The following is a 72,089-nucleotide window of genomic DNA, read 5'->3' as shown; positions in this document are numbered from 1 at the left end:
TAACCCTTTCTCTGACATAATAAGTTCTAGACTCTGCAAATTCGACCCTTCCTAGCCCAATGACCTAATCATTAATAAGGAGATCAACATAGTCCCCTTTTGCCAAAATTATATTTTCCATTGTAGCTTGTATCAATTCTGTAACAAAATTTAAATCGTAACATGTAATTAAAAGGTTGAACCATGTAAAGTGTGACTTTATATTTTCGCAAAAACATAACTTACAAAAAAGTAATATAGATGCAATAATTTAAATAGTATGGTAGTCATATTGTAAGTAATGAAACATTGTTTCCCACCATCTAGTGCCTACTACCAAAAATTACTTTACATGCAAATTACACAATATTATATATATCATATATATATATATATATATATATATATATATATATATATATATATATATAGATAATATATATATATATATATATATAATATATACATGAACCGGCAATTAGAGATGTAGATAGTATCATAGAATAAAAATATAACCTCATATCAAACCACCAAGTTCCTATTTAACTTTAGAAATGACACTTGTAGTCTTGATGCATGTTTATGAATAATGACCATAAGAAATTTGTAGAAGTTGAAGAACCAAAACATGGTCCTTTGGAAAATATAAGAAATTCCAAGATCGATGCTACATAAGATGTCTAAAATCCCCATGAGAAGGAGAAATTATATTTATATTTCACTTAGTGAAGATGTTTGATGTTTGAACTTGATAATCGAAAGCCAAACTAGAGGTTTTCTTCCAAATAAAAGTTTTGGTAATGTAAATACTAGATAATTCTCATTTTTATTCTAAAAGCAAAGAAATTGCATTGAAAGAAAATTATAGTATACCTCAATAAGACATTTATTCATAAACTTCAAAATTATACAAAGCTCACATTATTCTCCATGGATCAAATAATTATGAATGGATTATTGTGTTTGTGCCAAAAGGAAAGCTATATCGTTATCTTTCCTTCCAACTCAAGCACAAATGTAGTGCCAACAATAACATATATTTATATACGATTATTTTGCACTATCATTGATCTTCATAAATTGTTCCAAATTCAATAAAAAGGCACATCAAAAGCTATAACTCTAACCATTGTGATTATTTAAACAATGTCACTCCTAGAGCATTGGTTGCATAAGTGTAATGGTGTCTAGAAGAAAGTTAGTAATCGCTAGGTATCCTTCTTGCATAATCACAAATGCACTGCCAAGAACAATATCAGAGCACTAACCTTGGTGAGGATGAAATCTTGATATTTTTCCTTTTGGCACAAGAACAAAGATCTAGTGCATTCTATAATTCCTTCTAACACAAATACAAGCACATTTCCAACAATAATTTTGCATTGCGAAAAAAAATTAACGCATGCAAGATTTACTTCTATCACAAACACGAACACATTTTCAACTGCAAGATGAAGGAAATTTAACACATTCTAACCTTCCTTCTAGCATAACGACAAACATATTTCTAATAACAACATTGCATTATGAAGGAAATATAATGTGCTAGCTTTCCTTCTATCACAAGTAGAAGCCCATTTCGAACAACAACATTGCACCTCAAATGAAAGCTAACAATCAATATCATTCCTTCTACTACAAACATAAGCATATTGCTAGAAGCAACATTACATGGTCAAATAAATCTAGCACATGCTAGATTTCCTTCTAGCACAAACACAAGCACATTGCCAATAACAATATTATAAGGTGAACGAAATCCACCACATGCTAAATTTCCTTATAACATAAATAGAAGCATATTACTCACAAAAACATTGTAAAGTAAAAGAAATCTTAAACATTCTAGAGTTTCTTCTAGCACAAACACAATCACATTGTCAAAAACAACATTGCAAGGTGGAAGATATCTAGCATACGCTTGATTTACCTCTAGCATAAACACAAGGACATTGCCAACAATAACATTGTAGGGCAAACGAAATCCAACGTGTAATAGAATTCCTTCTAGCACAAACACAAGTACATTTCCAACAATATTGCATTGAAAAAGAAATCCAATGCAAGTTATATTTCATTCTAGCACAAATACAAGCACGTTGCCAACAACAATATTGCATTGCGAAAGAAATCTATTGCATACTAGATTTTATTCTAGTACAAACACAAGTACGTTTCTAACACCAATAGTGCATTGCAAAATAAATTTAGTGCATGTTAGAATTCCTTCCACCATACACAAACATATTGCCAACATCAATATTGTAGGGTAAAAGAAATTTATCTCATGCTATATTTTCTTCTATCACAAACATAAGCATATTTCAAAAAACAATATAGAAGGTGATTAGATCTAACATGTATTTTTTTACTTATATCTCAACACACACATGTCACAACAACATTGCAAGGTGAATGAAATCTAACACATGCTAGATTTTCCTTCTCTCGCAAACACAAGCACATAACAATATTGTAGGGTGAAAGAAACATACCGCATATTAGATTTACTTCTAGCTCAAACAAGCATATTGCCAAAAACACCATTGCAAGACAAAATAAATCTGGTGTGTGATAGATTTCCTTTAGCACAAACACAAACACATAACATTGTAGGGCTAAAGAATCTAGCGTATGCTAGATTTTGTTATAGCAAGAACACAAACATATTACCAACAACATTCTAGGGCAAAAGAAATCTAGCACATACTAGATTTCCTTTTAGCACAATCACAAGCACATTGCCAATAACATCATTGTAAGGTGAGGGAAATGTGACGCATACTAGATTTCCTTCTAGCACAAACAATTGAATTGCAAACAACAACATTGCAATGCGAAAGAAATCTAGTGCACACTAGATTTCCTTCTAATGCATATACAACCACATTGTCAATAAACTCATAGAAGGGTGAAAGGAATCTAATGTATGTTGGATTTCCTTCTAGCACCATCACAAACACATTATAACATTTCTAGATAAAAGAAATCTAGCACATGGTAATATTTACTTCTAGCACAAACAAAAGCATATTGCCAACAACCACATTGTAGTGAAAAAAAAATCTAGTGCATGCTAGATTTCTTCGAGCCAAAATAGAAGCATGTTGTCAATAACAACATTGCAAGGTGAAGAAAATCTAACACGTGTTAGATTTACGCATAGCACAAACACAAGCAAACAACAACATTTTTGCCAAACAAGTAGTTCAACAAGATGTGAGTAAAAAGGCCTTATAACTCCCTTTATCAGACATTGCCACTCAACATCTGGAATTTTCGAAGTACTCATAAAACCTTCAATAGATGGAAGTTGATTAAGAGATAGTCTTTTAGGCTTCCTGTGGCCAAAATGAATAAAATTTATCAGTAGAGATCTGCAAGATCCCACTCACAACTTGAGCAACAGATAAGTCCACATGTGAAGTTAAAGGATCCTTTCTAAGTCTTTGAAATTCCACCATTAATTCCACATAGGAATGGTGAACAAAAGCCATCAATTCCTTATTCCAAGAGGCAATAATTTGATTGTGTGTGTCATGTTTATTTTTAAAAGCAGTTACGAAGGCTTCATTTTCAAATAGATATCGCCCCGCAATGTGGCATATAAGAAAACATACAATGATCGTCACTAGCATGTTGACTGAGAAATTCAATGGAAGGGGGATAAGATGCAATTATCTAAACAAACCCTCGTAGTTTTTCCATTTTGGGACACATTTGTAGCAACACCAGCAATTTGAGCTAAGTTGTAAGACATATACCTCCTGTCCAATGCCACACTTGTCTGTCCGGAGCCAAGGGTAATGGCAACAAGCCATTTGTCAGTAATTTCGCTCCCATCTTCAACTATGCATACATCTATAGTATGCAATTTTGTCGCAACACTTGAGCTACTAAATAGATTTGATATTTGAAATTTTCTCCACTTTTTTTTCAGGAAATAAACTCCTTAGAATGGAAAATGTGGGACCCACAAAGACAACATATTTCTAGCATGGAAATGATAATCTGTTTCCCGAGTTGACAATAACACCTGTTCAACTGACATAAAAACCAACAATACAACAAAACCATGATCTTTAAATTTGTTAAATAATCATTTGATTATCTGATCACCACTTTCAACAGTGTATTTTGTAGAGTTAGACTTCGAAGGCATACAAATAATTGTAGAATCAGGTGATCCCCAAGAAAGAGTTTTGCTAACAGAAAGTGGAAGAAATTGATCTTGGAACCTCCCAGGCAAATTTTTACCTCGTAAATAATACATTTTTGCACTTGGTGATCTTGAAGGTATAAAATGACCAGGGTTCGAAGACATATTAAGGACCAAACCCAAAGGATCAAATAAATAAAGAAATCCATCATAAACTATCAATGGAAGGTCACATAGCAGGTAACAACTCAGTAAGCCTGAACCATAGCTAAGGGTTTGACCTCGAAGTTTCCATGGAGGATTAAGATGGAGAATGCATATTTCCTCCATACTTAGCACAGTCTCTTCAAAAGTAATTATGAGAGCAGGCCCCTTGAATTCATCTAGATTAGGTTGAAGTAAAGATTGTCATGGGTGATCCCACTTATCATATATAATGTGTAATTTCTTTCTTTGGCATTGGTCTGCTATCTCTGACAGGTCAAACAATATAAGGTCGTCATTCCCATATCTCTGAAACAATTCAGTTATTCTAGTATGATCCATACAAGGCAAATCTTTTGACATTTCTTGATCTACAAATGACATATATCGTAGTGACTTTGCACCAAGTCACTCAGCCAAATCATTACTTATAAATCAACAAAGTGTAATGGTGATTCTTTGTTGTGAAGACCCATATGAAAAGTGTTGTAATGATGATAAGACCAATGCAACTACTACTAGGATACCCACTCACCTTTCCCTTTATCCTACAAAACACTCCCAGGTGTGAAATCCTTTTTTCGCCAAGTGTTTGCTTGTAAAAGGGGAAAGTAATGAATAATTTAAACTGGCAAAATAACTTTCTTTGGGGAAAGCAGGATGGAAAACATGAAGCCTCATCTCCTTACCAAGCAAGTAAGGCTAACTAGGCTTGATTGATATCCATGACTGAGGAACTATATTAGCAGTAAAATTTGTTGTTTTCACTATGATTGGTGATGAACCTTGAAAGACACACGTGCTATCATCTTCAGAATGTTAACAGTTACACATCCATGGCATCTCTGGTTCTTCCAACTTCTATGACATAATCAGTGTAGTTGAAGCCTTGGATATTTCTGGATCTAGTGTTCTTAGAAGAATGTGGTAGGGTTAGAAGTTGGTGTCCAAGCAGTTACTCACCTTTATCACAAGCTGACCAACTAGTTTTCCTATTCTATATTACTCTCAAGATCTACTTACATGCCACAAACAAAAGAAGGTATTGTAAAAACAATCTCTCTCTGTTTCTAAAGGAAAACAATCTCTGTGAAATGACCAAAGATAATTTTTTGTTATTTTTGTAACAGTTGCCTCGAGAACATTGTCGGAGAACTCATAATCCATTGCAGCATTTGAAAATGACACAGGGCACTGATTCTCAAGCATTTCTCGTTTGTTAGAATGAACTAGGTCCTATAAAAGGTAAGTCTGTCAACCCAAAATTTCTTTGCACAACTGGAGGGTTAATCTAGCTAGACTCCATCATGTTGGTTTGTTAAAATTGGCAAATAGAGCCAAATTCCACTTTGGACAGCTCCTATGGGAAAGATTATTGCAACATTAAATTCCTCTCTTCGATAAGACCAAAATCGATCTAAAGATCGCCAAACTTGGATAAGGAAAATGGGTTTTCGAATGTATGTTCTCTCAAGTAAATTTATAAGGTCGGCCTCATCCTTATGTCGACTCATCAAGCCTAATGGTCACGTCCCATGAGCCCCCATCGAATTGTGTATATAGAGGTGTCCTCTCACCACATTTCGACACATCCAAGTGCATCATCCACGCCTCTGAAAAAGGTGGACATCTAAGGCAAGGACGTAGGTGCCAAGAGTCAAGTTTATGAAGATGTTTATCTCTATTTAGGGTGCAGTTTCCTTGGGAGAGAGTCGCAGGTCTGAGGCACCATGGGTGGAGGCTAGAGGATTGTCTGGGAGGTTTAACTCTTGATTATGAGAGTGAGTTTCTAATTGGATAGGGCCGCAGTCAGAGGTATGCTCATTGGGTATTTTTCTGTGCCATTTGGTGTGTTGCATCTCTATTACAAGCCACGAAAGAGGCTGCTACAACAACTTATTGGTAAGAAATTTGGAGGGTGTAAAATCCTTCTCTCTAGGCCACATATGCCCAGGCTAGAGCGCAGCTAGGTCAAGCACTCTTCCATGTGTTTGGGACTGCTTTGTAATCTCTCATAGGTCCAAACTGCAGCAAGGAGGAAGATGCATCCGAGAGCGAGTTCTGCATGATCTTTGGGCTTGTCATAGTTGGATTTTTCTCTCTACAGCAGGCCACAGCCCTAGCTGTGTGTTACAAGTAGATCGCAGGCCTTGACAGCCTTGGACAGGAGGTTGAAATGCTGGCAGGAGGCTGCAGGCCTTGGATCTCTTGGATGGGAGACTGTGACTCTTATCTTTTGTTTGAATAATAGTCCAAACCATCAGCAAATTGGAACAGAGGTGTTTGGAGGAAGGCCACAGTCAGGTAGGGGTCCAGGAGCAAAGAAAGAAGGTTGTAACAGTTTGCCATCAAACCCTCTCAATAATTGGCATTATCTCAGTTCATCATTACAGAAGTGTTTCAGCCCTTTAAGATCCTTGACCTGCATTGTTTCTATGACTCACATTTTATGATTTGCATTCTATAAACTCTGGCTTGCCTGGTGTTCATAAGAATCACTACAGATCTCTCCAGTCGCATGACAATGACTCATTATGTCTACACAACACCTTGATATGTAAAATAGTCTGTTCAAACTCCATATTGGCCATGATACGATGGATAAGATATGACACATGGAAATTGATACTCTACAAATCCCATGATAGTGACTACAATTCTTATCTATAACATATGTGTACTGTTGTAACCTCGTAGTATAACATAATTTAGATTTCATCAACTTCGTACTAATCAAGCTTGCACCTGTGATTATTATTTGAAGCTGTCTAAACTATAATCTAGCCAGAGATAGCTTGCTCCTGTAATACGACCTTATCTCAGTGCCCTGAAATCAGTATCTATGACATATCTCCTTAGATCTGGGTTATAAATTGACATGAACCTTGCATAGAAGTAACATTGACAAGGTTAAGTCTTTAGCACAGTAAACCCTGTAGCTGCTGGTATATCATATAAATATAAATGGCACAATCCTGAGGATGAAGATAAATGACAAAAGCATCATATGGGGTTCAAGTTGATCACAACCTTGTATTGTGTCAATCTTTGAATATCTAATTTTATTAGTTGAAATACCTCTGTGGCTCAAATCTGAAGAATATAATTTGAGGTAGTATGTCCTAAGCTTTTCATCTTGTGAAGATCACCCTTGGAACACTATGATGATTACCTTGTTCACTTGATCATCCATAGTTGATTGGTGGCTTACTACTATTGAATATTGCTATATCCCTTCTGGAGATTGAAATATCAAGTCATTGTCTCTAAAGCAATAGCTCAAAAGGTCACTTCAATTGCTTCTCCAGATATTCTATTGACAATACTTTCAGATAGTTACATTTGTTGAGAGTAGGTGTTGTATGCATTTTGCAAAGGCTGAGAATTGTGAAAGTCTTGACATTGAGATCACTATACATGAGTCAGTACTACTGCATACACAATTGTGAAATAACGATTGCAGGGTAGTATAATGCACATCAAGATTGAGAGTCATGTTTTTGGTGGTGCCTAGGGTTTGTCTTTGAGTGAGATTTGTCAAAATTCTGTATAGCTGATTTACAGTATTGATAACTCATATGACAAGATGCATGTGGGAGAAGATGAAAGATGGAAGACTTGCTGATCAGAAGTTTGAAGGCTTGCTTAATAGCTTAAGCAAAGCTACCAAGGTTTTCAAAGTATTTTCCATATGTCTACAACTGAATAGAATATTAAAGCAGTTTCTTTGATATCCTGGGAAGTCAGCATATGTTACTATTAGTATGATTATGTATGACAGTCAGGGTACATCTTGATGATGTATGGGCTTCAGTTTTCCAGAAGTACAATACCTTCATCTGGCATATTCAACCTTGAATAAAATCTATTGTTGAGATTCATAATCTGTTGAGCAGTCAATATATCTTAGGGTCTATATTTGATGACAGGTGTATCTAGGTCTTTATAGTGATTAGGGATTGCTACAGAGTCAGTTTCAATAGATTCCCAGAAACTGTTATTTTTTACAGTTTGTTTTTTCCTAGAAACAAGAGTTCCAGGGCTCACATGGCAGAGATGCTTAAGTAGATTGCTCCTCAAAGTGATTTTGTTAAGATAGGACCACAAATGTCACTATGAATTAACTCGTGATTTGTGTTGCTCTCAATTTAGATATTTCAAAGCTATCCATCTTCAGCTTTCCAAAAACACATGCTTCAGCTCTGATGCCAGGTCAAATTTGAAGCAAATTAGCATCATGTTATCACTGAAACTGGATCACATAGATCATTCAATAAGACAAAAATACTATGAAATGAGACACTGACAATTTTATTACAAAGATAGAGCAAAAGAAAATGGATTTGGAAGCACATGAACACATAATAGAGCTTTTAACACTAAACATTCCAATTCCTATGACTCTTTATTTGCCCAATAACCTTTCACTTCCTATAATCTCTCTCTCACCACATATGTAGCCAAGTTTGTCCTCTTATTGACTTGCCATTTTACAGACCCTCAAATTGCACCACACATGATTGTTTCATGTACACTAATTTCAAAATTTGACCATTACTTTACTGACCTAACATTTTAACAACAGAACCAAGGCAAGCCTTTCAGGACCTTTCCTATAATAGCTCACATCAAATCACAAGATCCCAAAATGGCTTTTCCTGGTTGCAGTCAACCTCTGACAGATATGTCACCTATAATAAAGTGACACAAGAAACAGGATTGTCATAATGTATGACACACATTCGCGTCATTAAAGATGGTGTGACCCACCATAAAGTGGAAAGATGAAAAAGGTGTAGGATGATTTTGGTGAGATCTAACCAATTTTGGGAACAAAAGGGTAATCACAACAAATATGCACAACTGTGGTATCATTAAAATAACCTATTTAATCATTAATGTTTGTGCACAAAGCTATCAATGAAACAGTGATCCTCATTAATCCTTAGTGACAAACAAAGAGCATCAAGACAAAGTGTGCTAAAATAGTCTGCAGTTGTAGCTAACACATGTAAAAATTACCTTAATGGCTTTCTTGGAAGTTGTCTAAATCAAATCCTGTTGGAACTATCCTGCTACAGGAATACAAATACACATAAGAACCATTAGACCATATTTTCAAAAGGCTGTTCACCAAAACCCTAGTTGGTTATTAGAGCATGATAAAATTTACTTCCTGTCATATCTTCACTTTTATATATAAACTCCTGTGTATGCAAGTTTAGCCTTTTAGGATCTGAAGCACCCATGAAAGTGCCTTTGCATATCATTGATCACATAAAATAGTTTTAAAACAGTTGAATTAATACATGAATACACATTGAAAAACAAAATCTGCATGGCATGTTGGCAGAATATCGAATATAACAACAATTGTTATGCATAACATCAATAACTTAAATTATTGGGACAAGAGACAATTATCATTTTATATCATAAGCCTTTCTAATTCCTTCAAATCCACTCCAAGGTGCACCAAAGACATCATTTCAACTGGATTGCCTTCTTGCAAAAATTTACAGTGGTCATCAAATACATTAAAGGTACACACAACCACAGTTCTACAGATGTCCTGGGAATACCAAAGCCACTCCATTCCCTCCATCTATATTAAAGGTTCCTGAATCTATGAAAAGTTGAAACCCATCCCCCCGTCAAAATTGGCACAAAGAATCAACCAAGGGCACCCACAATAAAGAATAACATGCATAGAAGCCAACACTTAGCACAGATCTGAAATCATGCTGCTAAGGTCTTGGGCTTATAAATCCATTTACCAAAATTATTTTCCCACATTTGAATAAGCATATCCCATTTTCCTCACATGTTTCTTGAAAATAAAAGGAATTCCTAGGAATTTAAAAATCTGGCTTGACTTGACCCAAACCCACCCTTGTGTTTTAAGTAAATCTGGCATCTTCTGTGAGCTCTACCTTTAAGTCAATCGGGCATGTTTTGTGAGCTCTACCTGTAGAAATAGGTTTTCACTCATTGAATGTTTAGAGCTAAGGGCCTTGCAGAAAATGCCTAAGTAATCTATAACACATTATCAATTGACTCCAATCTAGAACAATGAGTTTTAGCCCATTCAAAAGATTATTTGGATATGGTTTGTGCAGATGAATCCACTTTAATGACACCTTGCTTGACCCTATGAGATATCAGACATACACTGGCCTCTGTTTGACAACTTGATCGGAAAAGGATTAACTCTGGTTTACACTCTTTAAGAGAGAGGCAAGGTTAGGTCTTGGTGAATAATATCTTAAAAGCCTTTAGAGAAATTGGCTCAAATGCAAAAGGTAGAATAAAGGGATACCACGCTATCACGTAAGTTTTTTCAAAGCTGGTTTTGATGACAAGGATGTTATGGCCATAATGACTGGGCCATTCCATGCCTTCACAGACTGCAATAATATTGGCGATGATGAATCGCCCTTTGATGAAACAAGTCTGCCCAAGTTTGATAATAATCATGAGAATATGCTTGATTATGAGCATTGAGCTTTGGTAAGACTATTACATGCGACATTCAACAGAGTGATAGGCTTCCAGCTCATAGTCACTTTGGAATCATTGGGTTTGGGTATAAACTTGATAATACCTTTGTTTAAGTTGGTTCTCAATGATTGCTCTTGTGATGGATTCTTTGTAAACCTATACAAAATGTTTAGATTGACAAAGTACTAGGTAGCATTATAGAATTCGCACTGGAATCTGTGTAATCCCAAGACTTACCATCATCATTGATCATGTTTGAGAGGGTAGCAGCTAGCTTACCCAAGGTCAAAGACTAGTCACACAATATTCTTTGTGCTTAGTCTTTGCAATTGAAAATTCTTTTGTAGGGAGAATTAGGAAGTAAAATGTTTTTCAATTTCATATTTTAAGCCTACCCTTGGTTGATTTGATAGTGGATATTATCTCAAGCCTTCTTTTGAATATAGATCCCCTAACAATCCTTGCACTATGATATTCTGCAGATGATTAGATCATAAACAATCATACAAACAGAAACTGTTTTCCATTGAGAAGAATCTATATACCCCTCTCAAGGTCCTGCAAGGCAAGGACATGGATTGAAAAGAATATATATACTCTTCTCAAAAGAATATATATACGTTATGCATGAGGTTAATTCTATACTATCTTGAGGAAAAACAAAAGGCTTGGGTTAGATCCGGTAGTCCAAAGGGAATATCTTCTATTGCTAGTCTAATTGAGGGCTTTTTCAAGCGTTGGGGCCCTGGGTTCCGATGATATGAAAATACCTTTCAAGACCTTGTAGTAGACATACAAGAAGAAGAAGTTCCCACTTCTCTTGAAGATGATAACAGTATCACTGAAAAAGACCCTCCAAATTCACAAGATTAGTTCTTGATGGACAGGCTACTTGTGACCAACGTGGCCCCACATTAAACCCCATCCTCATCAAAGAACAACTATGTGTTGATGTATCTGTCCTAGATTCTATGAATGATTAGCATGAAAACAAGGAGCATGATAATAATTTTCACCATTGTGAGGATGCCAGTCATGATTTCCTACATGACAAAGTGATAAACAGAGGAAATGAAGATTTTTTTAATATTTCCACCAATGATACAACCCAAATGCAGTTCTAGACAGGTAGAAACCATGTTTCTACCCCAAAAGATCAACCATATGAAAAGGATGATGAAGATCATGCTTCCCTTGCTGATAATTTAAATCCTGAAAACACTTTTGAGGTCACAGAAATATAGTTCAATCACACTAATCCTATTTTCATAGACACTAAAATTAAGGGAGCTGTAGACTTTCATGGTAATATACTTGGCACATCAACATTTCATTGTGAGTTTGAGGAGTAATGTAACCCCCACGTTGCACTTTGATGTTAATCATGATCATGTAAGAAATAAATGGAAGAAATCATGATTTCCTACAGTTTGAGGTCAATAAACTCAAAAGGTTTTTCAAAGCCAGCAAAGTAATAATGTGACCATTATTATTATCTGAATGAAGAAACAATTAATATTATAGTTCAATCCTCAAAGATCCTATATCATGGAATCCGACAGTCCTGCTATTTTTTATGCCTACAATCTGAATTTATTCCTCAAGCCTGATGGGATAGGGAAGTCTCTTCCTTTTACTGTCAATACTCATCTAGAATAAAATGTTATTGACATATGTGATGGATATTCCTTGGTAGACGAAAAAAGGGTATGTTATAAACACACAATTATTGAAGATTTCAGTCATACAGATCCATTTCCACCTCTAGATGGCTCTATTGTTGACAATAATAAAGTTGGACAGCCCAGAATATTGATGAAACCTGTAATGAAACCCTCGATGACATATACAACTACAGTGCCAAGAATGAAAACGATGTCAAGAAAATAATTGATGAAGAATACAGGCTTGACCAAATAAAAAATTTCTCTGGACCACATCAAATGCAAAGATGTTCTCTTCTTCATGAACATGTGGACAATCATTCATGCACTAGATTTTTAAAAGGAAATGTAGACAACGAACCTCTAACAAATCCACATGAAGTCAACGCTGAGGGACAATTTTGGGGCCTGGAAAAGGTGCACTCTGGAATGATCGATGATATAGGTCAAAATGATCTCGAAACCAGCAAGAGGATGTTTCCTCAACCTAGTCATAAACAAGATCTGGCTGCTCTGACCACTCAGCTTATGGGGTTTAGGGTTTGATGGTGATACAAGCACCGTTATGAAGTGTTGTGTCTGTGTATCAATTTCTGGGCATTATATTTCATAAACAGACTCTAAGAGACTAAGACGTTACTTATAGTGAGTGGACCACTATAAAACAATCAGGTTCCATCTTTCTAATTCCCCTCACTGTGTGTTCAATTTTTTAATGAGAAACGACCATTTGTGGGTATTATTGGTCTTCTGGATCAAATGTGCATGACCTTGAAGGCTCTAATTTTTCAATGGCAATAGGATGAAGTTAAATCGACAAAAATGGACCTTAAACAAAAGTTTTGTACCATTACTTGGGTCAAACTCAGTCCATTCATCACTGCAATTACACAATATTAGAAACATCCAAACACCTCAAGTCTCTAAACAAAGAATCTGGTGTAAACTCATTGACTGCAGAGGACAACAATACTAGAGGCAGGCATCAGAAATACCATGTAACATCCAATGGGAAAATACGTTTTATACACGAAATCAAATGCAGTCAGAGTATTTTCTAATGTTAGAACCCTAGAAAATTGTGGAAGATGTACTCATTCATTTTGATTAAAGGTCAAAATATTGATTATAATATAGTGCAAGGCAATTCCAAAAATCTCTTAATTGGAGACAGAATACACTTTCCATTAATATGTTTCCAAAGGTAAACAACTACCTTCATACATGAAAGAAGGAATTCTCTGAGCTATTCAATACTTCCTAACAACTATAACCCATTCCAAAAATTAAAAAATGCCATTTCATCTAAGGATACTAAAAAGAAAATGGAAGAAATAAGTGAGTGAACTGACAAAAAAAAATTAAAACAGGTCCCCAATAAGATATTCTCAAAAGGAATCTATGTAAGTTCATTCATATTCTCAAAGTAGACAATGACATGAAAACTTTCTAGTTTGTAACTGAGCAATACCAGAGAACAATGAAGATGCCATATAAATATATTTTTAACTTGTAAGTTATCCAGTTTAAAGTGCATGATGCTAATCAATACCAAATACAGAAGTGCAGGCTGTGGTAATCGTGTCAAGATTCCTGTAGCAAGAGCAGCAATCAAACCAGTCGTATATCCTGAAAGTGCATGCCAAAAATACTTGCAGCCCCTCGTAACAGGAAATTTTGTATCATTGCCAAGATCCCTGTTCTTTTGGTAATCAGAACAAAGCACTAAAGCGAGGAGCATCCCTGGAATTTCCTGCATTGTGATTCAATATAAAGTTTAAAGAATGAGTAGGTGGATGTGAATAAGGTGCTCACTATTTATGAGTCCTCACTTTTAACAAACCGTGACATCCATAGAAATATTGTTCATAAGAACACTTGTGTAAAAAATAATCTAAATAAAGCGTTCAAACAAAATGGTATCTTCCCACTAAAAATGCACCCACTACAACAACAATCTGGTGATGGCTTAAACAAATTAAAGAACATGTTAAATAGTTAATACTGACAGAGTTAATGACAGGTTAAGAGAAAAGACTTCATTCTGGAGTAAGAATGAAGTAAAGTAACTCTCTTTATTGTTGATCTTATACACAAAGTTTGGTGTACCTGAACGGGTATTGAATATCTTATAAATAAAGTTTGGTGTACCCAAACAGGCCCAAAATGTATCTCATGTATGCAGTTAATCTCTTACAAGCACCATATGTCCATTGATCAATTCACTGTAATACTAAAATAGTAAACAGTTATATCATGGCCAAATATGACATGTTAGGTTCCTGAACAAATAATGTCTTATAAACAAAGATGGAATACAGTATTATACTGGAATTTACTTGATGAAACATCTAAAATCTGAAACCACCTCACTGTTACATCTTTATAAATTATTCCAAAAAAAATTATAGACAAGAACACAAACAAATAATTGTTTTGAAAATGGCGGAAAACGAAGAGGAAAAGAAACCCTAGCAGAGCTCTGATGGTCAGTGATAATGGAGTTACTGTGGCACTGCTGCCAAGCGCCTGACTGTAAGCGTTAACCTCCACAGCTCGCCAAACTTCGTCCAACCTTACCTCCTTCCCGCAGGCTCTCTAGCATTTTCCGTTCCTATGGTCCTCCTGCCTTCCTCGCAGTCTGTAACCACCATCGACCGTTTTCCTGTCGGTTGCAATGGACCTGGACGAGGTGGACTATACCGAGGACCCCAATCCCCATGAGGTCATTTGGTCTCGCCATCACGCCGTGTCGGGCTCTGGTCATTTTGCCGCATCTCTGCGACCTTTGTCAGTGACTAGCTCTGCACTGGACCGACCTGGGCCATCTATGCCCCATCCTCTGCCCTCTGTCAACATCGAAGACGCCTCCGGCTTGGACTGCCCACCGCTTTCTCCGACTACCTTGAATCTCCTCGGTACCTAACTGCAACCATCGCCCACTTTCAACACGCCACTGCCCTGTCTACCCCACATCTCCGCCCCACCCTACAACCCTTCCTCCTCTAGCATCCCCCCTCCTGGGACTGCTACCTACCCTGTCCCTGCACTATCCGGTAGCACCCTTAATCTTGGTGGCCCATCTCCCAGCACCCCTATCCATTTTGGATGCTTCAGCTCCCCAGTCTCAAACCATAAATCGACCCCATCCACCCCACAGACAGTTAACCAGGGCATACGGGGACATATTTGGGACTATCCAACGGCTCGCAGATCTGACAAGCTAAAGAAAGGAAGGTGCCTAAAAGCTGTCGACAGGGACATCAACCTATCCTTGGGCGAAGGCCTCTCGATGGGGGAAGTTGTTGATACAGCCAAGAAGGTCTTGGTGGGCCGAGTTCGGGGGCAGAACTATATTGTGGAGAGACTTCATCTCTGGACCTCGGAGATTTGGGGTTCTTTACTCAAAGAATTACCCACCATTCGGGTGCTTGTGCGAGGATGGTTTGCCCTTCGTTTCCACAGGGAAGAGTACACGGACTGGATACTCTCTAGATTCTGGCATATCGAATTAGCCCCTGTTCTGCTAAAAAGATGGGATCCCTTATTTGATCCTGAGAGGGAACAGATGGGAGTTGGGCCGATTTGGGTTCGATTACCAAGCCTTCCGATGCAATACTGGACTCCAGTCATTTTTAAGCACATAGGCAACGCACTAGGTACCTATTTGGAACATGATCAGTCCTATGAAACGTCAAGGAATATGACTATGGCTCGCATCCTGGTTCATTTGGACACCAGAGAAGGCCTGGAGGAAAAGATTACCCTACATTGGAGGCATTTCTCTCGCTGACAAAATCTTGATTATGAAGGCATTCCATTCAGGTGTAGACGATGCCATAAGGTTGGACATCTTTTTAAAGAATGCCCACTGCTCATGCCTACTACTCCAGCTGCTACAAAGGGAACCAAACATCACCAGACAGAAGACCCGATTGTGGATGAGTAGCCCACAGGTCCGAATAGTCCAAAGAATGTGGCTGGGGTCACTGCTCATCCATCCAGTGCTTCCCAGATGCCGCCAATCTCCCCTCCTATGACTAGATCCCAGTCTGCTACGGAGGCTGCTCCTACAGCGGGTACAGTTTCTTCTCCCTTATCCTCTGCACTGAATTTTAATCAATATTTTTTTCTCATTGGCATCATCTGCATCTTCACCTTGTTTGATTACCTCTCCCATTACCTGTGCACGTGATCACCCATTGCCTATCTTTTCCACCACCCCCCGGCTGTCTTTAGACAGGGGCTCCAACAAAATCCTATTTCCCCATTTGCTTCGGGTTCACATTCCTACAACCTCTGTTCCCACCACCGAGAAATCCCTGACTCGCTTGGATTGGGTATCACACCCTCTAATGTTGAGCATAAACCCACCCGGGGGAGGCCTTCCAAGATGTCCAAAGCCATTAAGATTGCTGGGGATGATGTAGCTTAGGGCAGACAGAACACCATTGAAAGGGTACTTAGAGCACCAGACACCCTTGGCAATGTTCTGGCATGAAGTGGCTCTTCTTCAACTGTAGGGGATTAGCTAGTCCCTCTAAAAAATTGGCCCTTAAGAGACTCTTGAGCTGTGAGCCTTGTGACATTATTTTTCTTCAAGAAACCCTAAGTAGCTTTGAGCTGATTGTTATGACCCTTCTAACTATCATGCCAGGGTGGCACTTTCAAGCCTTGGATGTTGTTGGGAGATCCGGGGGTCTAGCTCTCGGGATAAACCCTCGAACCATCAAGGTTACATCGGCTTGGGGAGGTCAAGGTTTCTTGGGTATCGATATATTTTCAGTTGAATTGGGTAGAAATCTTTGTATTATGAACATTTATGCACCCAATCACAGTATATTAGATTTCTTGTAGCAGCTCCTTGAGAATCCCCTGATAGACCAATCCACTATTCTAGGGGGAGATCTTAATTTCTCCATCGGACATGAAGAATTCTGGGGACACCACTCACAGCTGGATCCACTCTCGGATCAGCTCAGCATCCTCTTGGAGCAACATGGTCTTATGGTCCTTTGGAACCTTAATCAATGGATCAGTCTCCCATTCCTTTCAGACGGAGCGAGGAATCAGGCAGGAGTGTCCTCTCTCCCCATTGCTTTTTCTTATTGTGATGGAAGGCTTAAGCGGCCTAATTACATCAGAAAAAAGAGCCGGGAGGCTCAAGGGTCTCAAGATCATGGAGCAATGCACTCTAACACATCTGTTTTTTGTGGATGACATGCTCATCTTCTTAGATGGAGGCATTCAAGACAACAACACTCTCTCTGAAGTGCTGAATCTTTTTTGTGGCGCAACAGGGATGGAAATAAATGGGGCCAAATCCACTATATCTCTCTCATCTTGTACTCAACAGGAGACCTATCATGCACTCCAAAACTTCCCCTTCCAAAACTTGACAATGGAGGATGGATTGAAGTACTTGGGTTTCAGGATAAAAGCAGATGGATACAAAATTGCAGATTAGACCTGGTTGATTGCGAAGGTGGAAAGAAGATTAAATATTTGGAGCCATCATCTATTACCCAGAGCAAGTAGACTGGTGCTCATTAAATCAGTTTTGGAACCAACACCAGTCTTCTGGATGTCTCTGGCCTGGATCCCCCAAGGTATATACAAAGGATTCAACGAGTTTGCTGCCACTTCTTATGGAAGGGTCACAAGGAGGGAAAACCCTATGCATGGGTCAAATGGAGTAGAAATGCAACTCCCAAAAAATGGGGAGGTTGGGGCCTCAAGAACCTCTTTGCCTTTCCTCAAGCACTTGCAGCGAAATTAGGATGGCTTCTCCTGAAGCACAAGAGCCTTTGGTCAGAGGTGGTTACCTATAAATACATATGGTCGCGCACAGTCATGGACTGGTTAAGGTTACCTGCTTAGAACAGGAAAGGAATATCAGTGATTTGGAGGGTTGTTATAAATACCCTTCCCATCATAAGAAGGGATCTTACTTGGCAGATCGGCAACGGTATGTCTGTCCGCATTGGGACTGATCCATGGATTGGTTGCGGCAACTCACACCATCTCCCTCTTGGCTTGATTTCCTTCCTAAATCATAATGGAGTGGCAAACATCACACAGATCTGTGGGACCTATACAACACCACTACATATACCAGTGGAGGCCCTGGATATACCAGATCAATGGCATATGGAGTGGAGGAGATATTTGGCGGCTTTAATTGAATCGCATGTGAGACTAAGGGATGAGGATGACGAACTAATTTGGGGTTTTGCACAGAAGGGGATCTATACTCCAAAGGATGGATATCCTATTATCCATGCTAGCCATAAACCTAATTCTTTGGATAGTTGGTGGAGCAGCATATGGAAGCTAAAAGGCCCGTCGAGTACTCGTCTTTTGATGTGGAACATCATTATGGACAAAACCCCGACCGGAAATAATCTCAGAAAACAATCTTTTGAGGGACCTACATGGTGTGTATTATGTCGTGACGAGGAGGAATCAAATCACCATCTCTTTCTCTCCTGCCCTACAACACAACAGGTCTAGGCGCAGGTGTTACATACTCCTAATTTATCACTTACTTGGGGTGGCAATGGTATACTAAATGCCTAGAACCGATGGTGGGCTGAAGCTCCAAACCCAAGATCCTGAAATCTTCCATTAATGGTGTGCTGGCACATATGGATGAGCAAGAACAACAACATATTTCGTGGGAAGCATATAGTTTGGCCTTTGATTATTCCTAAGATTTGTAACAGTTATATGGAAATTTCGGATGATGAACAGGTTGCCAAGATTCAAACCATCACCCCGGAGGTCATAGACAAAGCACACCCTTGGGCCTATTATAATGGATCAGCACAGGAACAGGGTTGTGGCGGTGGCAGTATCCTCCATATATCTGAGACACATTATTTCCATATTTGTATGGGGTTAGGAGATGGCACAAATAACTTTGCGGAGCTCCTTACACTTCGTCATCTTTTATATTTTGCTATAAACAAAAACTGTAGATATTTACAAGTTTATGGGGACTCCAAGATTGTTATTAACTGGTTCAACTGCATTTCTACATGCAATGCATATACACTCATAACCATATTGGATGATTTTTTGTTTTTAAAAACACATTTTGATCATGTTTCATGTGCTCATATCTACAGGGAGTGCAATGAACCTGCAGACCAGCTTTCAAAAGCGGCAGCGCATCCTAGAGGGGAATGGTTGATCAGGGAGCACACACCAAAACAGATCTACCAGTATTTCCATAGACCATACATGGATCAGGAACTGCAAAGGGTTGACAAGCCCTAACTTATCTATTTCTGTTATTTAGGTTTTGTCTACAGAACAGTAATCACCATGGGTGAAATTTTGAAAAAATTTGAATATGTAAATAATAATGTATATGATCAGATACTATCAGCACACCCTTCTCTGGGTTTTTTGTATAGATTTCTACAGTACAAAATAGTTCTCAGATGACCACGGTCACTTTTCTGCATATGCCTATGGCATTTACAACATGTAATTTTCCTTGATAATGAAAATTACGATACTTTTCCCTAGGAAAAAAATGTTTTGAAATACCTGAAATCTGAAACAAAATTCTGAATTTTGGAATAAAACGTTGAATATTTGACAATAAAGAAGAACAACATTTAAATATTTGTGGACAACCCTCAAAACAAAGCTTTTATTAATATGAAAAAGAAAATGCTTCAACAATATATAGGATAAAATGGCTTTTCCTGCCAATGGGCGATTGACTCACTAGTGAGGTGAACAAGTGTTTTGTTGTCCACCAGGGTTCCATTCTCACTTTGATCTTAATTAAATTAGATTGGGTGTATGTCCTGAGCAATTTTGGCAAAATAAATACCCGTCAAATTCACACCTTATGCCAATGAAACTCTGCTCCATGGTGCATGTCCTGAGCAATTTTGGCAGAATAAATACACCTCAGAGTTCACAGAATAAATACCCCTCAGATTTCACACCTTACGCCAATAAATAACCCTCAAAATTCACACCTTACGCCAATGAAAGTTTGCTCCATGGTGCAGCCACTCGAGGCATATTTTTTGAAGCATTACCCCAAAATGCTTTCCTAGATAGGTTTAGATGTGAATCCATGCTTGTCCAAGAGGAATATGGACACTGCACTTGACCTAGGAATCTGTTTCTCACAGATTACCCACATGAAAACATTCCCAAATATACTTTTGTATCAGGCTTAAGAGCCCATCTAAAGCCTTCAGGCAGGCTCACTTATCTCTTGCATGTGGGATAACCAATTTTACACAATAAACTTTATTTTGTTAAAATTTCAAATTAATACCACTAATTTTTGTTACCCTAAAGCTGTCATTCAGCCTTAAATTTCTCTTTAAACCTAGTTGGCTCTTCTAACTCCAAACTGATTTTTCTTAAATCCATGAAGCCTATAAACATGTGGCATGAATAGTTCAACAACGTGTGAGAATTTGTCAATAGCACCCTAGAAATAACAAAGATGGAGATTTTCCCTCCGGCCTGAGGCAAACTTCTAAAGACAATGTTAATGGATTCTCACCTTTTATTTGGAATGGGAAAGGCATACATTAGTCCTGGACTTCTCACAGTCTCTGTTTTATTCCTCTAATAAGTCCTGGACTTCTCACAGTCTCTGTTTTATTCCTCTTATTATAGTCCATTCTAAAAGAAATTACTCTTGTTGTTATATGTCTTAAAGAAGCCAGTGTGACCAGCAGCATGTGAGAAATGGCATTCTGCTAAGACCTTTGCTTTGATTTGGAACTAGGTGCAAGGTATACAGGTTATGTCGATAAGTGTAACTCACGTAGGAACTTCTTACACATGTAAGGTGTCAATGTGTGAGAAGTGGTTCTAGACAACTTTTGGTGACCACCTAGTAAAACTGTGAAATAATACCATATTGTAATTTCACTTAGTAAATAAAAGTGAAAGATCAATTTCACTAGATCTCCTAACTCTTCAAAATCTAAATGAAATATTCTAGATATTTTTGGAATATTAGTGATTTGTACTTGATCTAACTTAGCTGTACACATAATTGTTGAGAAAAGGTGGTTGCTTGGATTAAAGAGATTAGTTGCTAAGATAGGGGAGATTAATTTTCTCAATTAGAGTCTGAGAGCATAAATAGAACAAGATGAGAGAAGTTGTATGCAAACATTTTTGGACATCAAAAAGACAAGAGATCAGAGAAAGATCAGCTGAGCAGATTCAAAGCACAGGAGAGGAGCCAAGGTCAGATCAGAATCCATATTGAACAGTGTTGTACAGCAATTCAGTAAAGTGTGGGTTTGAGTATCTAGCAAGGAGATAGAGCAGATTTGAGTGTCCAGGAATCTGAAAACCTCAGTTTTGACATGTCCTTGTAAGTTTTGATCATTAATGATAAGCTGATTTGAAGGACAGAATTATGTGTGTACTTGAAAAGCTATTATGAGTCCATTGTTTAGGTTTTCCAGTTATATGTGTGACTGTTGCATGTTCAGAATTTCATTCAGTTATTAAAGTAATTCAAGATTTGAGTTATTTGAGAAAGAAACACAAGACAATTGTCCTCTTGAATAATAAAAATTTCACATGGTATAAGAGGATCATCTCTAATTGAGATCCTCAAGGGTTTACAACAATAGATCAACTACCAGAATCAAAGACCAGCAGTTAGAGGGTTTCATTATTGTTGCTTGAAGGACTAACCACTCTTGCAGGTATATTTTTGTTGTTTTATTTTCATATCTGAAAAGTTTGTAAAATAGATCTCAGAGATGGCAGCATCAAGTCTCAAATTTGAGGAAAATTAGATGGTGCCTCCATATAGGTGTCATCAAAAGCCAAGGTAACATTGTTTTTGAAAGAAAACGATCTCTAAGATATTGTCAAGAATGTTATAATTCAGTCTACATATCTGCATGAATTGGCATCACATAAAAATAAGGAAGTGAAGGCCCAAATTACTTCAGGAAAGGGTCCAAATCCTGCCTCAGGAAAAAATGACGAACTCTGCCTCAAGAAGGTCAAACTGCATATATGATTGAAGATGTTTTCATGTACAATCGTTGCAAATGCTGGTGTGGAAGGTGCAGTGGTTGTTGGGAAATTACTGAGCAATATAATCTTGACCTTAGCTACGATGCTGACTAAGGTGAATACATTGATAAGGTGAAGGCAGGGATTATTGATCCCCTGAAAGTGATCAGAGCTGTTTTGGTTGATGCTGCAAGTGTGTCTTCCTTGTTAACCACAACAGAGTGCATCATTGTTGTGATTCTGAAGGATAAGAGGGAAGTCCCAGGTATGAGAGACGGTATGGGTGGCATGGACTACTAAAGAGCATATCTAGACCAGTGTGCCTTCTGCGTGGTGTCCTGTTCTGAAAGTAGGGTTAAAGTTCAGGTTATCTGGTGTCCTAGTTTTGAAGGTTAAACTTCGGGTCAATTAGTTTGACCCTTGTTATTGTCTCGAGCATTACATTTCCCATTACTGGGAGAAATTGCTTGTGTATTCAATCTAACTTAAAGGAAAAAATTTCGATTGAAGTGCCCTGCAGTTCTACCACCTATCTTTTCTGCAGGGAAAAACGTAATCCTTATCAAGGACAGGCCGGAGAAACGTTTTCCGTTTTCACCTACTGGAGATGATATTTTATTCAAAGAGATAATTTTTGAGAAGAAGAAAAAAATACCTGTTTTAGGCAAAAACCATGGAAGATCGGGCCTTGCAAAATCCACGGAAGATCGGGCCTCGCAGAAGGAATGGCTGTAACTGCATAGCTTGTAAACATGTCTTATGGTGTGAAAGGGTTATTGCCAGAAGCACCACACCTGTTAATGCTCCACGATACTCCCCGAGGATAGTGGAGTTAATCATCTATCTGTAAATGTGTGCACCAGCTAATGCTCTTCGAACGGTTTATCTGTTCGCTGAAAAGTGTCCCAAAATGCTTCAACACCAAATTGTTCCAGAGGCGCTTGAAATTTGAAAATTTCCCACCAAATTGTTTGAAAAGTGCCCGATCGATTTTTGATTTATGTAATAATTACATGATTTTAATGGGTTAATTAGGATCTATTGATTTAATATTTATTAATTATTTTATTTTGTTTAATTTAACGGGTTAATAAAAAATTATTGATTCAATATATATTAATTATATATATATATATATATATATATATATATATATATATATATATATATATATATATATATATATTTTAAAATATATCTTAATAATATAAATATATTTTTAGTAAAATATATAAATTAAAAAATTGAGATGTATTTTCAAAATTGTTAGATTTTTTGAGCGAATGAAAGCACTAGCCCAGCTTTAAGTGCTTTTATGGGAGTCTGTTGGAGGGAATCATTTATGCTCATAATTATCATTGGATTCAGCGTAAGTTGGAAGATGAATCAAGCAGTTTGAGAATAGAAATGCACCAATCTAGACCTATTTTAAACCCTTAAACATCCACCATAGTTGAGGCAATGTTGAGAGGATTACGAGCTGAGTTGAATTTAGAAAGAGCATTTTCAAGGCTTGAGGTGTAAGCTGGAACAACCACTATAAGTAGAATCTAATGAGCTTATCATGACCTCATTATAAATAGATATGGATTTATTAAATGAGAGCTACCATCTTGGCACATGTTTCTATTTTGAAGAGTTTGTTAGATTGGTCGAAGGAATGTCCCACCTCGAGAGTATGTGGGAAGCACAGTTGGTACGTTGCACTCTGAGGTCAACAAATCTATTTGGAGAACACTCCCTTATTCTCAACCTCCTAATTATTTGAAGGTGACCTTGGAGAGCAGATGAGCTTGTTGATATAGGCTATATGATGAGGGTTTGAAATTATGAATGATAAATAGTTTGAAAAATCAGTGCAAAATCTCTCCATTACCTAATGACAGATCTGACTATCAACTTAGAAAAATATATGTTGAAACATATTACAAGTAGTTTGTACATGTAGTTTTGTTGCCATTACTAACCATTATAGAATTACAGTGCCAGAGAAGGGTCTCAGCAGACACGCAGGTGGAAAATACTTATCTATCACATAAACAACATAATCATGGGCTTTGGTATGTCCAAATATGTCTCAACCCTTGTTGGAAACACTGGGGGGGTGAATTGATACTTCTTACAATTGTTATATTATGTTAGTTAAAAGGTTAAGCCAAAACTTAAGAAGTAGAACAAAAATAATAATTTTATTAAATATAGTGAGGACTTTGATTCTCACTTATAAATATGGGCTCCAACTTGTAATATAAGTTCTTTAATTCTTCAAGGCACCAACCTTGAATGAGGATAAAAAGCCTCTTAGGCCAATCCATGCACCAACCTGGTCAATATGAGGACACCAATCCTCTTAGGTTGAAGCCTTTAACTATACTCAAAAAAAAAAAAAAAAAAACACATTTTATCAAAATACTTCAAAATCATTCCTTCAAGATGTCTACCATATAAACCTCTTGTAAAAGCAGGGAAGATTTTACACTCAAGATGCTCATGTCTATTGAACATAGGCTATCTAATGATGATATATGGTTTATGTAATTTGACAAAGACTTTATACAAATAGTGACATCCCCCAAACCATGTTTGGACAATGACATCCAACCATCATCAGATAATGTGTTCACTACCTCAATTGTCATCTTCTATGCAAGGAATGTAGATGACTCGTGTAAGATACAAAGTGTTTCAAGGACACTTGAAGCCTCTAAGTCATGTGATCAACCATGATGAGTAATGCTCCTCTGCCTTCACTAGGTCGGATCAAATACCCACTAGATAAGAGTTCACCATACACATCTTTGAGATTGTGATACCATATGCATACAATCAACACATAGCCATACATATGCTTTAATTTATTGATCTACACACATGTTTACACTATTCATACTCTATTGCATTTTTACTATGCAATTGCTTCCTCGCATTATGAGAGCCTTGAAGCTTTTGCTTAGCACACTGTGTGATCCTGAATTCTTTTAGGCAAGGGATTATAGTCAACTTCAGGGGATAGTGAATTCCTTGGTGGCAGTCTTTTAAGAAGGCTTGAACATTTCTCAATAAGACTCATGAGACATGCAACATATTAAGGGTTACCTCCAATTCAGCAATGACACTTTCTTTGGCATCAATGGCAAAACTCTCAAAACTCCACGCATTCAAGTGTCTCCTTGAATATCATAATCTAGAGCCTCTTTTTCTCCCTTGTGTCATGCACGGAAGAGTGCTCCTGATCTTCAACTTTAATCGAGTTTGCTAGACACTATCAGATAAGCTCCTCCAACCTCATAGTAGGGTCCTCCCTCCCCAAGCAACAACCTCCTTTTCCTAGTTCCTTGCCTATCTCTTATTGTGTTTTTGTGCTTTAGTGTCCTTTCATGAATCACTTCCTCCCCCTTGGATATTGGATGGATAGTTTTGGCCTCTACATGATATCGAATCAAATGATATTTCATATTGATGTGCTTGGTTCGATCAAAATCTTGGGTTCTTGGCCAACTTGATTGCAGAAGTATTATCCAAACGTAAAGGAGTTGAGTTCACTTGTTTCTCTTGCAAGCCTTCAATTATTTTCCTGAGCTATGCAATTTCCTTTGTCGCTTCTGCGAATGCCACATATTCTGCTTTTGTTGTTGAATCTATCGAAACTGATTGTTTGTGTGACCTCTAGGAGACCACGAGGGCTTCATTTGGGGAGCAATACCATACCACATTCATTCATAATGGGGTTATATAATGTGATTTATACATGTGTTTTTCAATATTTTATCAAATTAGGGGTATCGTTTAGTATGCCACGAGTGCACGTGAAATGTGAGAGATTCATTGAGTGAAGCCCCGTGCAGGAGACCATTGTTGATCCAAGACTCATGAGATATCCTGAAGTTGATACTATGTTTTCCTTGTCCCCATTGAAGTATGAATTAGAATGTGCAATAAGACAGAAGTCATCCACCTTGGTGTACTTAAGCCCATAATCTTGAGTCCCCTTTAAGTATCTCATGACTCTTTTTGCAGCAAACCAATGTCCCTCACATGGTTTATGCATAAATCTGAAAAGTATGCTCACAAATTTGTAGATGACTCATATAAGGTACGAAGTGATTTAGGTACATTTGAAGCCTCTAAGTCATGTGATCAACCATAATGACTAATGCTCCTCTGCCTTCACAAGGTTAGATCAAATACCCACTAGATAAGAGTTCACCATACATAGCTTTGAGACTGTGACACCATATGCATACAATCAATACATACACATACATTTGTTTCCTCAATAAGCCCTCCAAAATTTCACGAGGTTTTGATGGTGGGATCTTGAGATATCATAAGCCATAGCTCGAAGACCAATTCTTTCCCTTCGTTTCCCTTAGACTAGAAACATCGTTGGTATCCTTGCATTGTCTTTCATTGAAAATTCATTCATTGATCCCTTTCCCCTCCCTAATTACGTCAAGCATATCATTGGTTGCTAAATCCTATCCCCTTGACTGAACCTTGAGTCCACTTGGTCCCGTGTGGTCCCATTCACTATCAAGGTTAATTCTTCAAAGATCACATGGAACCCAAGCTTCGACAAGAATTATAGGGCTTAGGGATCTCCTTTATAAGGCACATACTTAAAACCTAACCCTATAAATTTTCCCCAAGCCCTTCACAAATAGCCTTACATATTGTCTTCCAAGAGAAGCAAGCACATATTTGAGCCTCTCTTGTGAATAGGTTTCTAGGATCACCCCTCACCCTATCATTGGTCCATCCATTTCGTGATCCTTATCATAATGGGTCTCCTCCCATCAGTGAAAATTTGTAGAGAGAAAGGAGCCTTAGCCAAGGTGACAAAGGGCTATCGATCCATTGTTGCCCTTAGGCTAGTAGTAACCCTTCAAGGATCCCCTTTTAGGACCCCCGCTAGTTTGAGCGGTAACAGGTTACATTACTGTCAAGGGATATTTAAATTTCTCTTTGGGGGGTTTTTAAGTTTGGGATCCATATGGTCAGGAAGACCCTCTCTCGAAGTTCTTTATAGACCTTTTTGATGACATTGGCCTTTGTGATATCCTCCCTACAAAGCATATGCCAACTTGCCTAATGATATACGAAGAAATGCTCATATTACAAAGCAACTAGATCATTTTATTTTATTTGAAGGTCTCTTGGACACAAATCTCAAAAAATTTCAATTCATGTAGAATTCAATATCTTTAAACATGTGCAATAGAAAATGGTAGAACTCTTATATGGCCCCTTTGATTTGAAGACTAAATTCCAATGATTAAAAATACTTCTCAACATATTAACAACTCAATATTCCTTTCTTTGCATTTCTCTTTTAGATTTCTTGCTTTCAACCAATTTATTTAGAGCTTAGGGAGGCTCAAGTAGCACCAACTACCAATTAGCTGTTATTTTTCAATTTTTCTTATAATCATTTTGTTGTTGGGAAGGTGTTTTTCGAGTATATTCTCTTTGCACACAGATACACATAAAGTATCATTATTGTAATCAAATGGATGGGTTGTTAAAATCATGAATATTTAATTAAATATGCATTGCTATACCTTTGCTCAAGTCAACTTCAATGCAAATTTTAGCACATGTGTATAACCTTCCTTGATTGGTTTGTATCTTGTTATACATCCCCAATATATTTATGTTGGCTTTTGAAAGATTGTCTCATCCCAAAATAAGTAGGCGGATATTGAAAATTCAAATCTAGAGTGGGGTTGAAGAGACAAACATTGAAGATGGATTCAATTTTAGAAACTATCCTTTAAAAAGAGGCTAGCTTTGCTCCAAAATGACAGTCCCTCCTCCAAGACCTTGCCACAACTTCCATAATTGTCAAATTTTACAATAATAGAACCTCTAAAGTACAAGCTTACTATATACTTAGAAGTTAGGTTGGAATTTATTTGATTCTTGAACTCTTTAGATGACGACTAGAGATCATTAAATATATAGATTGAAGCATTTGATTGTAGCTATTGATCAACTTGTTAACCATCCATAGAGGAATACTTCCCTCTAACATGTACTTGAGTTTGTCCACAATGAAAGAATCCTACTATGTTTTTGGTATATTCGACAAGACTGCATTTTTAAAGTAATGAAGATTCAATTCTTAATGTTTAGCAATCCTTTAAGAGGGAGAGATAATCAACGTCACATAGGAGGAGGTATTCCCTTTGTTTAGTGAACCTCCATGGAGATAAAACACTAAATGCAAGATTAAACTCTTGTTTATGTGATAATTAGGGAATGTATACCCAATCTCTCAAAGATTAGTTATAGATAATGAGAAAGAATCTCCTATTTATTCTAAATAACTCTTTAACTCTATTTATAGATTACTTTCTCACCATAGAGTCACAATAGTCAATTTTTAAAGCAAAAGCTACGTCAAAACTTTTTGAATATGCAAATAGATAACCTCCACATATAAAGGTAAAAACAACTCTTTGAATATGCAAGTAGATAACCTCCACATATGAAGATGAAAGCATATTTTAAACATGTTTAAAGCGAATTAAAATATAATAGTAGAAAAAAAAAAAATCTTCATACTATAATAATTCAAATAATTCTATTTAACAAAAATATATAAAAAATCACTATAAATTAACATTAATAAATAATTTATATATAATCCCAATTTAATAATAAATAATTACCTAATTTATAAATGATTTAAGTATAGTCTTAATTTATATCACTTAATGTAAGCTAAAGAATTGAGATAAGCCATTATTATCCCACATACGTTCATTCCTTTGCCCTCTCTCCATTTGCGAAGCCGAGGACTGTCACAATACTTGCAGGAAAGCATTTGACACATCAGCTAGATAGCCACTAGGAGGGACAGAGCAAAAGCTATTTGTGTAAATACTTGTTCATAGATTCTCTCACATTTGATTCGTATCAAACAGTTCGAGGCGAAATGGGAGGAAACCGAGACGCAGCAGAAGCGACATCCCCAGGAGGAGCCGAAGCCCTCCTCATAGAAGACGTTGGTAGGATTGCAGGGAGAGCGATCAATACAGAGAGCGAGATAGGTTCAGAGACATGCGCTCCACTCTGCCCACTATCCTTCTGGTCCAAAATATTTCTCTAGACGCGAGGTTCGTATCTTCATGTTTTCTTCTTAGTTTGAGGTTTCATACCCAATATTTTTAATGAAGTTGTCTTAAGTGAGCCATTTCTGGCTATGCATTTTAGTCATCGAACAATGTATTGGGTCTTCAATCTTATTTTTTAAGTAAAAAGACTATTCTGGAATAGACTGTAGTTTTTCACGTGTTTTTTTCGGAGGTCTCATTAAAATCATCAGGGTCTGATAAATTTAGGGTTTGCAGTTTTTTGGTTTATTTTAAGCTTCGACAATGACAATGTTGTTCTGTATGCAACCCCATGATGAAGAATAAGTTTCCACGTTGAGTAGATAGGGTCGCTTAACTGCCATTTTGTAGTGGTACTTTAATTAGATTGAATAACTTGGCAACCGGCCCCTGAACTTGGGGGTTTGCAAGGGTAAATAATTTTCTTAAAGAACCTCGGGGAGCGACTTCAAGGGTAATGATTTTCTTAAAGAACCTTGGGAGCTATTTTAAGAGAATAATAAAATTTGCGGGAATTAAGACGAAAATTACATAACATCATGCAAAATGGATGGTTTCTTATAGGAAGCCTATCTCATTTTGCTAATTCAAATGACACTATTTGAAATAATCTTAAAATTTCCTTAGAGTATAAAACAACCATAACTAGCGTTTGCGAATTTTTTATTAAGTTTGTATTTTCAGTTTTAGCAGGGGTTTCTTCTGTTTCATTTCCAAAGTGGCTTAAGAGCGTTATCAAGACATGAATGGCTGGTAGGATCAGTATGGTCCAAACTTTGAAGGGTTGCCAAAAATATAGTAGGTTTTAGCTTTTTGTTATCCAGAGGGCTATCAAAAATACATTATGTTTTACCTTCTGTTGCTAGTTATCCAGATGCATTTCTGAACAACATTTTGTTTCCATAGGGTTGTAAACGAATTTGAGGTTTTAACTGTGCTGTTAGTTATTTTGAAACATTCCTGTTCCCACCGAAATCAAAGAGATCATTGTATGCTCTCACCAAGGAATTGATTGTTAGTTTCTTTCTTCAAGTGTTCCATCTTAGCAACAAAATAATGAGAAACCAAATGATAAACTAGCATGAAGGATTGTAACAGGATTTGGATTATTTTTAAGGGTTTACTGTTAATGTGAAAGTTAAAAATCCCATCACTATACCCCAAATAAGTCAAAATCAAAATAATCAAGGAACTAAAGGAAATCAGAATTAGGAAATGTTAAGCAATGAATTTCTGTAAATGGGTAGGGTAACAGTCCAGAAAGTGTCAGAAACTTGGGGTAGACTTTTTATGAAACTGCATGAAACAATGAAAATGACAAGAAATTGATTCCAGCAACTTCTGCAATTTCGACTTGGCCACCAGATTTTTTTGGACCTTCGACCTGCCCAACACATTCTTCTGCAATTTCGATATGCCTAGCAAACTCTTCTGCAACTATGACTTGCCCAACAAATTCTTCTGCAACTTCGACTTCCCCAACAAATTCTTCTGCCCATCAAATGTAGAAACCCTAACACGAGAGAGAGAGAGGCCCAAAAACTTAGATCTAGTTCTTTGCCTTCCTTTTCGTCCTTTTACCAACTTCTATCTTGAGAAGATCGAACTTTTTTTTGGTGAGTCACAATGAGGTTGAGTTCCTTCTTATTTATAGGCTTGTGAGGGGTACAAATTGCTCTCTTTAGGCTGACTTGCCCCTTCATGTAGGTCAACTTGATCTTTGTGCATGGAGGATCTTTTGATTCTATTTTGAGGGCCTCTCGGGGATTCTTTTGAGAATCACTTTTTCAAAATCGTCGAGAATGCGGTAGATGATGGGGGTTGTAGAGCTGTAACTAGGGTCTCTCACACCGCTAATTATCCTACATTAATAAGTCAATCCGGGAACGTTTTGTTATTGCAAGGAGTAACTCAATCCGAGGCGGTTTGTCCAAGTAATGCTCGGTAGTATAGTGTCCTAATGGTCTGAAAGGAAACAGATGCTAAGCTGTAACAAAACTAACCCAAAAGATAAAATCACGCAAGGCAGTTAATCAGTCAAGGGTATGGAAACAATAACCTATCCCTTTAGAAACTGATAAAGAAAGGAAATCAGAGCATGGACTTATAGGTCTGGGGCTAGGCAGCGTCTTGCTGAGGCTCACGACAGCCTTAGGCCTGCTCTCACACTAAAACAACAAAGGCAGGTAAATCAAGCAGCGAAAAGTAAAATGGAACAACAATCTGGAAATGGAACAACAGTAAAGAAATGGAACAGCAGTAAGGAAATGGAACAGCAATGATAAATGGAACAACAATGATAAATGGAACAGCAATCCTCAACCATATGTACACGTTCTCTACTACTACAGCAATCTGAGAATAATGGAGGATACGACTATGTTCCTGAACAAGGTAATATTGCTTTCGAGTCTTGCAAATACTATTTCACATGGATCTGATAACAATAATATTCATACCAACATTCCGCTACAGGAATAGCTGAAAGACGCAATTCAAATAGATCCACTATTATAATGCAGAGACATGAGATAAAGGACTCATTCAGATGTCAGTTATAACGAAACATAGCATATCGTATAGAAGATGTATCAGATTATTGAAATAATGGAAATAAACAAACCACACAGTATAATAGTACAAAAGCAAGTGTCCGTCGGAGCTGGGCCCTTGGCTACCAATGGAACACCGCCTGAAGTTACTCCAGATGCAGAGACGAAATGAACACCAAGTCTTTTATATTAATTGCATCAACAAAAGTATAACAAAGTCAGGTCTCAGAGAGACTCGGTAATTACAGTTGGTTCTGAAATTGAAAATTACAAAAGACAGTCCTCCTCCGTCCAATGGCGTGGTGCCTTTATATAACAGAAATGACGGAAGTATCTAGATAATCAAAAGATAACTTAAAGCAGCGATCCCTCAGGATCAAGGATCCTGAGGGATTCGCTAATCGTTCGATTCTTCTCTTTCCCTTCTTGCGTTCTCCGTCTCAGTATCCCGCCTTCTTTCTTTGGGCTATTCGGCTCTAATTTTACTTGATCTTGTCCGCATCCGGTTCCCTGTTGGCGGGACAGTAGTTATTTTCCTTTTGCTTCTTGCTTTCAATCGCCGATCCTTTGTTTTCACGTCTTCCTGCATAGAAAACGTCAATCATTAGCATTTGAGCTTCCTTTATCGATTGTTGCACATTTTATCAAAACCCTTTATCTTCTTTGAACTCACAATGCAGAAAAGGTTACAACTATTATTGAAAAACCACTAGATTGCTAGTCAAAAGCATACCTTCCAGGTGCTCCACACACCCCCCTACTTACCCTATTTCATGGCCTCATGAAAACATTGTAGTTGAGATGCAAGGCAGTGAGAGAATAGGCCGGAGAAGGGATCTCGTGAGGAGGCCGGCAACCGTGATGAGCAACTAGATGGTCAAAGAACTGGTCTATTTGATCTACAAGCATCTCATATAAGGCTTGCTATTTGGGTGCAGGGTGCCAAATAATTGGACTGCGAAATCGATACCCTAACCAGGATGGCCCTGCTTGCAGAATCCGTTCCCCATAAAGGTTCAACCGGCTGGTAGCCAGCTCAAAATTCTCATATTTGAATGGTTCCCTGAGCTGGATGCTTGGACTAGAAGTTCGGTATCGAAATTTTGCAGCATCGAGGGCAAGATCTTTAATAGTCAGGAAATATTCCAGACCGTTTCGGATCAAGTCTTCGTGCATGGGCCCTATTATCTCAATGACTCCTGGGGTCCTTATGAGACTCCTATGCTTTCTCCATAGCGTCACTAGGTCTCTAGGTTCAGCTCGTATCCACAAGTCTAGGCTATTTTCTTGTCTCTGAAAGGTGTTATAGGCTCTGAGCTATTTCACCTGATTAACCCCAAATGAGATGAAGGCTTGGAATTGTACATCACCAACAAAAGGGCCAGGATTTAAATCAGCTTCCTGGTCTAGCACAAGATTGTGCAGGTAAAACTTGCATAATAAACTCTGAACTCTAACTCCATAGTGCTTGCAACAGTCTATAAAATCATTAACAGTGTTGATGTGGATAGGTGCTCATGCCCTAATGGCTTTTATTTTTAATCTCAGATATCGTTCAAGCAAAAATAAAGCATAATTTTTAGCAGGGGCCCTACAAGTCAAAACATCATTATATAAGGAACACACGGTGTCCATTTGCTTAACAACACTATCTAATCGACGAGTTACCTTAGCAACCTTTTCCTGCTCCTTCTGCCATCCTTCAAAGGCCTGGCTCTCGGACTGACTGATGTCTCGAAGTTGTTGTTGGAGCTCTTCGTATCTTTCCTTGGGGACTGTCTATTCTCGCAATTGCTCGGCTTCCTGCTGGGCTTCCTTAATCATTTTATGCAAGGTTCTGGTTTTTGGGTCCTTCTTCCACACAGCCGTAGAGGCTGGGAGTTTAACCTGGACCTTCCTATTACGTTGTTTTGAATTTCGGACCCGAATCACGCCCGAGGGTGGTGCTTCTGTTTGGACTTCTTTGTTTTCTGTTTCCTTCTTAATGCGAACAAAGGGTTGCTGTGGTCTTCCTGCCATCGGAGCCTCTTGTTGTTCCATTGGGATATCCATTCATTCTTCAAGGCCAGATGGAACAGCAATCTGTCCCTCCGCGCTATTTGGAACAGTAGTTTGTCCCTCCATGTCATTTGGAACAACAGTTTGTTCCTCATTATTATTTGGAACAGCAGACTGTTCCTCGGCAGTAGGTCTCCTGATGGGGTTTCGTCCATCAAAGCGAATTCTCGTCCTTGGGGTTCTTGCTACCGTGGTCCTCTTCCTTTTCCCTGCAGTCTTTTGTATCCTCAGACTGGCTTTTAGCATTCGAATCTGCTGCCGGAGTCTGGCTATAGTGCCCAGCAACCTCTGCTGCTTCTTTCTTAATTTCGCAATTTCCCTTGTTTCGGCAGAGGGTTTGGTTCTTAGGCTTGCGTCTTCTGTGATATCTTCCGGCATCCTGGGGACAGATTGTCCCAGACTGTTATCTTCCATTTCATTATCATGGCCAGGTAGGTTTTCTCCCCCTGCCTCTTCCGCATGCATTTCCTCGGGTAACTCTCTTTTTGTGGGACTGTCGAGGACACCTCCTGTGCTGGAGTCCTGGCCATATTCTCCCATATTGGCCAGAACTGCTGCCAATTCCTCCTCACTTGGAGGGTCTTGCAGCGGGCTACCCCCTGGCTGTGCAATTTCTTCTTCCCGATTGCCCTGTTTAGTGGCCTCTTCTTCCTCCGAGGGTTCATGTCCTTTTTCAATTTCTCCTTCCGGCTGGTCAGTCTCGGCCTCCGATTGCTCAGCATTTCCTTCGGAGGGTCTTCCCTCTGATTCTGGAGGTTCATCCGCAATTTCAATTGGCTGGGCCGTTGTTCCCTGAATTCTTTCCAACCTTCCTCGTATCCGGGCCAGCCGAGCTGACTTTCTTGGCCTCTCAAGTTGGTCGGGAGTATCAGTAGGTTCTGCGGGTTTCTCTGGTTGCTCTGGCGTATCGGGAGGTTGCTTACGTTTTGAAGCAGCATGTCTCTCTGCTGCTGACTTCTTGCATTTCTCTAATCGTTCCGGCGTGCCAGAGGATTGTTCCGGTTTTGGGGGTGGTACAGCCGATCCCCCTTCAACTATTGCGACCAATTCCTCCCAAGTGCTCTGCTGTTGAGTGAGACCATGGCTCACTATCAACCGAATCAGCCCATGGTGGCTAACGACTGTGTCTATGTGCTGGGCCTTTTTCAGGCTTTGGGCTGCTCCATGCAGTAACGAATTTAAAAGCGCAGGAAGATTTACAGAACATTTTCCTTTTAAAACAGCTAAGAGTTTCAGGTGACGAGGTCTTACCACGTCTTTTCTCCCTTCGCAGGTGATATAGCTTTGTATTGTCTTTGCTAGCTCGGTCCAGGGTTCCCCTAGTGCTGCCGACAGAACTCCTTTCCCTTTGACTGTCAAGCTTTGGCCTTCGTCCTGGAAAGTTTCCATAGCTTTTTGTAATCTCTCCTTCTTCGGCCCCCATTTGGGTCCAACAGCTGGTAATCCTGAGACTTCCGCGATGATATCCTCTGTAACCTCTATCCGCTTTCCTCCTACTACGGAGTAGTTTTCCTGCAAATTCTGCAGGAATTCCAATGCTACTGCTTCGTTTGATTCTTGCAGGCGGTTGAAGTAATTCAACCATCCTGCATTTTCCAGGATTTTGCGAGCAGCATCGGAGACTGTCAGCTTGTGAGGTTCGCTCCGGACCGTCCTTCCGCCCATGATTCAACTCAGAAATGGAACAGCAACTGTTTGTGGTATTTACGACGCAAAAAGGATGATCGATGCCAATTTAGGAAAGGACTACACAGGGCATGCAACAAAAAGAAGAGATCGTGGACGGCAGTCTCCGTGAGATGGAAGCATCATACCGTTAAATCATGCCATTTCCTTGTACATTATTTTGCCCGAATGGTATGCAGCCACGTAATCCATGGAGTAATGAGGTTACTTCCCCCCCTGCGATCTGATAGGCTGCCCACAGCCGTCAAAGAGAGGAGCAGCAGCCAGTCGGGAGTGCAATCATCAAGTACATCATATGAAAGTATGCCATGTTGTAAAAGAACAATGAAATGCCGAAACCGAGGCAAAAAGGTGGATCGCATTTTATATAAGCCTGCGTGATATAATGAGGAACCGGGGGATTGGATGTCTGTCAACTGTACGAAGTCTCCAGTAGTCATTGTCAGTTCCGCTGCCATGATTGGTGGTAATGTTCATGCGATAAATATATCGGGGTGTGACATATGATACATGCGAAGGATATAAGAGACAGAAAGATTTAATATCATACCCGATGGTGTAAATATTACGAATTTGGTGCCATTAACAGAGCTCTGCTGCCAACAGGTGTCCATAACCTTGGCAGAGTTGTTTGTCTCACCCTCCGGAACCATGATCCTTTGTGTATATTTTGAAGAGTGCTTTGTCAAATGCAGGCCATTATGCTGGCTTGGTGACCAAATAGTCATAATGCCATTCACAAGGTAGGCGCGAAACGTGGTCAGGCCGGCTCGCGATGAGACCTCCTGTTCCAAGATTTGCTTGTTAATTTATTTTTGGACCATATCCCTGGTGTGGTGGCCATTATGGGAATGCCACTTTGCTTCCACCCTTATGATCATGGTAGGCCGGCTCTGAATGAGACCTCCTATCCTGCATTTGACAACTTTCATATTTTGTTTTTGTTTTCTTTTGCAAAGCACCTCTCTTGTTTATTTTCACATCAGGGTGGTTCCGCAATCCTTAAGAGCGGGGAATGGTGGAAGAAGTCTTACGATCCCAACAGATAGATATAAATCATTCGTTCTTACTCCCAAGTAGTGATCAAAAAAGATTTTAGGGAAATAAAGATCACCAATAACAATGGTACCGGTAAATGACAATGACAGTGAAGATTAAAAGTTCACGTCCCTCCTCCTGTTCTTTTATACATACTGGCTTCATAGTGATAGCGATTTATGATATGCTGATTTCGGTATCTCATGGTTTATGTTCACGGCATAAGTTCATTGTTGTATCTAAAAGATTGAGGAAACCATGGTCACAAAGCATCTTCCATAAGGACGAAAACATGACAATGACATTCATAGGATACCATTTCTTTGAGAGGAGCTACTGAAAATCGAAAATGTTGTTCCTTTTGAGAAAGGAACAGCAAAGTCACTCAAATGCTGTTCCTTTTGACAAGGAACAATAGACACGCTCAAGTGTTGTTCCTTTTCGCAAAGGAACAGCAAAACATCCAAGTGCTGTTCCTTTTCGCAAAGGAACAGCAAAACACACAGGTGCTGTTCCTTTTCGCAAAGGAACAACAAAACACACAAGTGCTGTTCCTTTTCGCAAAGGAACAGCAAAACACGCAAGTGCTGTTCCTTTTCGCAAAGGAACAACAAGACACACAAGTGCTGTTCCTTTTTGCAAAGGAACAGCAAAACACACAAGTGCTGTTCCTTTTCGCAAAGGAACAGCAAAACACGCAAGTGCTGTTCCTTTTCGCAAAGGAACAGCAAAACACGCAAGTGCTGTTCCTTTTCGCAAAGGAACAGCAAGACACACAAGTGTTGTTCCTTTTCGCAAAGGAACAACAAAACACGCAAGTGCTGTTCCTTTTCGCAAAGGAACAGCAAGACACGCAAGTGCTGTTCCTTTTCGCAAAGGAACAGCAAGACACACAAGTGCTGTTCCTTTTCGCAAAGGAACAACAAAACACGCAAGTGCTGTTCCTTTTCGCAAAGGAACAGCAAAACACGCAAGTGTTGTTCCTTTTCGCAAAGGAATAGCAAAACACGCAAGTGCTGTTCCTTTTCGCAAAGGAACAGCAAAACACGCAAGTGCTGTTCCTTTTCGTAAAGGAACAGCAAAACACACAAGTACTGTTCCTTTTCGCAAAGGAACAGCAAAATACGCAAGTGCTATTCCTTTTCGCAAAGGAACAGCAAAATACGCAAGTGCTGTTCCTTTTCGCAAAGGAACAACAAAACACACAAGTGCTGTTCCTTTTCGCAAAGGAACAGCAAAAAACACACCGGTGCTGTTCCTTTTCGCAAGGGAACAGCAAAAACACACCAATGCTGTTCCTTTCCGCAAAGGAACAGCAAAAACACTTGGAAACAAAAAATCAAGGAAACATATATACAAGATGCTATGTACAAGTTATGAATTTCTTAAGCTATAGGTGAGGAAGATTGCTCTTCCTCTCCTAAAATTTTCATATCAGTATCTTGTCGCAGCTGTTGGCAGAAGGATTCCCGAGTGAGTGGCTTTCGATAAAGGCGAACTTGGTGGCCATTTACTTTGAATGCATATCCAGAACCGTCAATTGTGACCAAGGTAAGGGTCCCATTCTCGTGTACCTTTTGGATTTCGTATGGTCCTAGCCATCGAGTCTGGAGTTTCCCCGGGAAATCCTGAAACCGAGAGTCGTATAACAGAGCCCAGTCTCCTTCATGAAAGACTTTATTCTTGATCAGTGCATCATGCCATTTAGCCCGCTGCTGTTGAATCAATGCTATATTCTGTAATGCAGAGAGCCTGATCTCGTCTAATTCATTAATCTGCTGTAATCGATTGATTTGTGCCTCACTCAGATCTAGGTCGACTTCCTATGCAGTTCGTAGCGTTCGGATTTCGAATTCTATGGGGAAAATTGTCTGCTTTCCAAACACTAATTGATAGGGTGAATAGCCTGTAGTGCTTCTCCATGTGGTTCTGTAGGCCCACAGCACCTCAGGTAGTCGAGCGGCCCAATCTCGCCGATGCGATGCAATGGTTTTTGTTAAAATTGATTCTATTACCTTATTACTACTTTCTACTTGCCCATTTTCCTGCGGATGGTATGGGGTAGTAATCTTATGTTGGACATGGTAATTGTTAAGTGTTGCAGCTAATTTATTTCCAACAAATTGTGGTCCACCATCGGTGATTAATTCTCTCGGAAGTCCATAATGTACAAAAAAATGGAACAAGAATTGTATCATAGAGTCTTCTGTAGCCCTAGGTAACGATTCGGCCTCGACCCATTTAGTAACATAGTCTGTCGCCACCAGAATGTATGTCCTCTGATTTGATGATGGATTGATGGGCCCAACGAAGTCCAGAGCCCATCGTTCGAATGGCTCAATGACCAATTGTGGTCTCAGAGGCATTTCATCGGCTTGGCCAGGTTTTCCTGCTCGCTGGCAGCTGTCACAGGCTTGTGCAAACTTTTTCGCATCCTTGAAGATTGTAGGCCAATAGTATCCGATCTGCAATACTTTATGTGCTGTTCTTTTTTCAGCGAAATGTCCCCCGCATGGCCCGTCATGGCAGGCTTTTAGAATGTCGAAGATTTCGTCTTTTCGAATACACCTTCTGATTTGCATGTCTACCCCTGTATGGAACAAATGGCCTCCAATCCATGAAAAGCGAGTGCTTTTCTGAACAATCTGCTTGCGTTCCTGAGGGGTTAAGTGTTTTGGTAACTTACCGACTGCGAGGTAATTGGCAACATCGGCATACCAGGGTGTTCGAACAGCAACAACAAAAAGGTGCTCGTCAGGGAATTGATCGTCTACTGCTACTGTTTCGACTGCTTTCGGCATCCGTGAGAGGAAATCAGCTACAGTGTTCTCCTTGCTAGGTCGATCCTTAATTGTGATGTCGAACTCCTGCAATAAGATCAACCACCTGGTTATTCTAGCATTCGTAACAGGTTTATTTGCCAAATATTTGATAGCAGAATGATCTGTATATAACACAACAGGATAGCCTGTAATATAATGTCTAAATTTGTTAACAGCATGTATTACAGCCAGGAATTCCTTTTCAGTAACGGTATAATTAAGTTCGGCAGAGGATAAATTTTTTCTGATATAGTAAATAGCATATGGCTTCTTATCCTCTTCTTGTCCCAGGACTGCACTGATTGCTGTGTCCAAGGCATCAGTTGATATTTGAAATGGCAAATTCCAGTTGGGTCCTCGAAGGACTGGAGCTGTTGATAACAGGTTCTTCAATTCCTTAAAAGCCTGGTCGCATTTTTCTGTCCACAAGAAATCAACATTGCCAGTTAAAGCATATAGAGGTGCAGCAATACGTGAGTAATGTTCTATAAATCGTCTGTAATACCCAGAAAATCCAAGGAAACTGTGTACCTCTGTTTGGGTAGTGGGAGTAGGGATGAGCAAAAGAATCTGAATTTTAGCCGGGTCTACCTGGATGCCAGCTGCTGAGATGTAATGCCCTAGAATGAGCCCTTCTGTCATCATCATGTAACACTTTTCGTGACTCAGGCAAAGTCTGGTAGCGATACAACGTTGTAGGACTTTCTCCAGGGTATCCAGAGCTAGGTCAAAATCATCTCCATACGGTGTAAAGTCATCCATATACACCTCAAGTCCGTCATTTATTAGGTCTGCAAAGATGCTGAGAACAACTCTTTGAAATGTAGCAGGGGCATTGCATAGGCCGAAGGGTAGTACTCGATACGCAAACGTTCCCCAAGGGCAAGTAAAGGTAGTTTTATCCTGATCTTCAGGGGCGATTTGGATTTGGTTATATCCGCTGAAGCCATCCAGGAAAGAGAAAAATTTCTTCCCTGCTAAAGTGTCCACTACTTGATCTATAAATGGGAGGGGAAAGTGATCCTTCTGTGTGGCCTTATTTAACTCCCTGTAATCCACGCAAATCCTCCATTTCCCATTTTTCTTGGGTACCACCACTAGGGGAGAGACCCACTTACTGTCGGAGATGGGGTAAATAAAATTAACATCTAAAAGTTTCTGAAGTTCTGCTTTTACTATTTCTTTTAGATGGGGGTTAAGTCTTCTTTGTGGCTGGTGAACAGGTCTTGCATCCTTCTCTATATAGATGTGGTGGGTGCATAATTGAGGATCAATCCCCTTCATGTCAGGGTAATCCCACGCAAATGCTCCCTTATATTTTTGTAACAGACTAACAAGCTTCATTTCTTGATCTGGTGTCAGGTTGGCGTTAATATTTAAAGTCCTACCAGGTTCGATTTCCACTACTTTACTATTGGCAACAACAGTTACTGGTATTGTTTGGTCATGTGGATCTTTTAAGGGGTCTTCTTCTAGCTCACTATCAAATGCTGCCTCTATCATAAAACACTGTGTGTGAGAGCTAGATTCGGTTTGACTGATGAAGTTATTGATAGCATCATCTTCTATCTGATCTTTAAAATCTAAAGCCTTCTGTACAGTTAATGGGGCTCCGATATTGTTAGTAAGGTATGACACAGGATACTGATTGGTTTTGATCATTGGCAGGCTTGGCTGTGCTGGAGGATATAGAACGAGATTTTTAACATCTGGTCCTTTAGTTATAGTCATGTTTCCCTGCCGGCAACCAATGTAGGCATCGGCAGTAGCAAGCCAAGGTCTTCCTAATATTAGCGGATGTCCATCTAGTCGGGTTTTTGGATTAATTACCAGGAAATCAGTTGGATACTCCCAGGAATCTACGGAAACCATGACATCATATAGAGTACCTTCGGGTCGAACTACAGATCGATCTACCAATTCTAACAAGGTAGAAGTAGGTTCTACCAATGTGATGCCAAGCTTTTGGCAGGTGGAAGTTGTCAAAATATTGATTGCAGCTCCCAAGTCGACTAAAGCATTAGGCAGGGTTTGACCATAGATTTGGACAGTTACAATTGGGTTCCCGGGATCTTCGTATTTGATAGGTGTCTCTTTTCCTGATAACAGGTCGAATAAAGTTCCAACTACTTGGACTCTAGGGTTAGTAGTTATATTCCTCCTTGATTTTTTTATGCACAGTTCTTTTATAGTCTTTGCGTATATGGGAATATCTTGAATGGCCTGGAGGAATGGAATTTTTATATACAGATTTTGTAACTCTCCCAGAATGTCAAAGTCTGGATGTTGCACTGGTCGCGGTATGACTAATCGTTCCGGGAAAGGAGGAGAGGATGTATTTGTTTGTTGAGGGGTCTGTTCCTTATTTACATCCTTTTGTTGTAGCGGTTGTTCTATTGGTCACTGATCTTCAATGTGACCTATTTTGTCTCCCTCTGTTTCTATGATACGTCCAGATCATAACTGAAGGTCATTACACCCCCTTAAGTCAAGTCCAGTTTCTTATGTGTCTATGATTTGGATGGATTGGACTGGTCGATTATTAGGATTAGGGTTGGGTTGGGCTAGGAGTTGTGGCCTTAAATTAGACTGGGGGTTTTGTTGTAAGGCTGGCAGAGTTGGTTGAGGGAGTGGAATAGTTCCTGTTGACTGATATGTCGATCTTGGCCAATTGGTCTGCCAGGGTGAACCTTGTGATGTGGGGGGAATCCATTGCGGAGGGTATGAATTGTTCTGCCAATATGGTGGGGTGTAGGGAAAATTTGGCCATCCGAATTGGTTTGGCTGATTCATCCATGGATTTGGAGAAGGAAATGGCTGTGATGACCAATTCGGGACTGGGGGTGTAGGTTGATTTTGCCACATACCATATTGCTGAGCATTGTATTGCGAAGGTTGAAAAGAAGAAGCTGGATCTGAAAACATACCTGATTGCCTCGGTTGCCATTGGCGACGTTGGTTAACAAAGTATGCTGGTTCTGATTCTTCTTCTGCTTCTTTGTATACAGCCTTCAATCCAGGAAGTGAGGGGCAACTTTCAATAAGGTGGTCTTTCATACAGATAGCACAGGCTTGAACTGTATCTAGCGGACATTCTTTGTGGCTGTGTTTTTTTCTGCATCGGGGGCAAAAAATTGCCAGATTTTGCTCTGCCTCCATTTGCTTTTGCTTAGCCTGCACAATATCAAGCTGAGTAGTTAATGTCCCTAGGATATCAGTTTTAAAATTTTCTAGTAAATTCCCAAGTTCTACCCGTGTTACCCCTTCTGTTGATATTTTGTTATCTCTAACAAACCTATCATATTCTGTTGGTTTTATCCTTGTGCTACCCCTTGAACTCCTAATACATAAATTAATGATATCGGCAAAATTTTCTTGGTAAATATCTCCTTTTCCCATGATATTCAACGTTTCGATCCACTGTTCTTTCATACCTCTAATTAATGCAGTTTTCAACACATTGTCAAGCAGAGGTAATGATGCATAAGGGGATCTCTGTAAGTTATACTGGAAGCGTTCTACATATTCCTCTAGAGTTTCATTTGGTCTGGCCGTCATTTGGAAGATTTCATCTTTCAGTTCCCTTGACCTACAGTAATCATGATATTTTTTGAGAAAGGACTCTTTCATTTGCTCCCAATTGTTTATGACTCCACCGCCTAGACCCATAAACCATCTCAAGCTGCTCCCTTTAAGGTAGAGGGAAACAACTTTAATTTCTGAGGATCAGTGGTGTAATCATACCCTCTACATAACACATCGAATTCAAATAAGAACACATCAGGGTCCTCTGATGTCAGTCCGTGAAACGTTGGGATGTGTTGAAGAGGAATTGCCTTCATGGGGGCATTCGCAGCAGAATCTACTATCGGATATTGCAATGTGGAAGTTTGGGTATTTGGCTGATTCTGCGCCATAGGATCGAAGATGTGCCAGTAACCTTCCGGGATTTCTAGGAGGTTGTTCCTAGGTTGAGAAGGGGCGGCCTTGGCAGGGGTTGTCTTGATGACACTTCCCTTATCAGGGATTTCTATCTGAAGGAATGGGGTGCTTTCAGTATTAATTCTGGTTGCGCTTCCCTTATCTAAGTTGTTTAACAGCTGGATTATCCTGGAGGGAGATTTCGGTTCCTCTATTTCCCCTGTTTCCCCCTCTCCTTCACAAAGGTTGCTTAAGTTCCCTTCTTGCAGCCGTTCAGACACAAGATTTTCAATTTCTTGGAAGTCCTGTTCAACAGTCTGACTCTGCACCTCAGCGTAGGCTCTAGATGGTGATCCTGTAGCCTGAAGGGAATTGGTAGGCTGCTTAGAATAAGTCTTTCTGAGGCCTACTGACGGCTGAGATTCAGTTTTCTTGTAGATTTCGTCTATGAAGGTCGTTCAGCCAAGGGTCACCGGTCCTTTGGCTTTCTCAGGTTTGGCTGGGGTTTTGGTATTCTTTTCTAACTTTTTCTGCTTAGTCATGCACTCTAAGAACTACTAAATCCTATCAACCAGCAATTCTACTAAGAGAGCGGACGGTGGAGCAGGGCTTTTACATGCTCCGTACGCAGGTTCTTACCTTCCGTTTTTAAAATCCAACTCCCTCCTAGCAGATTTGCGCACTACTCTGTAAAGGGCAAATGGCTATTACTCCTCCCCGGCAACGGCGCCAAAATGTAGAGCTGTAACTAGGGTCTCTCACACCGCTAATTATCCTACATTAATAAGTCAATCCGGGAACGTTTTGTTATTGCAAGGAGTAACTCAATCCGAGGCTGTTTGTCCGAGTAATGCTCGGTAGTATAGTGTCCTAATGGTCTGAAAGGAAACAGATGCTAAGCTGTAACAAAACTAACCCAAAAGATAAAATCACGCAAGGCAGTTAATCAGTCAAGGGTATGGAAACAATAACCTATCCCTTTAGAAACTGATAAAGAAAGGAAATCAGAGCATGGACTTATAGGTCTGGGGCTAGGCAGCGTCTTGCTGAGGCTCACGACAGCCTTAGGCCTGCTCTCACACTAAAACAACAAAGGCAGGTAAATCAAGCAGCGAAAAGTAAAATGGAACAGCAATCTGGAAATGGAACAGTAGTAAAGAAATGGAACAACAGTAAGGAAATGGAACAGCAATGATAAATGGAACAGCAATCCTCAACCATATGTACACGTTCTCTACTACTACAGCAATCTGAGAATAATGGAGGATACGACTATGTTCCTGAACAAGGTAATATTGCTTTCGAGTCTTGCAAATACTATTTCACATGGATCTGATAACAATAATATTCATACCAACATTCCGCTACAGGAATAGCTGAAAGACGCAATTCAAATAGATCCACTATTATAATGCAGAGACATGAGATAAAGGACTCATTCAGATGTCAGTTATAACGAAACATAGCATATCGTATAGAAGATGTATCAGATTACTGAAATAATGGAAATAAACAAACCACACAGTATAATAGTACAAAAGCAAGTGTCCGTTGGAGCTGGGCCCTTGGCTACCAATGGAACACCGCCTGAAGTTACTCCAGATGCAGAGACGAAATGAACACCAAGTCTTTTATATTAATTGCATCAACAAAAGTATAACAAAGTCAGGTCTCAGAGAGACTCGGTAATTACAGTTGGTTCTGAAATTGAAAATTACAAAAGACAGTCCTCCTCCGTCCAATGGCGTGGTGCCTTTATATAACAGAAATGACAGAAGTATCTAGATAATCAAAAGATAACTTAAAGCAGCGATCCCTCAGGATCAAGGATCCTGAGGGATTCGCTAATCGTTCGATTCTTCTCTTTCCCTTCTTGCGTTCTCCGTCTCAGTATCCCGCCTTCTTTCTTTGGGCTATTCGGCTCTAATTTTACTTGATCTTGTCCGCATCTGGTTCCCTGTTGGCAGGACAGTAGTTATTTTCCTTTTGCTTCTTGCTTTCAATCGCCGATCCTTTGTTTTCACGTCTTCCTACATAGAAAACGTCAATCATTAGCATTTGAGCTTCCTTTATCGATTGTTGCACATTTTATCAAAACCCTTTATCTTCTTTGAACTCACAATGCAGAAAAGGTTACAACTATTATTGAAAAACCACTAGATTGCTAGTCAAAAGCATACCTTCCAGGTGCTCCACAGGGGTGAGAAACAAAATTTATGTGATCAGTAGTTAATGGAATTATTACCGTCTTGGAGGTCAACAAAGCATATGACTAGGTTGCCTAATAAGAGGAGGCAACTTCAATTTTCAAAATCCATAGGCAAATTCAGTACATAAATCTATTTTCTCTCATGGAAGCTATGGGATATTTAAAACTTCATCATAGAAATCTAATTGCTTTGGAATAATTGGTGAGAAACAAACAAAAAGAGTGAGTTCTAAATGTTCAAATCCAAAATTGAGATTGCTATGGTCTTGTATTTCATTTATATTTGTTCAATCTCCAAAGAAAACTGGGAAGTGATAATTAATGAGAAATAATCACGTTATGATCAACAAAGTAAAATTAGTTGTTGGGAGTAGGTTACTTGAGCAATATCTTAGACATTCAGCTAAATAGGTCACAAAGTTTATCATTATGAACATTAATGTAGGAAAGATGCACCTTTTTGGTTGTGCAGAAAAAATAGATTTATAATTCAAAACCGTAGAAATTTTATCATGTATATTGAGAATGTTTATGTTTAGATTTAATAACAAGGTTCCAAGTCATTATGACAAAAATTTTCCAATTATTCAAGACAAACTCAATTAATTATCAATTTAATAATAAAAAATAATTTCCATTTTTTTCCTTATTACTTTATAAAAGGGATATTGTGTCCTTATTCAGTTTGTGGAAGGCAGGGAATATGATTCTCAATACGACTTAAATGAGCGTTTTGCTATTGAATATGGCACTGAATGAGCTAGAATTCCTTGTGGATTTCCAATATTTTTGTTGCCAACTCCAAAATTCCTGCAAAGGTGGACGTTAAAGCTTTTGCCAAGAGATTTTTCATCATCCAGAAAAGGTAAAGGGTCTAGTGGACCTGGTTTTATCAACCTTTGGTATCGAGGTTAGGGATGAGATCTTGCCATTCATTTAGCTCCAGTTCATTATCTATTGCCTGTTGCTTCAATTCATTGTCCCAATTCGAAATAATATAATGAGCCCGTGGGTGTGCGTTAGTCCGATAAGGCCGAGTTGCTTCCAAGATTAAATCATTGTTATTTCTACGACCCCAATTTTGGGTGGTTTGAGGTTGAGCTTGAGTTCTTCCACAACCACAACCCTGGCCTTGGCTACGACCTTGACCACCCCTTACATTTCTCCCTTGGGACGAAAGAGTGAGGAGAAAGAACATTAGGGAAAATATTGGACTTGAGGGATGCACTTTGGAGGGAAAGTAAATATGATAGATGCACTAACAACCCAACAGACTACAGACTCAAAGAGTTAGAGACCAAACGAACTGCAAGATACTAAATGAAAATTCATTATATGGCAATATACCTAAATGTCTTTGTGTTAAGGGGAGAAAGCTCCTTGAGAATTAAACAAACTCTACTACGAGTGATGCCCTACCAAAGGCTATCGAAATAAAGCGCAGGAGTTTGTTGGCAAGGAAACATAATGCAAAGAGGTAAAGGGACTAGGCTAGGATGGATTGGTCCTTCAACTTGCTTGGTTGTTATTGGGCAATATGCAAAGCTTTTTCGCCTTCATGATTTGATAATTCCATGCCCTTTAGCGCAAATCAACAACAACAGAAAGAACATTCCCAAACACCTCCTAAGATTCCCATAGAATACATCGGGATCAACACTATATTTAATGACATCATCAATTTTCTTCAGTGCTTTCATTATGGAGTGAATGTGAAGAGATGATCGTATGCTCGAATGAAGGTTTGCGCAAAGCTGATTCAATGCCATTTGCAAACTCTCCTTGATTTGGTGAATTCAATGACGCGTCGTGTAAGCCAACCTCAATTGGATACTACTACCCAACTTTTTGAACCTCTTCACTCGTGCCCAACATAACAGTGTGAAATTATCACAATCTAAAAATTTGAAAGTATGTATAGTCTACTATAAGGGGGGCTTCTAATGCCCCCACAAGTTGCCACGGCGGGGGCTCTTAACGCCCCCAAAAGTTAGTACGAGGGGGGCTCCCAACGTCCCCAAACATTGCTACAAGGGGGGTTGTAAGTCGCCCTTGTAGGTTGCTACAAGGGGGGTTTTAAATTGCCCCCATAGGTCAATTTTCAAGGGGGTTTCAAATCGCCCCCAAAAGTGAATTTTTGTAGGCGATTTACAACCAACCTTGAAAGATGACTTTTGAGGGATATTGCAATCACCCCTAAAAGTCACTTTTTGGGGCTGGTTCATATCTCTTGAAAGGCCTTTTTGTTTGTCCCCACAATGCCCTTAGGCTAGCCCACCTGAAGGACCCTCACACCTAATTGACCCAACTTTTGGGGCTTGAACCTGACGACGCCAAGGAGAATTGAACCAACGCCTCATAACAGAGGGCCAAAGACTTGGCAGGGGGGCTTCAACCAACCATTTGGGCTACCCATCAACACTATCTGTTCAAATACCTTCCCTAAAAGGCTTGACATTTAGAGGTGATGCTTTGAAGGGAGGGCTGGGGGGGTCTAAAAAATTACATCCAAAAGTCACTTTTCAAGTTTGGAACCCCCTTTGAAAAGTGACACATTTGGGGGCAATTCATCTCTCTTAAAAAACCGCCCCTAAAAGGCTTGACTTTTAGAGGTGATGCTATTAGGGGTCGCCGGAGGGGGGGGGTGAGTGAGGGTTTAAAAAACTGCAACTAATGTTAAAACCGCTTCTAATTCCCACTTTTGGAGGCAGCATATGACCCCCCCAAAAGTATTTTTTGTAGTACTGGTAGTTATCATTTTTGTCTCCAGAAGTCATTCTTTTTTAATGATTAACTATGCTTTGCTTCTTTCTAGGATCTCCTCTCAGGAACATGTTTCAACCAATTCTCAAGTTCGTTCTTCAAATTACTTTTTAATTATTTTTGAGATTTATACTTCTCTAATATTTTGTAAGAAAAGGACTTTCATTTTATACTGACAAGGTGATTCCTTGAGTTAGAGGAAAGGAATATCCTTCCCTCACTAGTAAAGGGATTTCCCTGTAGAAAAGGAAAATGATTTCCTTTATTGAGAGAGCTACAGAATTTTCCTTATCAACGCTGATTGCATTACCAGCATATGCATCGTCAACATAAATAACACATAAATGATCATAACTTGAAGAGTTTCTTTGAATTCACTTACCTCGAGTTTCTATGAAGAGGAAATATCAAGGCAAGTGAGGGAACCCAACCTTAAGTTCTCTTAAGAAACAATAATCCCGTAATTGACAAGCCAATCTAGAAAGTATTCCTGCCCAAATAATAAAGGCCCCTATCTTTTCTTGATTAACCATGATGCTTGTTGATGTAGTGACGATATCAAGACATTGTGTTATTCCATCCACTAAACGACTGAATGAGCTTTGTAGTGAGAACAAGGCCATCTATAAAATTCACATTAAGCAATTTCTCCCCATAAAGGAGGGGAATGCCTCAAAACGTTTGTTATAAATAAGAATCTTAAAGGAGAAATAATAATGCATCACTACAATACCACATAAATATGGGGCAAATGGTTTGGATCGTTCATGCCATTACATGTGGGGTTTGGTCTAGGGTTTGTACCGGTTCTGTATGCTGATTCAACCCCTTTTATGGTATATAGGCTGGAAGATCATTTGCAATGTCGACCAAATTCGAGTGCCAGAGTAACTGGGTAAAGGGGTTGAGCTTTTATATGAAAAGGCCATGGATCCTGGCCAGTCTTCACGGTGGGGTTATTCAGTTATGGTTTTTATCACCTAGATTGACCTCAGGTTGAAGGGAGGCAATTCCAAGGTAACCACAAACCAAGCTTAGCCTAGTAGCTAGCCCTACTAGGCTGGGAGAGGGCTCTCTCCATAAGGATCTCAGTCAAGATGACTGGATCAGGTAAAGGATTTTAGGCTAGTTATAGTAGCACGAAAGGTTTTGATTGAATTTGTTGGTGTTTTGCTGGATCAGATGGAGCTGGGTAGTTTAGGTCTGGGAAATTAGGTCAAAAATGCAGGGTGTTCTATGGGGCAAGGTAGGCATAGGCTTTAGCACTTTAGGCTTAATGGTGTGAGGTGTTTAAGACTGATGAGGAGCTGAGGAGGGCATGTGACAATCATGGATCCTTCTCAAATAGTATAAAACATGAATTATTGAATTATTTCCCAAGGCAGAGCATTGTTACAATGGATTCTACCCATCAAACTTGATAACATTCAATAAGAAGCAATGAAATGAATGATGGCATACATAAAACATGTAAACAAATGATTACAAAAGAAGAAACTATGCTAAAAATCCATACCACAGGGATCCCATAAAAATAGCTGCAAATCTTATTAATCTCCTTGTCAAACTGCTTACAATGATGTACAATCAAGCTCTGAGCATCCAAATGAGTCCAACCCACACAATGACTGAGAAAATACATGATATAGACCCCCAAACAACTAATCCTAGGCTCAGGGGTCGAATTCCATGAGAGGAGGAGTCAGTTGCACAAAAAGTTGAGCAGATAGCTGAAGACTATGATGCTGAAACTGAAACATTCCTACTATGAAGCAAACTGATTCATTCATCTCATTTAAGCTTTTCATCTAATGTATCTACCCTAGGTAACATAAATACACTTTAATTACATCATGATTTTACATTACATTAGTGAAAAGATTAAAATCCCATAGGTGAAAAGCGAAAAACCAAAGAAACACTGAAAAATTGGGCTGCCTGTCAAGTGCGCAGCGCCTTAAGGAAACGCGCAGCGCCTCTCCTGGATAAACGCGCAACGCCGACTTCAAATCAACTTTTGAGTGCCTTCCCGATGTCCAAATTGGGCGTGGGATAGGTCGTTGGAAAGCTTGTCGAGTCTACTTTCCAGAAAATTTTTAATTTTTCAATTTGGAGCTCATTTTCCCTGTCAAAAGCCCAATCTCCCAAGACTGGTCAAAATGTGCAGAATGAGGCTGCCAAAATGCAGAGTGTTGTTTCAATCAACTTTTGGAGGTCTTCCTAAACTCCACATTGAGCTCATGATAGCTGAATGGAAATATCTCTGTGTCTAATTATTATTTTACTCATCAAGCAAGTCATTTGGTCAATCCAGCTAGGAGAAATCTTGATTTTCCCAAAGTCACTTAAGAAATGCAGCAACTCTCCCGAAGCAAATGATGTTTTGGACATTTCTCCCAAACCATGAGACCTGTGTAAAAACTGAATGAGGTTTTTTTTCTCGAGTCTATTATGGGAAAAAAACCTCTCTCACGTTTTTCAAATTCATCTTTTCTTGCTCCAAAACATCATTTGAATAAAACCTATCCTGATGTGTGGAACAGGGCATTTGTAGAAATGAAGGGAAATGAAGGGGATGAGGGGCTTCTAATTTCTTGAGAAAATTTTGAGAAGTAGGGAGGGATGTTAGGAAGTAGGGGAAAGTAGAATTTCAAAGATTGAGTGAGGGAAAGGGGTCTAAAAGGGAAAAACACAGGCCTAACCTAGAAAAGTGTTAAATTGTAGCAGTAGGCTAGGGTTTGTGGGAAAATGATGAATTTGAGGGATATAAGTGATGGGAAGTGTTTAAGAAGGTATATTAAGGATAGGGGAAGGTGTATGAACATCAGGATACAAGTTTTTTTGATGATTTTACCATCCAAGAAAAATTACCTTCAAAACCCTAGGAGAGCGAAATGAGCCTTAAGCACAACTGAAGCACAAACAAGGTGTAAAATGGCCCATTGGAACCTAAAATAATGATGACAACTCTTTGAATGATGGCACACTTGGTCGAATGATGACATGGACCAGTACTTGGAAAAATTTGGAAGGAATGAAAACAATCCTAGACCTAATACCTAGTGACCAAATTTTACTTGAAGACTCACTAAAATGACAAAAATTTGATTTCGACACCCCAAGACCACTTTATAAGAGCATATTTGATCATTGGTGGAAGACTGCAAAGACTGACACTAACAATGGCATTATCAGGTGGGAACGTTGATAGATTTGATGAGCATGATGGGTCGGTTAGAGGAGTAAATTTTCACAAGGCTCAGCCGTGTTTGGGTCTGTAGGTAAGCCAACTGGCTTGGATATTTATTGCATGTTTTGTGGTCCATGTGAACCTCTTTTTTTTGTATTTCAGAGATTGAGAAGCGCTTTGAAACTAATCACCAAGGTTCATTTTTCAGTAGTTCCATCAATTGGACGATTGATATGGGTTTCAATGGATACATTTTTATATACTGGAATGGTGGGTGTCTAACACCTTGGTGACATGGAGAGGGTCTTGAACACATTGGTGGTGTGTGAGTCCCTCATGTATTTTGAAATTTTTTGAATGGATCAACTAGGAGATTACCTTTACTTTCTCTGTATTGTAAAATGTCTAGAAATTACACATGTCTAGTGGCAAGTTTTGTAGTGGTGTCAATTGGGTCTAGCTTGGGTGGCTGGGAAGAAAATGTTATCTTTCCCTGTTTGTGAGTCAATTGTTGTTTGGAGCTCTTCTTCATGAGCTATGAGGAATAGAGTCAATTGTTGTTTGGAGCTATGAGGAATATCTCAGTCTCACTACCAGATGGAGGGTGGGGTGAGAAATTACATGCAAGGAAAAAGGTCGCAAGGTAATCAAACTCTTATACCTAGTTTAAAATCTTCTGAATGGGCAGAGATTGGGCCAGATGATAAGTCCTTGGTGATTTTGGCAGACTTAGAAATGCCTCTCATAGTGCAACCACTTAGCCAAAGGAGAGCTGCAAGAAAAAATCCCACCCTCTCCCATCCAAGGAACAAAGTTATTTTAGAATTGGTAGGTTTAGCGAAGCTACCCAGCCATGTAGCTTCTTATGTAGACATTGTACGTGTATATTTATGACATATAAAGAGTAGTGCCTTCGATTGTAAATGATATTAACTACCAGTCATCTGACATAACAGTAAAAAATACAATTATGAAAAGTTGTTATAACTCCAATTTACTTGTTAATGTTACAGGGAATGTCTTTAAGATCAATATATGGAACTACAATATGCACCGCTGCCTATATCCGGAGAGTTAAGTTCCACAATGAGTATCCTTAGATTGTCAGTGCCAATGATGAACAAACAATAACGATATGGAACTGGCAATCTTGAACTTGTATCTGACCTTACTGGCGACATTTTTTTGTGTAATGTGTGTTTCTTTTCATCCTAAGGAAGATTTGGTCATTTGAAGCCCCTTGGATCAGACTGATTGTGTATGGGATATTTGTGCTCCGAGGAGGAAAACTGTCTGCTGATGATATTAAGGTTAACACAAATGAACACAGATATTTTTGGAGAGGGTGATGCTATTGTCAAATATGTTTTGGAATGTCATGATCGTGGAGTGAACTGGGCTGCTGCTTTTCATCCCAGCTTGCATTGATTGTGTCAGGAGCAGATGGTCACCAAGCAGATTGAATAGCATGCAGATTCAATTGCTTGGTGAAGTTATATCTATTTCATTAGAGATATATTAACCTTTTTTTTTTCTTTTTTTTTTTTCCTTCTTTGTCTGTTACTCCTCTTTCTTGAGTAGCATCTCAGTTTGCATGTAATTCATTTGTGAAAAGTTAGTTTGTTTTGTTCTCGAATACCAAGGCCTGGCAAGCTGGATAATTTAAGAGGGCATGTGAAAAGTTTGTAGATAATTCATTTGTGAAAAGTTAGTTTTGTTCTCAAAGATCAAGGCCTGGAAAGTTGAATACTTTAGGAGGGCACATGAAAAATTTGTAGATAATTCACTTGTGAAAAGTTAGTATGTTTTTTATTCTCAGGTACCAAGCTTGGGAAGTTGGATATTTTAACTTTTAAGAGGGCATGTGAACTATATGTCTCATGTGATGTTCCATCCACGCCACGACATTTTTGTTAACATTTAGAAGATAAAAGTATCTGAGTTTGAGATGTATCCAAGTATTGTAGAGGTGTCCAAACATTTCATAGAGACCATGATTGCTTCTGGATCTTTGTAGCACATCTTGATATGAATCTTCTTGCTGCTAGGCATGACCGTGGGATGATTGTTTTCAAGTTAGGAAGAGAAAGATCTACTTTTTTTGTTTATGAGGGCACCCTATACTGCAACAATGAACATTTTTTGTTTGCTCATCAATTTGCAACTCAAAAATAATCTCAACTTATACAGATAAGAAGGGTTGGATCCATGAATTGGATCAAGGATGATGATCATTGTTGTTTAGCCCCATGGAGAATGTTGTCCTAATACGTTTGGATGTTGATGGTGGGTGATATGAACTTATTCCTGGGCCAAAGGATAGTGTTGGGACTTGGGAGAAGTGACACAAAGCAAGAAGAAAATACAGCGACTTGGAGGACCTGCTGCCTTTTTTGCTTGCAATCAATTGGCATTCACTGACATGAGTCATAACCAAGTGATAAAAATCACAGAAATAAGGTGATCAAGAAGTCTAGTTGTCCAGTAACTGTGGATACAATTTTCTGTGCAGGAACATAAAACCACCTTCTTGGGCCAGAAGATAGTGCTGGGACATAAGAGTGACACAATGCAGGAAGAAAAGACAGCAACCTTGGTTTGCAACAGAGGATTGTACCTGGGGACCTCCATATTCCATTTGTTAAATACATTTAGTCAGATGACATGGAAAATGTAGCCTTGCTGAGCAAGCATGCAATCATCATTGGAAGCAAGGAGCTTGTACATTATTCTCTGCATAAGATTATTTGTGTTAAAACTTAAGAGTGGTGCTCGGGGTGACAATTGTGCTTTTTTGTCTTCCAAACAGAAACGGTGGCCTTATTGGAACACTTGATGTTCAAGTATGTATAATGAAGGTGTCTGAGAATTCTGTCAATCGCATGAATGAGTTGGAAATAACCGTGTCATACAGATTGATGCATGAGTATATATTCAAGCTGGCAGTGATAAAAAGGAAGTATGACAATGTTATGAGCATGATTAGGAACTGATTTGTGGACAGGCAATGATTGCTTAGCTGCATATGAAGGGCTTCCCAGAAGCGGCTCTTCACTTTTTCAAAGATGAGAAGGCATGATTTAACTTAGCAATGTAGGGTGAAACTATTCAAATTGATGTTGCTTCTGCAAAACAGAGAGATGTTAAGGTCACTGGTATACACTTGGAACTGAGGCCCTTTGGTAAGGAAATGCTGCCATTGTTGAATATGCTTACCAAAGATTAAAGAATTTTGAAAGGCTTTCATTTTGTATCTTGTCATGGACAATATTGATAAGTTTTTGAAGATGTTGGGGATTGCATAAATATAAATTGATGTTATGGGTTAGTTTCACAATGCCCATATGTTTGTGCAGCAGTTCATGGGCTTACAGAGATTGCTGATATGCTTCTACTTAATTGTTAGGTAGCAATCTGCCCACTCTACCATCTGGAAAGAAATCATCACTTATTGTGCCTCCTCCATCAATTTGTCACAATCGTGAATGGCTGTTATTGAGGGTTACCAAAGGCCTTTTTGAGGGTGGGTTGCATAATGCAGGGGTTGCAGTCCATGAAGAAGAGGATGAAGGAGCTGCAGCCAATAGGGGTTAAGACCTTGACACTTTTGGTGGGGTGGATAATGCAGGGGGTGCAGTCCATGAAGAAGAGGATGAAGGAGCTGCAGCCAATAGGGGTTAAGACCTTGACACTTTTGGAGTTGAAAAACAAAATGGCGAGGTTGTAGTGGTCAATGATAGAGAAGTGAGAGGAGATAATGACGATGAGGTAGGATGGGATGTAGAAGCTTTGAACCTCCCTACAGATGTCTAAGCTGCAAATGTTGCAGGTACAACTCATAATGTCATTAGTTACGCCATCACCACGTATGCCAGTAATTCAAATATGGATATAGAAAATCTTTTCTTGCAGGTGAGAATGCAGCTGCTAGTAACATTAATATGGCGATGCAGCTCTCAAGTCAACAACTTGGTATTAAGAATTTCACTCCATTAAAAGTTAAAACCTTTGTTTTTGGATCTTTACATTGGCAGCCATACATACCTCCCTACATTTGTTTCTACACTGTGGTCTTCTTAGCAATAGAGGGAGGCTAGAGTGAGACTGTTAGCTCAAATGTCAGAGGTCCATGAGCTTTGGTATTTAAGCTTTTTCTATTAGATGAGAAACTTAGACTAGCTTACAAAGCCACAACAGATGGGAAGTTAGCTTACAAAGCCACAGCAGATGGGAAGTTTAGTGAAGCATTAAGGTTATTTCTTACAATCTTGCACGCAATTCCAGTTATTGATGTAGATTTCTTTTAGGAGGTTGAGAAGGTGAAGAAATTGATTGGAATTGCTAAAGAATGTGTTCTGGGTCTTCAAATGGGGGTCAAGAGGAAGTTAAGGATCATACTGTCGAACAACAAGAGCTTGCAGCCTATTCTACTCATTGCAACATTCAAAAATTCCATTTGAGGTTGGCTTTGCTGAACACCATAGGTGTTTGCTAGGGAAATTCAAGTTTTCCAAAACATAAAAGCTTGGTTTTTCAGTACATTTAACTACAACAACAAGGTCTTCACCATATCATCATTCCAGTTGGAAATAAAACACCAGTGATAATTTCTTTTCTATTCACTAGGGATAATGGCCCTTTACAATCCCTGCACAAAATGCCAAATACGAAACAATACTTACAGCTGTTAGCTCTGTATAAACTATAAACTGAAGTCCCAACATGCAATAGCTGCTGTTCCTTTAGCAGCTCCAACAACCAACTCCTTGGACACTTTGGACTGCTCCTAGTGACTTGGCAGCCCTCCTGGCATGCCCCCTGTACACTCAATCAGCAATCTACCCATCTTGCAGTTCTTCAGCTACGTCCTATAGGCCATGGTCTGCTTCCTCAGTCCTCCTGTAGCAGGCTTCAAAGCCTTGGCCTACTCCTTTAGTCCTCAACCGCCTTGCTGTAGCAAGTTCACGCTGTCGCCCCCCCTGCACAGAACTCTACAGGGCCACTAACTTGGCTTGATAACTGCTGGCAAATTAGCTCGCTGCAAACCATGTAAAAAAGGCCCAGCAAGTTCTGCAGGCATGTGGGAGGCAGTTGCAGGATGCTAAAAACACTGAATTATGACTTTAGAAATCCTTTTGTTTTTTTGGGAGCAACATTTACACCTCTATTCCGTGGTCAGAAGTATGTGTCCTATCCACATTGTACACCACACTTTATTCCAATCATAAAGGGAAATCTATGTGCTATATGTGAGCTTGCGGTTGTGTTCTGGGTCTTTAGATGCAGTTCAAGAGAAAGGAAGTTAAGGATGATACTGTTCAACAGAAAGAGCTTGCAGTTTATTTTAGTCATAGCAACCTTCAAAAATTCCATTTAAGGTTGGCTTTGCTGAATACCATGGGTGTTTGTTATAAGGGATGGAGCTTTAGTACAACAGCTAACTTTGCTTGATGACTATTGGAAAGTGAACCCCCGCAACCATTCAACAAAGGTACAACAAGTTCTGCAGGCATGTGAAAGGCAGCTGCAGGATGCCAAAAAATTGAATTATGATTTTGACTTCAGAAATCCTTTTGTTGGTGGTGCAGCAACTTTTACACCTATATACCATGGTCAATCAGAAGGATGTGTCCTATCCATATTGTACAGCATGCTTTGTTCCAGTCATACAACGAAATAGCTGCCCTATATGTGAGCTTTCCATTGTGGGTTCCGATGTTTCTAGGTGCTAAAAGTGCATCTTTATTTCAAGAAATTTCATTACCCATGCATATTACCATATCAATATTGCACTCTCTACCTTTGAGAGCCACGTTGAGAGATATGGCAGGACAATCACTAACAAGTCTTGGACAGACTTGAGGGTCTTCTTAAGAGACTGGAGGAGGCTGTTTATTGATCACTGAAGTGATAGTAGAAGTAAAACTTTCCATGTTTTTTCATTGTTGACAATTTGAAATTTCAGTCTGTGTTTTTGCTTCCCTTTCTCAGTCTCAGATGATGAAAAGTGCCAGTAATTTAGCTTTAGGTCTCGAGAATTTTTGATAGAACCCACTGGGTGTTTATCCTATCTTTATCATGCAAGTGTTCTAGTGGTTTGTCTGAGTAGAAACAGACATTAGGGTCTTATTATTCAACACCAGAAAGCAATGCAATTGTTTGAATGCTTTTTCATATGTAGGTCCTGTTAGAATCAGAACTGGTCAAATCGCCCCATTGGACTGGGCATGGTATTGAACCAGCCTGCTGACTAGACTGGTACCTAACCAGTACAGACTGGCCCTAATTGGCTGGACAAGAGACTTAAATTTTTATGAATTTTCTGAATGAATTTTCTTGTACATGCACAACAAAGTTGGTTTATTCTTTTGATGATGACTATAGATGCAAAGTAAACATTCGTGAATTTTTCTTAATGCCTGGAAATAACAATCCTCTCTTAATTATGACTCAAAATTTATAACTCTGAAGTTGTTATGTGTTTGAATGAAAACTATTTTACAAAATGCTTAAAAGAATTGGTTTGCATCTATATAACAGTATTCATGTCTATACTTGTATGTTGGCCATAGGGCTTTAGATTTGGGTTTCTATCTTTGTTTACACGGGTATTCTAAGTTCAGAACGTAACATCACTTTTACACTAGAAAGGCTTGGAAATTCTATAGCCAGCTGTTTGTGCTACATGCACTTGAAAAGGTGTCATTTATTTGCTGAAACCAAGGCATCTTTTAATGCAATTGACTCACAACAGGAAGGAAAGCTATGACACAATTTAGATTTGCATTATTTGTATATTTACTTGTCTATATGCTGAAAATTTAGTAGTGGGTTATATTATATTCACGCTGCCTAGGAAACTTACACCATGTGGCCTCATTCCTAATCTCAAACTAAACCTCGCAGCCAAACACCGCTTCATCTCAAGAACAAATTATAAGGCCTTTAGGGCTTCAACATCTAGGACTCTTTGGTCTTCCTTTTTCTTTGGAGGCAAGGTCATTTGAAACTCAATGCATGTTATATTAGGATCCAAGGGACCAAACTTGGCGTATAAAGAAAAAGCACTACTTTCTAAACATGTTTTTATTACCAAACTAGGTGCACCAAACCTTTTTTAAATCCCGAACACTAGTAGTAAAATTATAGCATTTCATAGTAAGTCGTCCTCTGTAGCTGATATCAGAGAAAGAGATTGCTGCAGCAGCAGAAGGAGAGATTACCATGGGAAGCAGAGGGTTTCAAGAAACAAAGAACTGATACTGATAAGGGGAGTAGGTCGTTTTTCCAGATCGAAAATGTATCACAAAAGGGTTATTTGGGCCCTCAAGGAAAAGAACGGGGGCAGTTTTTCCCAGCATGCCAAACAATAAAAAATGTATCACAAAAGAGGTATTTGGGCCCTTAAGGAAAAGAACAGGGCAATTTTTCCCAGCATGCCAAACAACCGCAGGTGCCCAAATCCGATGAAAACCCTCCCAAATTCTATCCTGCAGAAGATGTGCTTGATTAGACCCACTTCCTTTGCACACAATAAATCAATAGTTTCTTGAGTACCCAGATGCTCAAAAACTGAGATTGTTAAACCTATCAATCGCAATTCTCAAAAAGAGTAATGGGAAATTGGGAATCCAAGGCTTATGATGAAAAAAATCTTAACCTTATGCGTGGCGCTTGCGTCAGAGCTCTGTTGGAAATAATACTGAGAGGGGGGGGGGTGAATCAGTATTATCAGATTAATCAAACTTTTAAATACCCAAAAACATATACGCTACTTCAGTTAAGTGAACCAGCGTGTACACGCTACTGTGATGAAGTAAAACAGCGTATAAGCAGAAAACTCTCAATTTAGCTGGCTTATTCTTCAATTAAGTGCATCAGGACATTATTCATCATATTAACAGTAAGCATGTGCAGTATAACAGAACAGATAAAAAGCCACACATATGAACACCAAGATATAAGGTGGAAACCCAATGTGGGTGAAAACCACCTGCTGCAAGTTGTCTCTATCTTTCTTAATATGAAACTTCAGTTTACAATCTTTTGTACTGGTGCAGCCTTATACCAGTACGCAGGCTACAACCTGCAGAAGGCTTCAACCTTCTCTCGTTCTCCAAACTTCCTTGGAAGGGAGCTCCAACCCCCTTTGCTTTTGTACTAGCCAAGATACTAGTATGTAGGTGCTGACCTACAATCTTTCTTCTTCCAGGTATCACTTTTCATACATTTTCAGACTTGGATATTCCTGAAGCACAACATTACAATCTGAAGACCACAATTCATTCAATTTTCACAACAGATCATTGAAGTACAAAACAACCCAACTTTGAATCACTGAACCACTGAACCCTGTCAATCACCAGTTACCAGAACACAGAGCAGACTACAGAACTCTGTAATAACAGTCAGACCCCACTGTAAACCCAAATCAAGCTTCAAAAGATATACGCTACTTTAATGAGCAAAAACCGCGTATACACGCGCTTTTACCGAAGCCAACCTGCGTACAGATCTAAAAATAAACTTTTCTAAATTTGCAGCTGTACCAGATATTAGTTGGACTCAGAACGTAACATTGCGACAATATGCAGATCTAGAAATACGCATAATCATGATAGTGCATTTCAAACCATTTGATCCCGATCTCTCCTTAGATCTAGTTCTCCATCAACCGATGAGATCTCTCCTTAGCTCAGATCAACCAACTCAGAACCTGCATATCAGATCTCTTTCTCTCTTAGATATTCATGCCTTGTCGAAAGATGATCTTTGCCTAGTGATCTTCTTCTCCTTATATAGCCTTAGGCCTTTCTCAATACCAAGAGCCAAAACCATAGTAACACAATACCATCAACTTTAAAACTAGGGATCGACACGCCCGTCGAGACATAATGGTCCGAAATCATAGGCACAACTTCCAAGGTCTAACCACCATGAACCAAAGGAACCTTTCCACATACACGCGCTTTTTATGAATCGAACTTGCGGGTACACGCGACTTGGGCTTAACAAAACAGCGTGTATGAGCTTTCTTGCCATGCTGTACTGAGATCTGTCTTCTGATTAAGTTGTCATCACCTGTACCATCCACTGAGTGAGTTGCCATCAAGGACAACACTTGAACCATAATGCCAACAATCTCCCCCTTTGGACTTGATGGCAACAACACCAAATCACTCTCCCCCTTTGACATCAAGGGCAAAGGGTGGACCAAGATATTCTCTTCCTTTGCTGAATCATTCCTCTGTCCATACTCCCCCTGAGTACCTGCTGAAATCTCTGAATAAACTCCCCCTTTGTATATGCCAAGGTGTACCAATCTGTCCATGCTCCCTCGGAGTACATGCTGAATCTCTGTGCTGCTGAAGTGTGCCGTTCATGCTCTTCCTGACTGTAGGCAAGATCTGCAAAAGATGTTCTTCAAGAAGAACATGACTCTATACATCATAAAAGACCTTCCTATCACCAAAGACTCATACATACATCCATCTCTCAACTAAGTGAGGATATTCAAAAAAATGACTCATCCACCCAACCAAGTGGGGATACATCAATATAGACTCATCCACCTAACCATGATAATACATGAACATTTCATCATTCATCCCAGGCATAGTGGGGAAACCAACAAAGGCCGTTACATGACCTTGACACCATAAAAGAGACAAGAGAGATACATGACATAGAGATAACAGATCTAGACCAAGACTTAGAAAAGACATCAGCAGCATCTGATAATCATCTTTTTAGATCAGCAACTTCTTTCTGAGCTCCTTCTTAAACCAATCAACCAAAACATCTGAATGCCAACAATGCTTTATGAGACTTTGGAGCTGCTCCCCCTGAACCTGTGCCTGTTGCACTCCCTGAAACTGAGCCTGAAAACTTCTGACATTCCTATTGCTGTTCAGAACTTCAGAGTTTTCCTTTGCTGTTCAGAACTTCATATACGCGTTTTATCCTATATAAAACAGCGTATGTACGCGGATATACTTTCTGCAACAAGCGTCCAACATATACGCGACTTACTCACCATAAATCCGCGTGTATACGCACATATCCCTTCCGTAACATGCGTATACCAACTTTTCTGTAGAACAAACAAATTTCAACAACAGGATGAAGCATCAACTACTCCCAGTTTTTGTCTGAGATATTCAAAAGTTTCCCTGGGCAGTGGTTTTGTGAGAATATCAGCAACTTGCTCCTTAGAAGGAACATACTCCAATTTGACCTTCTGCTCAAGCACTTGTTCCCGAAGAAAATGGTACTTGATTGGTATGTGCTTGGTCTTTGAGTGCATGACTGGATTCTTTGAAATGCTGATTGCACTTGTATTATCACATAAGATAGAGACAGGTGGAGTGCAAGTGATTTGAAAGTCCTGCAAGGTCTGCATCATCCAAAGAAGTTGTGTGCAACAAGATGCTGCAGCCACATATTCTGCTTCAGCTGTAGATAAGGCAATCGAACTTTGCTTTTTGCTGAACCAAGACACTAATCTGGAACCCATGAAGAAAGCACCTCCACTTGTGCTTTTCCTATCATCCACACTTCCAGCCCAATCTGCATCTGTGTAAGCATGAAGAGTGAGATCTGTATTTCTAGGATACCATAAGCCATAGTTTTGGGTCCCTTGAAGATATTTGAAGATTCTTTTGACTGCCTGAAGATGGGTTTCCTTTGGGTTGGCTTGAAATCTTCCAACCATCCCTACTGCATGAGTAATATCTGGTCGAGTACCTGCCAAATAAAGCAAACTCCCAATCATGGATCTATAAGTGGGTTGGTGAACTGCTGCTGATTCATCATTTGCACTGAGGCTGCATCCTGTAACCATGGGTGTACATACTGGTTTTGATTCTTCCATGCCATACTTCTTCAAGATCTGCTTGAGGTATTTGGTTTGAGACAAGAAGATACCTCCTTCATTTTGTTGGATTTGCAATCCAAGAAAATATGTCAATTCTCCAAGAAGTGACATTTCGAACTCTTTCTGCATAACCAAGGCAAAGTTTTGACTCATAGTTTCTTCATTGCTGCCAAAAATAATATCATCTACATAAACAACAAGAATTAGCAATTTGTTATTTTCAACTTTTATATAGAGATTGCTATCTGCTGATCCTTTTGAGAAGCCTTGTTGGTGAAGATATTTGTCCAACCGATAGTACCAAGCCCTTGGGGCTTGTTTGAGCCCATAGAGAGCCTTTTTCAATCTGCATACAAGGTTTGGATCATTCCCAAGAATGAACCCATCTGGCTGCTCAATATATACTTCTTCTTCTAAGTCTCCATTCAGGAAGGCTGATTTCACGTCCATTTGAAATACCTTGAAGTTTTGAAAGCTTGAGAGAGCAAGGAACATTCGGATGGCCTCTAGTCTTGCCACAGGAGAAAAGGTCTCTTCAAAATCTATTCCTTCTTGCTGTGCATACCCTTTACAAACAAGTCTGGCCTTGTTTCTAATTACTTCTCCATTTTCATTTAACTTATTCTTGAAGACCCATTTTGTTCCTATTACATTCTTATCTTTTGGTCTAGGAACTAATTCCCAAGTGTTGTTCCTTTCGATTTGCTCAAGTTCTTCATCCATTGCTTTGACCCAACATTCATCTTTGCATGCTTCTTTCACATTTTGTGGTTCAATGGAGGAGAGTAGAGCCAAGTAGCTTGAAGCTTCTGCAAGTGTCCTTCTTGTTTGTACTCCTGCTTCTTTCTGCCCCACAATCTGAGTTTCTGGATGATTCTTTTGGACATATCTGGATGGAGTCTTCTCTTCTATTCTTGTCTGCTCCTCTGGTTCTTCTTGAGATTCTTCTTCTTCTTGAGGTTCTTTTTCTTCATCATTTCTCCTTTGAGAGTAACCTTCATCTTCTTCATGATGAACTTGCCTAGGAATATATCCCTTCTCATCAACCACTATATCAATACTGTCAACAATTCTGCCAAGTCTTTTATTGTAGCACTTGTATGCTTTGCTATGTGGAGAATAACCAAGAAGGATGCCCTCATCTGCTCTAGGTTCAAGTTTGCCAAGTTGCTCATCAGTGTTCTTAATATAACATTTGCTCCCAAAGATTTTGAAATGCTTCACGGAAGGAGTTTTACCACTCCAAAGCTCATGAGGTGTTTGAGTGCTGTTTACTCGGACATTTGTTTTGTTAAGAATGATAACAGCAGCATGTGCGGCTTCTCCCCAGAAGGTTGCAGGAGTACCTGATTCATCGAGCATAGCACGAGCCATTTGTTGGATAGTTCTGTTCATTCTTTCCACAACCCCATTTTGCTGAGGAGTTCTAGCTGTAGAGAATTCTCTTCTTATCCCATGTTCATCACAGAAATCAAAAAATTCATTTGATGTGAACTCCCCACCTCTGTCAGATCTGAGGCACTTGATTTTGTGTCCTGATTCATTTTCGGCCAATGCTTTGAAGGATTTGAATTTTTCGAATGCTTCATCTTTGTGCTTCATAAGCCCTAACCAAACAAACCTTGAGAAATCATCAATGAATAATATCAGATATTCTTCTCCTCGAGGTGACCTTTTCCTAAATGGACCACATACATCTGTATGGACTAGCTCAAGAGGCAAGCTAGCTGATCCTTCCTTCTCTGGAAAGTTAGTTCTGGTCTGCTTTCCAAACTGACAAGATTTGCATATGGTGTTGTCTGGAATTTTAATATCTGGAAGATCGCGAACTGCCTGATATTTGCATGCTTTCCTGATTTGTGAGAAGCTTAGATGTCCCAACCTTCGATGCCATAACCAGTGCTCTTCATCCTTGCTAAGATAGCATTGTTGTTGTTCTTCTTCAAATATGTACAGATTATTTGGAGTTCTTTTGCCTTTGAGAATTGTTTCACCTGTATCAAGATCACGAACAAGACATCCATTCGATCTGAAAATAACCTCTGTTTTTTGATCACACATCTGGCTGACACTTAGAAGATTATGTTTCAATCCATCAACATACAAAACATTTCCAGCCTTGACTTTTTCTTTTAAAGGAGCAATACCTTTTCCTTTTATAGTTGCAGGAGTATCATTTCCAAAAGAGACTTTCTTTCCCTTTTCTAAAGTAGAATAAGATTCAAGTTTTTCTTTATCACCTGTCATATGTTTCGAACATCCACTGTCAATGTACCATAGATTTTCTTGTCCTTCTGCATAAAATGCTATCCCACATCTTTCTGTTTGAGGTTCCTTTATTCTCCATGTTTTGGTGCTTGTGGCTTGTTCCTTTTTCTCCTGAAACCTGCTCCTGCATTCAGAGTCTTTATGACCAAAATTATTGCAAATAGAACATTCAACTTCATTTTCAAGCACCGAAAAGTTGTTATAGGTCCCTTTTGTAATCCCTGTCATACTTCTTTGTTTTTGAGCTTCCCTAGTCATGATAGTTTTATATGCAACACATTGAGCTGCTCTGTGACCAAAGTTGTGGCAAGAAAAGCATTGTCCATTGAAGAAGCTTCTGCGGTTATTGAATCTACCAGCCAACTGATTGTAATTTCTATTTTCATCTATTCTTGAGCCAAACTGAGAAGATTTTACCTGTGGTTGGTTGTAGCTTTTGTTCATCCTTAAGGAGGATTGTCCCTGATAGTTTCTGTTTGTAACTCGTCCCTGCTTTACCTGATTATCTTCATTGTTCTTCCGCTCATTTCCTCTTGCTGCATCAAGATAACTTTTTGAGGTGGATGCTTGAGAGGTTTCTCCATTATAGCCCAAACCTGTTTTGTTTAGAGGAGACCGCTGCACACTAATAATCTCATCCAAGGTTTCAGATCCTTTGACAAATTTAAGATTAATAGTTTTTGTTTTCTCAATTTCTTTTCTGAGACCAACAATTTCACCTTCTAGTTTTTCAAGATGTTTTTCCTTTTCATCAATCTGAAATTGCAAAGTATCAATAATCACATTCCTTTCTTCTATGCTTCTCTTGAGTCTAGTGATTTCATTATAGAGATTATCCACATCTATAGCATCCTCATAATCATCATCTTCAAATGCCATTAACAGCTTATATTTATTACCTTGTTCATCTTCATCACTGTTTGATAAGCCATCACTATCTTCATGTGTGTAGTAGCTTTTCCTATTTGCACTTTGTTTCTTGTTCCATCTAGCAGGTTCTTTTCCTTTTTCCTTATAAGGACATTTTGCAGCATAATGACCTACTTTCCCACAAGCAAAACATTTGAAAGGTAGCTTACCTCTGAACCTTCCAGAACCCCTTTGAAGATTTCTGACAAAATTTGATTCTTCTTCCTCTTCTTCTGGAACTTGTCTTGCTTCATAGTAATCTTCTTTTCCTGATGCCTTAAAAGCAGCTTCCCTTCTGTCAGATGGACCTCCCTTTCTCATTTCATAAGCGGTTAGAATTCCATGTAGCTGAGACATAGTGAGAACACGGAGATTTTCTTTTTCTTCTATTGCAGATACTTTAGATTCAAACTTGGGAGATAAAGATCTTAGAACCTTTTGAACAACTATAGTTTCTTTTACTTCTTCACCCAAATTTTTCATACAATTAACAATCTCATCTACCCGGAGAAAATAATTAGCCACACTTTCATCATTATACATCCTGAGAGTCTCATATTGAATCCTGAGTGTTTGAAGTTTAGCTTCCTTTACCTGTTCATCTCCTTCATAGCTAGTGATCATTTTGTCCCATATTTCTTTTGCTGATTTGAAGTGCATGACCTTCATGAATTCTGTTTGAGATATACTTCCTAATAGGGTAGCGACTGCTTTTGCATTTGTTTCATATGCCCTTTTCTCATCTGGATCTGTAGGAGTAGCTGAAGGAAAAGCATAGCCTTTTTCTACAATGTCCCAAACTTCTGTACCAAGAGATTGAAGATATGCAGTAACTCTTACCTTCCAATAATTGAAATTTGTTCCATCAAAAACCGGTGGCCTGATTGATGCTTCTTTCTCGTAGTTGCTCATGATGAATGATCTTCCTTCAAGCGATCAAGCTTCTCTGAAGGACCTGCTCTGATACCAATTGTTGGAAATAATACTGAGAGGGGGGGGGTGAATCAGTATTATCAGATTAATCAAACTTTTAAATACCCAAAAACATATACGCTACTTCAGTTAAGTGAACCAGCGTGTACACGCTACTGTGATGAAGTAAAACAGCGTATAAGCAGAAAACTCTCAATTTAGCTGGCTTATTCTTCAATTAAGTGCATCAGGACATTATTCATCATATTAACAGTAAGCATGTGCAGTATAACAGAACAGATAAAAAGCCACACATATGAACACCAAGATATAAGGTGGAAACCCAATGTGGGTGAAAACCACCTGCTGCAAGTTGTCTCTATCTTTCTTAATATGAAACTTCAGTTTACAATCTTTTGTACTGGTGCAGCCTTATACCAGTACGCAGGCTACAACCTGCAGAAGGCTTCAACCTTCTCTCGTTCTCCAAACTTCCTTGGAAGGGAGCTCCAACCCCCTTTGCTTTTGTACTAGCCAAGATACTAGTATGTAGGTGCTGACCTACAATCTTTCTTCTTCCAGGTATCACTTTTCATACATTTTCAGACTTGGATATTCCTGAAGCACAACATTACAATCTGAAGACCACAATTCATTCAATTTTCACAACAGATCATTGAAGTACAAAACAACCCAACTTTGAATCACTGAACCACTGAACCCTGTCAATCACCAGTTACCAGAACACAGAGCAGACTACAGAACTCTGTAATAACAGTCAGACCCCACTGTAAACCCAAATCAAGCTTCAAAAGATATACGCTACTTTAATGAGCAAAAACCGCGTATACACGCGCTTTTACCGAAGCCAACCTGCGTACAGATCTAAAAATAAACTTTTCTAAATTTGCAGCTGTACCAGATATTAGTTGGACTCAGAACGTAACATTGCGACAATATGCAGATCTAGAAATACGCATAATCATGATAGTGCATTTCAAACCATTTGATCCCGATCTCTCCTTAGATCTAGTTCTCCATCAACCGATGAGATCTCTCCTTAGCTCAGATCAACCAACTCAGAACCTGCATATCAGATCTCTTTCTCTCTTAGATATTCATGCCTTGTCGAAAGATGATCTTTGCCTAGTGATCTTCTTCTCCTTATATAGCCTTAGGCCTTTCTCAATACCAAGAGCCAAAACCATAGTAACACAATACCATCAACTTTAAAACTAGGGATCGACACGCCCGTCGAGACATAATGGTCCGAAATCATAGGCACAACTTCCAAGGTCTAACCACCATGAACCAAAGGAACCTTTCCACATACACGCGCTTTTTATGAATCGAACTTGCGGGTACACGCGACTTGGGCTTAACAAAACAGCGTGTATGAGCTTTCTTGCCATGCTGTACTGAGATCTGTCTTCTGATTAAGTTGTCATCACCTGTACCATCCACTGAGTGAGTTGCCATCAAGGACAACACTTGAACCATAATGCCAACAAGCTCTGGAATAGTGAAGACAAAGGTAATCAATGGGGAGAAGAGGAACTTAGGTCTTTAAAATTACTAAATTTAGATGTAAATTAAAATGTATGGTTTTTATTTTTTGATGGCTCTAAGTTGAGTTCATGAGCAAGGTCTAGATGCACTCGTAGAGATCTTAAAGGATACAAATATTTGATGTCTTGTCGCTTGTATTTCCCATGCACAAATAATGTCACTAAGTATGAGGCTTTGATACAATGCCTTAAAAAAGTGATAGATTTGGATGTTAAATAGCTCCAACTAATAAGGATTTACAAGTAGTTATCAAACATTTAGGAAATTCAATTCATTGTATTTTAATCACCTTAAGAATTATAGAGATGAGGCATTGTTTATTATTTCTAATTTTGAAACATTCAATATTAATTATGTACATTGAAGTCAAAATGCAAATGCAAATTTACTTTCAAACACAACTCCTATATTTATACCATTGGAAAACTTTTCTATGGACATGTTTTCTAATGAACAATTTTCCAGACCTTCTATACCAAACAATATTACAAACTAGATATTTTTTGATGATGATGCCCCTATTTTAGAATTCCTCACATAGGGAGATACTTTTAGGGGATCAACCATTGATGAAAATTGACATTGTGATCAACAAATTAATATATTGCCTCTAGATGCAAAACCAAAGAGTGAGAACTTATTTCCTAAATATGTGGTTCAAATCTCTATAACAAATAATACCCACAAAATATTTATCTAGTTATTGGATATGTGCCTATTGAGAGGGCTACATTTTTTCATTTCCTTAAGGAATTATAAAGACTTTTTTCTCGTAGAATTACACTGATTCAAAGACCCATGACACTAAAATCATTTAGGATGTGATATCATTCAAGCAATATATAAATCCTATTCAACAAACATTCTTAGATATGTATTCAACAATATAATAACAAATGAAAATGAATATAAGAGGAAAAATATTTTTTATCATTCATCATTCCCTGTGGGTATCCAATATGGTCTCTCTTAGGAATAAGAATGGAGAAACCGATATTTTCATTGATTTCAAAAATATCAATAAAGCATTAGATAAATATAACCTTGTTCCAACTGTGGAACACATCCTCTAGTGTATTTTAGGTTCTAAAATTTTGTCTATGTTGGATGATTTTTCTAACACCCCAATTCCAACCCCTCGATTCTCAATAACATGTACATGCAAAGATTAGGCTAGTGGGGGTATCATGCCCATGTGTATGTATGTGTATATGTTTTGGGACCAGAGTATCGATGTGCATATGCTTTTATATGTTTTGAGGCTAAAAAGTCTGGTGTTGCAAATATGATATTTCATGCACACTAATAAACGCATTAGCACTGCAGACCAAATAAGATGAAAAGAGTATGGGGGTAAGACCCCATGTGCATACAAAGTGGGTTTCACATAACTTAATAATTATGATAAAAGTGCATTGGCTTCTCAAAAAAGTCCATGAAATGACTTGAGGGGTGTTAGGTGTCAAAAAACAAACATGCAAATAAAAGTATGTGTGTGGGAGCTACTAAGGGTTAAAGTTGTTATGTGCTTATTTGTGCTAAAGAAAATCTAACATTCGTTAGATTTCTTTCATCTTACAATGTTGTTATTAGCAATACACTTGTGTATGATAGAATGAAATCTAGCATGTGTTAGCTTTCTTTTGCTTGATAATGTTGTTGTTGGCAATAGGCTTGTGTTTTTGCTAAATGTAAATATAACACATGTTAGAATTTTTTCACCGCACATTGTTTTTATGTGCTTGTGTTTGAGCTATAAGGAAATTTAGCATGCATTAGATTTCTTTCATAATGCAATGTTGTGGTTGGAAATTTGGTTGTTTGTGCTAGAAGGAAATATGCTAGAATTCTTTGACCTTGCAATGTTGTTATTGGAATTTTGCATGTGATTGTGTTAGAAGGAAATTTAGCACATGCTAGATTTCTTTTATTGCAATATTGTTATTGGCAATATGTTTCAGTTTGTGCTAGAAGTAAATTTAGTGTGTTATATTTCTTTAACCCTACAATGTTGTTATGTTCTTGTGTTTGTGCTAGAAGGAAATCTAGCATGGGTTATATTTCTTTCATCCTGTAATGTGCTTGTGTTTGTGTTAGAAAGAAATCTAGCATGCACTAGGTTTCCTTGCCGTGTAATGTTGTTGTTGTCAACATGGTTGTGTTTGTGCTAGAAGTAAATCTAGCACGAGCTATAATTATTTCACCTTATAATGTTTGTGTTTTCGTGTGTTTATACTAGAAGAAAATCTAAAACACATTGATTTTTTTCACCTTGCAATGTTGTTGTTGGCAATGTGCTTATCATTGGGCTAGAAGGAAATTTTGCATGCACTAGATTTATTTGACAATGCAATGTTTTTGGAAATATGGTTTCTTGCATTAGAAGCAATGTTTTAAAACTCCGACTCCGGTTCAGAAAAAGCCGAGGGTTAGCTCCGACTTCGACTCTGGTTCAGAAATAGCCGAGGGTTAGCTCCGACTTCGACTCCGACTCGGTATCGACTCAACTGGTTTGATTTCAATGACTCAGTAGTTGTAAAAAATACATTATATATATATATATATATATATATATATATATATATATAGATATATAGATATATAATATAAAAAACATAATTTTAAAGATTTTCATTCATGTTTCCAAACACAAAGCTTTAGAATATAGAGAGAAGACAACATATGATCAAAGTAGGCTCATGAATGTATCCATTATAACAAAATGGCACCCAGTGCACTGTCCAATACAAAGTTCATACTTAGCCACCACTGCCAGGATTCTTTTCTGCCTCAGCCTAAGGACAATCACTAGACTACAACAACAATAATACCAATTCTCTACCCCTAATGAAGTCTCAAAACCCTTGATTTAATTCTAGTCAAGCTCCAGAACAATTGGAGGTAAATATGTATTTATTAGTCCATTGCCAGAACGTTTGCCTTTTTAAAAACATTGTATGGCTTAATGCATTGTTTCAGTGTTCTAATTCATGCCACTAGGATAACCATACTTCGGCCTTGTAATTTTCAAAACTTTCTCACAACGATAGATTACTTTAGGGCTATAAATATGTAATAAACAACAACCCAACCATTGATATGTAGGAGGCGGAACAACTTTTGACAAATGTGCTTCAGGATTTTTGTCAAAGAGGCTAGCCGACCAAGTTGTTACCGAGCCGGCCGAGTCATTATCGAGTCGACCAAGTTGTTATCGAGCTGATCGAGTCAATGACTGGCTCGATAACAACTCTACCAGGCATTGGCTCGGTCTGACTCGGCCGAGTCAAAGTCGACTTGGTTGTTTTTTAAAACAATGGCTAGAAGGAATCTAGCATGTGTTTTGTTTCCTTCAGCTTGCAATCTACTTGTGTTTGTGATAGAAATGAATCTAGCATGCACTAGACTTCTTTAGTCCTACAATGTTGTTATGTGCTTGTGTTTGTGCTAGAAGGAAATATAACATGCGTTAGATTTCTTTCAAATTGAAATGTGCTTGTGTTTGTGTTGGAATTTTTTTTAGCACAGGCTATATTTCTTATACTCTACAATGTTGTTGTTGGCAACGTGCTTGTATTTGTGGTAGACATAAATCTAGCAGTTGCTAGATTTCTCACTCTACATTGTTGCTATGTACTTGTGTTTGTGCTAACAGGAAATCT

At 38.9% G+C, this 72,089-nt stretch overlaps 1 pseudogene; it reads left to right on the top strand.

Moving 5' to 3' along the window:
- The first annotated feature begins 15,799 nt into the window (after nt 1-15,799).
- Nucleotides 15,800-57,625, top strand: LOC149141084 (coatomer subunit alpha-1-like; annotated as a pseudogene).
- Nucleotides 57,626-72,089: the final 14,464 nt, after the last annotated feature.

Source organism: Pinus tabuliformis, chromosome X (genome assembly GCF_031772625.1).
Source record: "Pinus tabuliformis cultivar Carrire ecotype Pingquan chromosome X, CPIR1, whole genome shotgun sequence".
Lineage (NCBI taxonomy): Eukaryota > Viridiplantae > Streptophyta > Pinopsida > Pinales > Pinaceae > Pinus > Pinus tabuliformis.
Note: the sequence above shows the minus strand (reverse complement) of the source record. Positions and strands in the feature narration are given on the sequence as shown.